This window comes from Emydura macquarii, unplaced genomic scaffold (genome assembly GCF_026122565.2).
Source record: "Emydura macquarii macquarii isolate MOO-44397 ecotype Brisbane River unplaced genomic scaffold, CSIRO-AGI_Emac_v2 contig_2205, whole genome shotgun sequence".
In the NCBI taxonomy this organism is placed as follows: Eukaryota; Metazoa; Chordata; order Testudines; family Chelidae; genus Emydura; species Emydura macquarii.
In genome coordinates, this window is record NW_027132342.1 from 15230272 (window position 1) to 15302154 (window position 71883).

At 46.5% G+C, this 71883-nt stretch overlaps 1 protein-coding gene across 1 annotated transcript; it reads right to left on the bottom strand.

Annotated features, from left to right (window-relative positions):
- Positions 1-8622: 8622 nt before the first annotated feature.
- On the bottom strand, positions 8623-60524 carry CACNG2 (calcium voltage-gated channel auxiliary subunit gamma 2). Its single transcript, XM_067559002.1, has 4 exons — positions 60026-60524; positions 14964-15047; positions 10466-10606; positions 8623-9558 (listed from the first exon to the last, which is right to left on the bottom strand). The coding sequence occupies exons 1-4, from the start codon at positions 60234-60236 to the stop codon at positions 9023-9025; spliced, it is 972 nt and encodes a 323-aa protein (XP_067415103.1). The 5' UTR covers positions 60237-60524; the 3' UTR covers positions 8623-9022.
- Positions 60525-71883: the final 11359 nt, after the last annotated feature.

Genomic DNA, 71883 nt, shown 5'->3' on the forward strand with positions numbered 1-71883 from the left:
GCAGGGTAGGTTGGCCTGCCCAAGGCCACACAAGGAGTCTGTGGCTGGGCTGAGCCAGGAGCTGAATATGCAGGTCTCCTGAGTCCCTGTCCAGAGCCCTAGTTGCTGATCCCTCCTTTCTTGCAATGACTGGCCCCTCTGGGAGCTGCTCCAGGGGCTATTTCACTCCTGACTCTACTTTTGTAGGACACTGTTAGTAACACTTAGCTCCGAAATAGAGCTTTGCATGATTACTGCCTTCTGTTTTCTTGTTCCAGGGGTGTTGCAAAGCGCTCCTCTGCTCCGGTGAAGGGGACCTTATAAATCGCTAGCTCAGATGATTGCTTTTCCAGCCAGGGAGAATTCACCCCATTCTTCTCCCCCTCTGTCTCAGACCAGGCCATGCACAGCCCTGAAGGAGAGGCTGGCAACTTCTGAGAGCTGCCAATGGATGGGGCAACAATGCAGTGGGGATGGGGAGGCCATTGGCTCCTTTGGCACATCCCAGTCCCATTCACCAGTACTGGGCAGCTCAGGCCACTCTGTCCTGGTGAGGGACATGCCAGGGCTGGCAGCAACCAGGAGAGGGAGGGGGACAATGTCTCCCCCTAGAGGAGAAGCAGGTGGAGGGGAGAGTAGACTGGGAGGAGGAGGAGTACGCCCGTGCTCAGACCTGACTTGTTCCTGGTATGTGTGTGTGTGATGCCCATTGTCGGTGACAGGATCCTCAACTCTTTGCTGTTCTCTGCTCAGCGGGCTCCAGCCCGGCTCTGGAGTTCCATCCCTTCCTTGTGCCCTCGTTCTCCATGCAGGCCCAATGCTGCTGCTTGTGGAAGGGGTCCCTGGCGGATGAGTGGAAATGGAACACCAAGCGTCTGCAATTATCTCTGTAACGAGGCGTCCCACTGGCTTGTTCTGGCAGCTTGAAACACGCCGATCAAAGGGCTGGTGCAGGCTTTCTCTGAGCTTTGATCCCAGCCTGCAGGAGGCAGCAGTGCCCGCTGTGCACCAAGCCAGCGTGGAGGAAAAAAGGGAGAAGAGCAGTGGCCGAGAGGGAGTGGAAGAAAAAGGGAAAGAGGAAGGATGAAGTCCTGGTGCCCTGCAATAAGCTCACTACACGGTCAGGCCATTTCAGATACTGGGCCCCATCCCGCTGCCTGGGTCCAACAAGAACTGAATGAGCTGTGAGATGAATGCTCCAGCCCTGCCGTGTGAGACTTGGCAGACCTAGGTTTGGATCTCCAGACCCAGCCTCTTGTCCTCTGGGCTGGTGGGGGCTGGGAGCACTATGGAGGCAGCAGGGGGTGCGGAAGGAATGAGCATCTATCTCCCATTGCTGACTAAGGAGTAGATAGCCTTGATTCCCCCAGACAACTGCATCTGCTGGCTCTGTCCCCAGCATTGGGAACCAAGGGGTAAACTCTGCTATTCCAGCAGTGTCCCCTGCTTAGGGCATGGAGTGAGGAGCAGCACTCTGCCATTCATTCAAAAAATTTAGCCCTGTCAGCAGGACAGGATTTATACTCCCCAGCCTCCAGGAGCCGGCTCCTCCACTGACCTGCTCCACGGGCTGCCATTTCCACTTGTAGCTCAGTGAATACCATTGGGACTCAGTAGCCCCTTACACAGAAATGCCTGCTGAAGATACAGGGCACTGGAAACCTGGAGGCTAGTTATTTAGCGGAAGGACCCTTGCTGGGATGAAAGGACAGGTCAAGTGGGAGGAGAGGATAGCGAGGTGGACAACTTTGATCAGCTGTTGGGTGTCTGTCGAGGAGCAGATGGGAGGAGGTGGAAAGATGGGAGGCAGAATGGGGGCACCCCCTGGATGGAGTAATGTCCAGAGAGAGAGGGAAAACAAAAAGCGTTAAAGGGAAAAGAGTAAGGGAGCGGGGACAGATCTCACCGCCCTTGTGATGAATCCAGAAGAATGGCAACAGAAGCTCAGCAGCCCCAGGGCTATCAACCCTGAGCAACATCTGTGTCTCAGTGTTGAATGAAAGGCCGTATTCGATAGCCTGGCCATGTTCAGTCTCTCACTCCTTCAATGTGGCAAGAGGGGGAAGACAGGGGTTGCGGTGCTGAGTCCTTTCTAACACAGTCGTGCTCCATCACACCATGGCTTTGAGTCCGAGTGCGTCGTGCTCCCCGGTGAGATGCAAGCCAGGCCTTTTTTACTTAATGGGAGAAGTTACTTCTATGCAGCAGGCTGGGGGAGTGCTTGGCCCCAGGAATGGGAAGTGGCTGCTAATTAGGAAAGACTGTGGAGGAGGGAAGAAAAAGAGTGTAAGAGAACTGTGGGAGGCAGGCAGCTTGCTAGGGAAAGGGAGGAGAGGAGCGAGCGCTGGGGCAGAGAGGGTGTTTACAAGTGACCAGGGGAGAGAGCTGTGGAATTTTAATGCAAGGCCCCAGTATTGATCTGTGCAAGATGGAGCAGGCGGGTGCGGGAGTCAGAGGAGAGAACCGCAGTGCTATTAATATAGAGGACATACTGTAATCCATCAGTGTCAGCCCAGGGACAGCCAACCTGCTGCTTCAACCCTTTCATTCCCAGAGAACCGTTCAGCCTTTGGCCCAGTCACACAGCAGAGTTAATCTTTCTGGTCCCATACATTCATTCACCCCCTCCCCTTGCCCCCCATCTCTGTCTGCAGAGCAGGAGTGGGATTCTAGCCTATCTGAAGTGGAAGGTTCCCAGCTGGCCTGCTGGCTAACCTGCCACACAAACCAGCCAGGTTTTCCTGCCCAGACTGAGGGACCAGGAGGGTGAGGCGTGCCAGTGGTTCGTGCCAACGCAGGAGACCTGGGAGCCATCCCAATCTGTCTCCTCTGTGCTGGGTTAGCTGCTGAGGCTGTTCGCTCAGGCTGAGGAGGAGCAATGGCTTTTGCTGCTCTGCTGCAACCTTTCCAACAGATTTGAAGACTGTTGGTTACCAGCTCCCCGTCCAGTCCAGAACGTGGTAGCTACAGACTAGAAGTAGTAGGGCAGCAAGTGTCTGTGTTTGGGGGGTGGAAAGGGTACACATTACTGGGGCCCAGAGGCCCTGGGGGGCCCAAGCCAGGCTGCAACCCCCATTATGTGCGTGGGAGGGGGCCTGAAAAAATTAAGCTTGGGCCCTGTTTTGGGGGGGGGGGGGAGGAGGGAGAGGAGGGAAGGCAGGAAGTGTAATGTTCCCTGCAGAAACCAAGAATTAGTCACTCTGGTGGCACCCGCACTGTCCGTCATGGTGCCGTGGCGAGACAGAAGACGCACACACACTAACCTCTCTGCCACCAGGTTGCGGGCGCAGAAGTTCTGTAGTGTCACGGCCACCCAGCCCCTAATCCATGAGCCTCCAGGTATGAGCCATGACAAGTCCCCTCCACCCCCTGCATCAAGGCTAGGAGCAAATCTTCTCATACCCACCCCCCCATGAGATCATCTCTGGGATTTTCTTAGTGCCACTTTCTCTGCTATTTCCCCAGCTTACCTTGGCACTCTCCCACCCCACAACTCACCCATGCTGCTGTCAGGATCTGTACCTCTGACAGGACAGCTCCTCACCCTTCCCACCACAAGGGTCTGCAGCCCCACCGTGCTTGCTTTGGCTCCTCCTGTCAAACACCTTCCTCCTCCCTGTGGGATTCTGAACCCCTGCAAAGGCTTCCTCTTCGTTCATGGACTGGTCATCCAGTGTCTGTGAGACAGAGGTTCAGTTCCTCTCCTGCTGGTTGGGTTCTTCTACACAGTTTGGCCTAGTGATTACAACAGGGGACTGAGACGCAGGAGAGCTGGGCTCAGCTTCAGGGTCTGCCACTGCCTTATTGCGTGAGCTTGAGCAGGTCACTTGCCTCATGTGTTTCTGTTTCCTTATCTAATAAGGAGACCTACAGAGATTATGATGGGACGGGGGGTGAGGGGGGAGAGGAGGGGCTAGAAGCCCACAGGTGTTAGGGTTAACAAAGTGTTTTGATGACCTCAGGTGGAAGGGGCCAAAGAAATAGGAAGTGTTCTTAACAATCATCACCAGTTTAATATTAGCCGGGTTCTGGAAACCCACTTCCTCCCCTCCCCATTGATGCTTTTCATGTACCTGAGGGGTTTGCACTGTCACTCCTGAGCCACCAGCACCATCCTTCCCCCTTGAGCAGCAAACAGCAGGGATGTCAGCTTGCCCCAGCCTGCATGACCTCCACAGCCAGCATCGCCTTCACGCAACAGTCCCTTTTTCTTGCGGATGGATGTGCTGGATCAGCCCTCTGCTGACTGCTTTATCCAGGCTGCCCTTTGTGTCTGAAGTGTGTATCTCCTCCTCACGCTTCTCATCACTGTCTGTTTCGTTTCTGTTGCTGGGCTCTACAGCCTCTGCCCTTTATGGGGTTTTCTTCCCAGTGCTGATATTGTCAGGAGCTGTCTCCCCACTACCTTTTGCTTCCATCCAGCTGCTCTCTATTTGCTTATTGCAGGGATTCTTCCTTTCTGTTTCAGCTGTGTGCCACCTACTTTCCCGCCCACCCCTACTCAGTGTCATGCAGAGCTCCAGCAGGCTTGACGGTTCAGTTTCCCAGAATGCCTTGAACTCTCCTGCCTGCATCAAGTCTGGAGACCTCTTGTCAGGACTTCTCCCCTCTCCAGTATTTCCTGGTTCCAGCCAGGCCCGAGCTGCGGTGACAATACCTTTTCTTTGCAGGGTTTTTGCCCTAATGCTTTCAGCTGGAACCAGGAAGCAAACAGCCTGCAAAAGTGAAATTGAAAACAAAATGACCACTATCTAACTCCCTCAAAGTTGTGTGGGTGTTTGTGGGAGATGGGAGAGGGAGAGATGCTGGTGATTTTGGAGATTCCTTGGAGTTTAGGACAAAAGTTTGAGGAGCTGATTTGAGTTCTGGCTGCACCTCAGGGTGTGCGGGTGTGGTGAGTGAGAGTTTTGGGCAAAGACTTAGTAACTCAGTTTAAATTTCTTGAGAGCCAGTTCACGCCCATCCCTGTTCCTCTTCCTCACTCCTCTCCAGCTCAGAATTTCTTCTAATAGACATTGACTGCCAAAGGTAGCTGATTTCACTCTCAGAAACAACCCACCTTCCCAAATTGCCCACAAATAGATATCCCCATCTTTGCCTCAAATTTTCCAGTCATGCTTTGGATTTCCAAAGGTGCCAGGATGTGACAGACCCAGACAATTCATACAAAGGGTATATATCTGAGGGGGAATCTTCTTGGGTTCTGGTCTCAGCCCCACTTCCTAATTCCCTGAGCCTGCTTGCCAAAGCTTTAACCTTACTGCATCTCTGCCAGATAAGTATGGCCAGCTTCAAGCACTCGAAGATCATGAGTCAAGCACCCCAAAATAATGAGTGGCTTAAAATATATGAAATTTTAAAGAGTTGGATTTTTTCAGTTGCCTTCTGGTTTTTGAGTTTTTAGGCTGCATTAGCTTCATATTTTCAGGCTTTTCTCCATAGCTAAAAGGGCTAGAAACTTTTTATTGTTAAATGAAGGCTGAGATTCTCAGGTAATCACTGGACTTCGGGAGCTAGGGCTTTGAAAAAACTAACAAACATCAGGAGAGTTGGCAACTCTGCAAAATAGGATGCTTCAGAAGAAGGAAGGAAAAGCCTCATAACTGCTATTTCAGAAAACAAACAAACCGACAAGTCCAGTTTAATTGCATTTACTTCAAGTATAAGATGGCAAAACCCATTCCCCTCGTTGTCCGTCTGTCCTTCCTTCCTTCCAGGGTTGCAAATGTGTGGAAAGAACACACAAAGCAGCAACAGCAGCCAGAACTCCTAACGGGACCAGCACTTCCATCCACACTCCTCTGTTACTGTTCCCCCAAGGGATTTGTCTGGCAGGCCAAGAATTCTTTTCTTCAAGTGTTCCCAATAAAGTCACATAAACGAGGACCAAGTTATAAAAAAAAAAAACTTTATTTCATGTACCAGGATTTATTTTTGTTGTTGTCGTAATTTTCTGTTTTTAAATTTTTTTTCTTTTTAACAGTCTGAAAAAAACCCACAAAATAAAGAAAATGGAGGTTGGTTTCTTGAACTGGTTTGAGCTGGACATGAGCAATATCCTTGGAAAAAGCTTCCCTGCCAGTCCTAGTTCTCCCCCTTCTCTCTCCCTCTCTGACAGTCACTCTCACACCCAGGCGCTCACTCATCTTCTTGTTTCATTCTGCGAATGCTCAAGAACTCTGTGGGCATCAAGTTCTCGAAAGCAGCTTTGGATTTAAACCAAAATATCATACTCTGTCCATGGCAGAGTTTGGGAAACCAATTTTAACTCAGTTCTTGGGGCAGGAGGGGGATTATATTTAGTCTCGGTTTTTACATTTTAAAAGGCCTGGAGACCAGGTGGAGATGGTAGGCTGGGAGGGGACTGGAATTCAGGAGGAATCCCAGACTCCCGATACAGACTGAGGCATGCCACCTAGATGATTAGTTTCATCTAAGTTTTCTCTATGCTTCTCCATCAGTGCCAGACCTTCCCCTTGAGACCTAGAGAGAATTCTTTTAACCATAGACTTAAATTTCCCACGTGCTGCTCCCCAACCTGGCCCTGAAATGGACTCCCACTTTCCTGTGCTGAGAGGGAAAGTGGGATAAAGCAGCAATATCTGGGGCCAGGAATTGTTTTAGGAACAGTGTCTAAGCTCTGGTGGGAGCTGAACTGTGGGACTTAAGGACTCGTAACGCTGAGACAGCAGGAATTGGAACAGAGTCAAGGGTGGGGGTCTGAGCAGCCGAAAGGGTCAACTGACCCACTCAATAAGCCCTCAGCCCTGGAGCTGCCCCTGTATGCAACAGAAGGGATTCTGTTGTCTGGACGTCCATGGAGAATTCTCTCACTCTGTGCAGGCCCTGAGCTGGTCTGCAGCTGACTGAGTGACACACAGAGGCATATTGATAATGCCTTGCCCACTCTCTTCACCATCCCTCTCTGTGTCCTGATAGCAGCATTAAAAAGGGAGCTGAATTACAAGTGGTTTCTGGGACCTCTGGCACATTGATTCTGCTCAGCACAAAGCCTTGTCACTAAATGTCAGGCCAAGTCCCCGGCGTGTGTGATAGTCCCTGGGACAGGTGCTGCGGGCAGGGTGAGGCAGTTTGCAGGATTTACAATCTCAAAGGCAGTGGGGAAGGGTGGGCAGATGTCTGCAATGGTGTGGTGGGACGTGTGTGAACGAGTGGGAGACTGTAGGCCTGATTCTCCTCTCATGCTCACTGGGGTAAACCAGGAGTAACTGCTCTGCCATCGGCGGAGTTATCTGGGGTCAAACCAGCAATAGAGGAGAATCAGGCCCCGTGTGTGTATGAGCTGGAGGAGGAGAGCATGTGTGTAGGAGTCCAAGGACCTCATTGCCTTGCACCTCTTTTAGTCATTGCCCCAGGGCAGAATGAGTGTAAAGCATTACCACTGGGGCAAGCAACTGGAGCCCTCTGATCTGGTAGCACTTTGCACCCATCCTGCGGGGTGTCAACAACACCGCAGGGGCAAGGCACTGGGGAATCAGGGCTTGTATGTGAGGAGGTCAGTTCAAGACTTGGGGCCCAGTCTGATGCCCGTTGATGTTAATGGACAGACGCTCCTTGGTTTCAGCGGGGGTGGGGTCAGGCCCTCGGTGTGTGTCTGGCTCTGGTGGAGGTTGGCAAAACCTGAAAGTGATGAGGCAAAACGGACATTTGAAGGTATATACAGCAGTAGGCATCCCATATCTGCCTACCGCGGGGCACATCCACAGCATGCATGATGGGAGTGACTGTGTGAGTGCTAGTCTCCTTATTAGCAAATAGTCTTTATGCTGCCTCCCATCCCCACAACAGCAGCATCTTCCTCTCCCTAGGAAGAGATGTGTGTTGAGCACAAAGCTCCTGTGGCCAATGGGGAGCCTCTCCCCTCCTGCCAGCCAGGTGAGCTCTGGCTTCTCAGGGATTTTCGTTTTGTTAGAAGAATTCAATTTCTGTTTTCTCTTTACAAGCACCTCCTGCTAATTTATGCTTCCCTCCCTTCCTCCCTCCCGCCCCACCCTCCCCAATTCCCACGTGTTCACAGTTTAAAGCTGGAGAAAACAAAAACGAAAAGAAAAATACTATCTGGTTTTCTTGCAAGTAAATCCACTTATTGTATGTACATTTATTTATAGTTGGTTTTGTTTTATTAAAAAATTGCCACTTGTTTTTTAGAAACTTTTTTTTTTTTTTTTTTTTGCAGTGTCGCTTTTAACCAAAGGGTGCCCAGGGACTAGTGAGTCCAGGTAGGCCACCATTAACTCCCTGGGAGCCCTGGGGACCAGGGAATCAGCATTAATCCCTGGATTCACAAGAACAAGAAAAGTCAGTGTTAACCCTCAAGGTCACACAATAGACACATGAATCCCTTTGATCCCAGGGTCTTGACAAGTCTGAGCAGGTTACAAGTAACCCCAAAATCCCTATGTCATCATTAACCCCTAGAACTCCCACAGATACACACATCACTGCTAATTCACCTCCCACGCTTCCTGGAGATTCTCCCTCCCCCGAGCCTGTGTGAGTCCATGCCGGGTTAAAACTGAACAGAAAACAAACAAAAAAGTTAAAGAATAAAACCTGAAAAAATCCAAAGAGCTGCTTCCTCCTCCTCCCACTTAATTTTTGTTGGGTTTTTTTGTTTGTTTGTTATTTCTTGGTACCCTTTTTTAAATTTGTTTTTATTAAATGTTAAAATAATGGTACATGGGAAATCATGCATTTTCTTTTAAATTTATTTTCTATTTTTTTAAATCTCTCTCGGTTTTTAAAGTTTTTTCTTTTTTTTTTTCCTTTTTCTTTTTTTTTATACTTTTTTGTCAGTGTCATTTCTTTTCTTTTGTTTCTTTTCTTGTTGTTGGTTTTTTTTTTTGTTTTGTTTTTTTGTTTTTGTTTTTTTTGCTTTTTGCTTTTGGAAGGTTTCCCCCATGGTTGCTTTCTCTTCTCCCTCCCCTGCCCTCCCTGTTGCCCCCCCACCCAGCTCCTTCTCTTCTGTTTCCTCCCCACCTCCCGCCTGTTCCTTCCCCATTTTCAGCTCCTGGCAGCGGCTTCATACTGGGGTGGTCCGGCGGTTGGCTGTGTTAGTGTGGATAGAGTCCTTGTTCTCTTTCTGGATACAGTTGTGAACCTGGAGGAAACTGTTATCCCTGTCGGAATTGTAGGTGGCGGTGGGGGTGGTGGCAGCCTTCAGGGGGTCCCTGGTCAGGGTGTACATCGAGATCTCCGTCGATGGGAGGGTATTGAACCCTTTGATCCCGACGGGCGAGGCATCCCTGGAGTGTGAAGGCTCAGTGGAACGGGAGCTGGAGCGACTGCGTCTCTGATAGCGGTAGCGGTAGCTGGGGATACGGGTGATGGCGGAGGACTGGAGGTAGTCCGTGGCACGGGCGTTGGCACGCAGCTGTTTGTGCCGGTCAATAAACATGTGAACGGCCAGAACTCCCACCATCTCAGCTATAATGAAGGACAGGGCCCCAAAGTAGAAGGACCAACCATAGGAATAACTGTTCTTCTTGGAGTCACTCTTTGAGGGGTCCCCAGCGTTGGCTGATATGTACACAATGATGCCAATTATATTACTCAGACCTGCGGGCAAGCGTAAGAGAGAGAGGAAAACATTAGACTATCCTAGAGGGAAAGGACAGCAGCAGGTGCAGAGTTAAAGCCTAGGATCCCATCGGTCTTCCCAAGAGTGGTCCAGTGCTGGTGAGTGCCAGGCTGTCTGTCTACTCACGGCTCCCCAAATGGGTCTCCAGCCCTGCCCTACTTGGAGTCCTCTCTAGGGATTCCCAAGTGAGAGAGCAATTCATTCCACATGTTCGCGGAACCCTAAACTTCACCCTGCTACTGGTACCCCAGTCCTGGCTGTCTCAGTGAGACCCTCTCCACCAGCAGATGTAGAGAGGAGCTCAGTCTCCAGATACATCCACTTCTGAGATCCTGCCTTCCCAGCACTGCACCCCAACACCTTGCTCTGGAGAAATTGATTTCTCATATTTCTTCCACCCAGGGTGGTTGCACCCTGTTGACAAGTGGTCAGGGGCTTCAGGGCTCCATCTGCCTGATGTCAGAGTCTGTCCAGTGGTGGAGGTAGCCATGTAGCTGAAAGGAGATGGGGCCATTCTGTTTTCTGCGTGCTGCATTTGTACATGTAGAGGACTCTCGCTGCAGGGAGCAGCTGCCATTTTGTGTTTCAGTTCAGATGCAGAATGTCAGAGTGAATCACTGTGCGTTCTCTCTCTCTCTCTCTCTCATGGGACTTTACATTTATTCTTTCTTGTTGAATGTTTTCTTTCATCTGAAGTAAAGCTCATCTAGTCTAAAAAATACGTGTTGCCCATTTTTGCCTGTGCAAATATACCACTTCCTTTCCCTTCTGCTCTTGCTGTTCCATCATGTGGACAGCCTGTCACTCTCTTTCCCTGATGGCATCTTCCTCGCTATTGCTCTTAGTCTTCCATCCCCCCAGCCCCTTTGTCCCTCATCCCTTTACCTGCAGACACGAAGAAGATGCCAGCACTAAGGATGATGTTGTGTCGGGTTTTGTAGAACTCGCTGGCTGCAATGCAGAGTCCACCCATGAAAAGCAGAATCACACTCAGGATCGGGAAAATACTAGAGGCCCTTACAGCCCCTGTGAAAAAGAGAGGGAGAGGGGGAGAAATAACAGCACAGGTAGGAGATAGAGGAAGGGGGGAAGAAAAAACAATACAGGAGACAAAGAGATGGGGAGAGGAGGGAACAGATACAGAGGGAAAACAATAGCATGTATTGCGCGAGGGAGAAGGAGAGGAAACAGAGAAGGAAGAGAAACATAGAGAAGGCAGAGTGATTCAGGGAGGTATAAAGAGACAGAAGGGGATGGAGAGAGAGAGAAACAAAGAGTGTCAGCAGAAGGAGAGAGTGATCACAAATGGATCGCTCATTTGTTGGATTGTCACTGAGACTATCAGAAGCCAGTGGCATAGTCAGGGGGCCTGGTGGCAGAAGTTTACAGGGGACTCTTTCATAACCTGAACCCCCCACAGGCCTCTCACTCCTGCTTTTGTTCACACCAGGAGGGCCCTTCATCTATTTTTCCCCCTATAGTGAAATGCAGTTTGGTTTTTAAAGAGCAGTGCCAGGGTCACAAACGCTTTACCCAAAGACTCAGTCAATTGCACATCATTTGGAAAGTGAACTAGCCCCCTAAGGAGAGATTGGGAGAGAGTTGGAAAGCCACTACCACTGCAGTGTGACAACCTGTGGCTATAGGCAGAAGCTGCAGCCATCACTGGCACTGGGAAATAAAACTCACAACCTAATCCTCCAGAAGCACAGGACTCCCAATGGTGAGCTAAAAGAGCAGCTCCACAACCTCATGCATATTCCATCCAGCAGAGGACAGCAGTGCGCACGCATGTGCAAACACACACACACACACACACACTCCTGGAGTAGGTCTCACTTATTTCAGCTAGCAGAGGGTGGTGGTGTGCACACGTGCGTCCTTCCACATCTCCCCCCCCCAAATATTCTGTCCAGCCAAGAGCAGTGGTGTGGGCTGGCACATGCTGCACAGTACATCACAGCAGGTACAGTCAGCATTTTTATGAGAGAGGCCTCTCCTCTCTTCCCAGCAGAAAGACAACAACAACGTTACAGGGTGAAATAAACATAGGACTGTGAAAGAACATGAATCCGACAGCCCAATGCAAATCTTCTTTCAGGAGAACCAACCTGAATAAACCAAACAAAGGGGGTTTCCCTAGACTGCAGGGGCATTTTGTTCAAAAGCCCTGCTGGAGAATCTATCCATCCTAACAAGCACAGGCATTGAATCCTCGCTGGTGCTGACTGTCGCACAATCCCTGCATCCTATAAACACAAAGGGCTATGAGGAACCTCTTGCTTGTTCTCCAGTACTACCTGGCGCAATTTCAGGAAATGGGATGGGAATAACAGTGCTAATAACTTTTGGAAAGCAGGGGAAGATTTAACAGTGGGGAGCCACGTGACAGTAAGCAAACGCCAAGTGGCTGCCCTCTCTTTGGAGGGGCCTTGTGGAGATTCTTAGCATCACGTGCTGGGGAGAACACAAGGTCCCGGTGTGAAATTGGAAGCAGAGGACACTGTGCAAGAGGTGAAAGCAGGATTCTCTGCCCTTATTCTCAGCTCTATTGCCTTATTCATTCCAGAAGCTCCACAGAGTCAAATTGCCATGGAAGAGAGGGGTTGTCACTGAACCAATGTACCTTTCCGGAGTCCAATGCAGACGTTAATGTGTTCAGAGGGTCTGTGTCAGTATGGCTTCTACCCAGCCTCAGAGTCTTCTGGCAAAGAAACACACTGACACTCTCCCCCTTCCTCCTGACACAGGTCATTCGATTGCAAGGAACCCGAGCCATCTTATCTGAATGGTCAGCAAAAACAAACCGAGTCCTTATCAGGCCCCCTGCCGTCCCAATCTCCTGGCCACATTGACCCAGGCCACGAGCTAATCTAAAGATCAGAAGCAGCCGACTAGACAGTTCTGCCAGCACTACCAAGCACAGCCCAGGTGAAGCCTCAACCACCTCCAATTTGACAGAAGTCCTGGGAAGAACCTTTGTTCGAGTCAGGCCATCTCGAGTCAGACCTAGCTCAGTTTGAGGCCCTTTCTACCAGACACGATCCACCAAATACCTCAAGAAGTCTGGCCAAACTGCAGTGTCCCGCTTCATGGAATGCTGCTCTTCCCAAAGGATTCTACCTTGGGGCTTTGCTTTAAAGGGGACATCGTCCAGTTAACAGGCCTACTACCATTTGACCTACACTTGTCTTTTCTTTGCGGAGACAGAGATCTGTGGTTCTCTGGGCGCTCTTCTCCCCAAACAAATGCTCCAAGGCTCCATTCACTAAAACGTGATCAATGCCAGCCGCCCCCATGCTCATAAGCGATTCTTCAATAGCAAAGCTGTGCTCAGGGGCAACCCTACAGCAGTAAACCAGTGTGCCCACCCTCTGCTGATGAGTGTCACCCGCGTGTGCAGTGCTGGCACTCAAGCAGTCTGGTAAGCAATGCAAGAGGAATACACTTTAAGGAGACATTCTCCATGGGGTTATTTAGAACAACGGTGGGTGGGCAAATATTTTAGAACTGATGAGAAAATCTGGGCATCGTCTCCCTGTTTCGTCCATATACATGATCTTTAAAGAATCCCAAGTCTTTCTAACGCCATGGTGCTGCTGGGCCCCCAGCATGCTCCAGACACAGATGGCCACTCCTAGAGATGGCCACTCCTAGAGATCCCAGCCCTAGCAGGTCCCTGATGCGTAGCCCACACAATTAAAAGCCACTTCTTTTGGACTCCTTTAGGGCAAAGATCTTGATGTCAACAGGAATTGTGCTCACGGAAGGACAGCGGGACATAGAGGTTGAGATTAGCTGTGGGGGCCAGAGAGAAGATGATCCTGTGTATCGGTTGTAAGGGAAGACTGAGTCTCGGCTTTTGCACTGAAGAAGAGCGATCTCTTTTCATCAGTGAAGGTTTTACAGCCCATACAGAACTGCACAGCTTTCCAGGCTGGCTCCATCTACCTGTACATGAGAGGTATGAGCTCTGCCCAGGTTGACCTCTGATCTCGGCTGTCTCTGCTTTCCTCCTGTGCGACCTTCCAGAGATACACCAAGCTCTAAGTGCAGCATTTCTCTCAGTGGCCCTGGTACACGCTCGCTCTTCAGTCTCTTCTGTGCTCCAGAGAGAAGCGTTAGCTCAAACAGTCTCTGTTCTCACTCTGCTGTTCCCTGACCCACCTGCTCTGTGGCTCTTATCCACAGCCCACTTAAGTGGATGTTCTGTCAGGGAAAGGTGACTGACGGATCGACAGCTCTGCTGACAGAAGCTGGTGCTCCTCAGAGCTTTCCCATCTAAGTACTGACCAGCACAAGCCTACTTCCTTTTTCAAATCTGATATGATCACAGTATAAGAATTCAGCATATGAATCTCTACCAACAGGGCTAGCATAAGCAGCAGCGGTGTAAATTTTTGCCTCTCCCCAGAGTACACATGCTCTGTCACACTCACACACGCACTGTCCCAGCCTCCCTACTAGAGTGCCTGCCTCACCTCATGGAGAGGCTACTACATCTAAGGGAGTTCAGTCTTTATGGCCCATTCAATCCTTGGTTGCTCTGCTGAGACTGCTAACAAGGATGCTATTTAGTGTTATTTGTGGTGATGGCTTCTGTGAGCTGACTACCTGGCTCCAGAAATAAACTAAGTCCGCTGGCTCATTTTATGTGGATCAACAATTATCAGAGGACAGTGACTCCTGGTCACAAATGACCCTGGCATGCATTAGATGCAGTGACTCAGAAGTGAAAGGCTTGGGCCCCATGCCCACACCCTCTAATCTCCTTGCTTGGGACCCAGACAGAACAAGTGACCTACAGTTTATGTGCAAGTCTTTGTAACCTATCCTTAATCTCCTGGGGTATTCAGTCCTTCCCACCTAGAGAGAGGATTGCAACTGGTGACACAGTCAGTGTTTCTGTCGTTTCCCCTTCTCCTCAGAGTCATTTTCACTGGAAGCCCATTATCTGTTTTGCTTTTCCAAGCTAATGGGATACTCTCTTTGGATCTTGGAGATGCTTCCTTCTCAGTGTCAATATTTTCCCCATGTATTTAGAGTTTGAGTGAGGTTGAGGGGCTACAGAGTTTTATCATAATTCAATACCTTTAATTAAAAAACCCTTTAATTGCCGGTGCAAGTTTGAATCTAGCACCATCCGGTAGATTTGGTCTTGTGGAGGTGGGAGTGGGTTCGTTAGTGGGAGGCAGGGAACCCTCTGAGACAGATAGTCAGAAGGTCTTAGGGATGCCCCCGGTCTATTCTTCCAGATTTTGCCTCATCTGGCATGTTAATCCTCAAGGGAACCAGGCTTTGAACAGTGTCATCTACAGGAAGCAAAGGGCACCCAGCACTAGTACCCACAATCAGTTCCAAGGAAAAGAGCCTGCAGACTTACGGAGGAAATATTCTGCTGTGTCGGCTTCATAATCTGTATCCTCAGGGAAGTGATCGATTTGCTTACACAGACCTTTAAAATTCCCTGCAAAACAAGAGAAGAAAGAAAAAAATGAGACCATCAGAAACCAGACGCGGTAAACAACTCCTCTCTGGGTCATTGTTTATGCCCTCTCTGCCTCCTTCCCGGGTGACACACACTCATCCCCCGCCCCCACACACATTCAGCTCTTGGGCATTCTCTCCAATACACACCCCCCCCTTCACATCCCTGTATGCACATGGGAACGTAGGAATTGCCGTGCTAAATCAGACCCAAGATCCTGTCTCAGGCAGTGGCCAGCACCAGATGCTTCAGAGGGTCAGAACTCTGAAGTGGGCAGGTGTGGGATCTGTCATTAAACCCCCACATTAGGTCTCATCCTGGTCCCTTACAGAGACTGACTGAAACTTTGAAGCATGATTGTTTTAGATCCCTTCAAAAAATTGTATTAGTATTAACTATGATAACTCTGGATATTCTTGGGACCCTATAAATGTCCACTCCCTTTTTTAATCTTGCTACGTTTTTTGCCTCAATGACTTCCCGTGACAGTGAGACCCACAGTCTATTTACACATTATGTGAAAAAGTATTTCCTGTTATCGGTTTTTGAGTTTGCCATTTTAAAATTTCATTTCATGTCCCCTTATTCGTGTGTTATGAGACATGAGAGACGCTCCTGATCCACCTTCCCTAGGTCATACATTATTTTATGTATTTCTATCATGTCCGCTTTCATTTGTCCCCTTTTTAAGCGGAACAATCCCAGTCTTTTCAATCTCTCTCCAGAGGAGAGTTTTTCCAGGCCTTTAATCATCCTTGTCAATCTTCTCTGAAGCCCCTCCATTTCTTCAGTCACACCCCAATTACACATAAATGGTAAGAAATCCAGATCTCACGGGCATTGGTTAAACTGCACAAATGCAGCTTTGGAGTGTACATGTGACCTTCAGCTTCAGAAACCTCAGGGTTTTAGCACTTGAACTAAAGGAGACAGCTAACTGTTAGTAATAGTAGGGCTCTTATCCTCACTAGGTCAGCCACGAAGCAGCAGCAGTACAAGTAAGCACTAGCCAATACATTACAACATGCACATGCTCATGCAGCTATCAACATGTCCTCATACTTCCAATCCCACACTGTAGATGTTGGGGGGCGTGGCATGGCAGTACAGCTCTCAGACCCCTGCTGACACATTGGAACTGAGTGAAAGCGGGGACAGGCTAGCAGAACTGGGTTACACAGCACAGTGATCACTCAGCCCCAACCTCGTGGTATCAGGACATTCCCCTGCCCTAAGACAATCTCGTTAGTCTCCAGGGGCTCCCCCCACACAGTGTCCCTCTCTTTTCCCGGGATTTCTCTCTGGGCCCTTATAATGGTATCATTCATATAAAACTAACTGCCCTTGACTAGCCAAGAAGGGGAAGTTGCTGTGTTTGCCTGAGATGTTGGGCTCGAGGACACTTGTCCTTTGGCTCCAGAGCAGGAGTTAAACCAGTGCAGAGGTATTAGTGTAGGAGGCCTGGGCCCAGATGCTTTGACTTTATGGAGTAGATGCACTTGGGGTTACATGTCTGACATTGCCCCTCCCCTGCCCCCTCAAAACCGGGCTGGGATGAAGGGAGGCGCTTTCACACTGATTGCAGAGAGTGAGGAATCCTGGGAGAAGTGAGGGAACCACACTGCCTTACAAGGCACAATCCGAACTGGAAGAGTCAGGGATGGAGGGTGTGGGGTCCCTACAGCCACCGCAGTCCCAGCTGTTGCACAGAGGGAGGGTGTCGGTTGGGAGGAGCTCGCCTTTCCCAGCAGGAGGCCATGCAAAGGACAATGCAAGTGTCCTAGTTAGAGGAATGGCCTGGGAAGATTCTCTCCACATTCCTGGACAGGACTTTGGGACATTTGAAGAAGAGACCAGGCACAAATAATCCACCCCAGTTTTTACTCTGAGCCCAGACTCTGCAGGAGCAGGACTTTGGGAGTTCAATGCAGGTAATTACTGAGTCGCTGTCCACGCAGTACGGATAGTTATGCTCCTCAGTACCAGCTCTCCATGCTTTGACCCTAGCTGTCTGGTCTTTTTATCCTTGGTGTTTTTAAGGCACCATGGTATTAAACAACCAATTCAGGGAGCTCCCATCCAGGAGCTGGGGGGAGGGGGACACAGCCGAGGTGAGTCTAAGATCAGAGTATATTAGATAGTAGGAACAAAATGTCTTTGTGTGCCTCTGAAGTTTTCGATTTTCTCTAATCCATATTCAAAGCAGCTGATTCCCTTCTGCCCCACCTCTTCCTGTGGGATGCAGGAGCGAGTCGCTAAGCCCTTCTCACCACACCGAGCCCCTCGTTCAGGAAGTACCTGCTCTGCCGCCATGGTTCTCCTAGAAAGAACGCTTCACAGCCAAGGAAATCTGCTGGACCTCCCTCCCACGCCACTACCTGCACACACATCACCTCTGTGGGAGGCAGGGAAAGCATGAGGCATTTGAGATGCCTTTGATCAGGTGTGTGGCACAAACCCTTTCCGCTTACTTTTATGGATGCCTGGACACAGTCCGTGAATGGCCAGGCTCTGATGACTCACCCTGTACATCTCACTGGGTGATGTGCTCCCATTTGCCATGGGAGGGGTGTCCTCTCCTCTCCTTGCTCCTGACTGCTTGTGATGGCTAGGCTGGCGAGGACTGACTACTCTACAGTCCCAATCTCCCTTGTTTTTCCAAACTCTAGAAAAGCAACTCTCATCCATCACAAGTGAGATAATTTTGCTCACAGAGTTGCAGGGGACAAAGAAACTATGTTGCCCCCACTCTAGTTATATCCCTACCTCCTTACCTTTCCCTTGGTCTCAAACTGCCCACTTTCCACCTCTCGTTAGCTTGCCGCTCTAAACCTTTTAATGCTGCCATGCTCAGTGGCATCTCAGCTTGCAGTCCCCTTTCACTTTGTGGCATCAGAAAAGCCCCCAGCCGTAGATTCACTTTTCCGATCAGCATATACTAACCACCCCACTCGACACGGAATGGCCCCTTCCAACACACGCTGTGGGGAAAGCAGAGAGTCAACACCCTAGCAAATATGGAATAAGAGACAAACAGAGCTTTTTGGTAATGACCAGGAATGATCCTGAGACACTCTGTATGTATGTGTGTGTGTGGGAAGGGCAATTAGGATTCCCTGCCCCTCCTCCCCACCCTGTAACTCCTGCCTGTATTTTAGCTTGGTTAACCCTTGTGTGAAAATCAGGCTGCTAAAATGATGCTGCATCTTGTGCATGATAGTTTTCACAGAGCCTCCTTTGGGTACTCTACAAGGGCTCTGGGCACTCAGGGTATGGCTACACTATAATTAGACACCTGTGGCTGGCCTGTGCTAGCTGACTCTTGCTCGCATGGCTCAGGCTAAGGGGCTGTTCAAATGTGGTGTAGACGTTCAGGTTTGGCCTGCCTCACCTTGCAGGGTCCTAGATCGCGGGCTCCAGCCCGAGCCCACACGTCTCCTCCACAATTAAACAGCCCCTTAGCCCGAGTCCTACGAGCCAGAGTCAGTTGGCATGGGCCCGCCACGGGTTTTTAATTGCAGTGTAGACAGACCCTCCGACAACAAGGGGAAACTTCAGTGCACAGCATGGGGCAAGGGCAGGGGCAGTGCTTATTCTTTGCAAATCCACTTCCAGTAATGGGTGCCCAAGGTGTCTGGGTGCTCAGGGTGAGCAGGTGCTCAAATCCTGGAATTTTCAAACCCTCACGGCTGGATGACACTATGCTTCCTCCAGGCACTGCTGTTCACTCTGGTCTAGGCCAAGCTTTAGTGTGAAAAAGGCCTCTGTCTGCTACCATAGGTCTAGCTCCACCAGTGGCAGCAAAGCTGGGAGTCCTAGTGCAGGCAGAGCTCCAGCTGTCTGCTGTCCGTTTAACCACCGTGTTGTCTGACCCTGCTCAGAGCAGATCTACATTCCACCATGGTAAGAACACTGCCGGCCACCACAGCTTTGTCTCTGCTAGCACCCCAGCTGCTAACACATCTGGAGCCCAGCTAGAAGAGAGGAAGGATGTTGCAATTGTTGGGGCACAAACATGAGACTCAGAAGACCCAGCTTCAATTTCCTGTTCTGCTACAGACTTCCTGTGTGGACAGGTCACTTAGGATTTGCCTCCACTGCAATAAAACACCTATGGCTGGCTCGTGCCAGCTGGCTCAGGCTACGGGGCTATATATATTCGGGCTTGGGCTGAAGCCTGGGCTCTAATATCCCCACCCTTACAGAGGGGACATACCCCTAGGGTATGTCTACAATACAGTGTAAATCCAGGGTTCGAACTCAGGCTCCAGCCTAACCCCACTTCCATCTACACACAAACTGTGCTAACCCAGAGCTTGAACCCAGGGTCTCAAGACTCCATAGGGGTGGAGGGTTCAAACCTGAGTCAAGTTGGAATCCAGGGTTCAAGCCCTATTGCTTTGCAGTGTAGATGAGTCCCACTGGACTCATGCTCCAGGAGTCCACCGAAAGTATCCCAACAATCCCATGACCCAGCTTTCTTTGTTCTCTGGGCAGTCAGGCTTTTCCACAATGCACCACAAACAAAGAACTAAAGCAGCCATATATTGGGAAGGTGCTAGGAAATCTGGGCCCCTGCTAGGGGATTGATCGGAGCCCAGTCCTGCTGTGACTCAGGTCCCAGCCCTGTCATTTTGCAGCGTGGACACACACAGCTCAAGCCACAGACCTGAATCAGAAGATCTGTGTGGTGCAGCATGGGCGTTTTAGCATGGCTGTGAGACCTGGGTCCAGCAATTCTAAGCTCAGGTTTACAACACAGTTTGGATGCTCAAGCGTGGGCTTGGAAACACACAGTCCACAAGCCTGTGTCCCGCAGACCCGGGTTTACACACAAATGTACAGATACCCTAAGGGTGGGATTTCCAAAGATACCTAAGGGCCTAACTCCCATTAGTTTCAATAGGCATGAGGTGCTGAAATATCTGTGTGAATCCCACGCTTCGCTCCTCTGTGCCTCAGTTCCCATCAGTAAAATGGGGATAATATCTCACAAGGGTATTGTAAGGATCAGTACATTACAGACTGTGAGGTGCTCAGGGCTGTCGGAATGGGAACCAGATATGTACCTTGGATGGATTGGCAATGGTGGGAAATCTTTCAGAAAAAAGCCTGGTGTTGAGAAGGCCTATCTGTCACCTCCATTGCTCCAAGGTCACGCAGCAATTCTCTAATGGGGCACCTGTGGCCTGCTGAGACAGGAGAATGATCTCCCCTGCACCTGCATTGATAGCAAAGCCTCCAGTACACGTGGGGTGGGGGAGGGAATTGCTTACCAGGCTTCCCAAGTGCTGTTAAAAGAGCCTTTCCCAACCTGCACTCAGACACTGCAGGAGCAGAATGCAAAGCAGTGAAGGGGCCATTTCTACACATTGTGGCCAACACTGTCAGAAGCTTGAGCAGGTGCAAACAGTCATTTGGGTGCCCATCTAGGGGCCCAAGTCCCCATTGGAAGGTCAAGGGCAGCTTCTCCTCTGAGTCTTGCCTGCCATCTCCTTTCCCTGAGTGGTTTCACGAGAAGCAACCCTAACGTGGGCAGGTTCTGTACTGCCTCCTCTCCACTCTGCTGTCTCCATTCCTCAACACCCCAGTGACCTGCCGCTTTTGAAATCTGACTGTATGAGCCCCGACACTTTCCGTGCCTCCCTCACACCACTCCTATCGGCCCTGTCCCAAACCTGCCTCTCCCTTTCCTTTCTAATGCGAATCTTGTAATATGTGCTGTCTGTCTCTCTTCTTCCAGCCACAGCCTTGTCTCTGAGATGTAAGTGTGGGGATCTTTACTCTGCCCCGTCTGCCTTCAGGTGCACAGGTGAGAGCACAGCCAGTAAGGGGCTGCTTCAGCACCTAAACCTGCCCGGCCTGGAGTTGTCATGCTTCTGACTTGACTTACTCCGGAGCCCCTGCAGCAGGCCTCGGTTGCTCCTGGGCCCTTCTGGAAATGCTACTAGGCCCAGACCATGCCCCCGTCCCTGTCCCCTCTCTGCCCCATTAGAGGGTTCAAGAGACTGGGCTCTCAGACCACTTGGGCACAACCAAACACCTTGGGTTCCCACAGCAGCACAAATGGCTACTTGGCACCTGCTCAATCTTTTAAAAATGTTGATCTGAATAACTAAGACTAGCACCACAGGGCACCCTTAAAATGCATAGACCAAAGGGATAGTATTTTCTGGTTGGGGCAGGAAGGGTGGAAATAGCACATTAGGCTGAAATTGTCAATGTGGCCTAAAGATTTTGGATGTCCAGTGACATCAAAATTAATGGGAACTGGGTAGCCAACACCCCCACCCCCAGGTGGTTTTAAATATCCCACCCTCACTATGTGGTTAGCATATCGTTTGGATGCATATAGGGCTCAGCTGGTGTAAATCAGTATAGTGCCATTGAACTCAATGGAGCTACACTGGTTTAAACAACTGAGAAGCTGGCCCTACGTTGTTAGTAATACAGTTTACTTCTGAACCACTTTGTATGACCATGTCTCTTTAAAAGTCCTGTGTCTGCAGGGTGAAATCCATTGACTAGCAGTGAGTTTCTCTACCAAAGACACCCCCTTCCTGCAGAGGAGGAGGAATTTTGAGTGGCCAGGACGGTACCTCTGGAGACAGAGAGTCTGAGGTAGAGGGAAAGACATCTGAGAGCAACAAGCAGACAGAGGTGGAGTCAGGGACAAAAAAGCCTCCTTTCTCAGAATGCTTTTTGATATTTCCTTTTCAGGAAGAGGCTTGTACATTGAGAGCTCTCCTTTAGTCTCACTTTCTACTTTAGCAGAAGTTTTGGGAAAGAGGGCTTCTGGGGAGATGTACAAAGCCAACTGGATAAGACTGCTCTCTTCAGTGGCAAGGAAGGATGATCCAGTGGTTAGGGTGCCAGCCTGGGACAGGGAAGACCATAATTCAATTCCCTGCTCTGCAACAGACTCTGTGTGATGTTGGGCAAGTCATGTACTCTCTATGCCTCAGTTCCTCATCTGTAAAATGGGGATAATAGCAGTGCCCTACCTCACAGGGGTGTTGTGAGGATAAATACACTATGGATTGTGAGATGCTCAGATACTATGGTAGCAGAGGACATAGAAGCAAAATAAGTAAAACCAACCAGGTATAGACTTCCTGTTTTATTAGTAATCCTGATCTCTGATGTAACTGGTATTTAATATTTACCCATGAGAAAGCTGCCAGAAACAAAGTGTGAAAGGGGGAGGTAAATCATGTTGTGAAAGAGAGAGAGACGTACACATTTCTGTCTGTTCCAAGTCCCCATCTCAGAGCTGAGTCTGTTTGGTACCAGCTGGCAAAGTGAGGCTCAGAGCCAAAGTCTGTGCACAGATCAAAAATAACAGACAGCACCATGGGAAACTACGTTTGGATTTCACATTTATACATATCGGTAGAGACCTTCAAAAACCAGAGACTTCCGTTAGCCATCACTGCCACTAGTAAGTTTGGGTGTCTCCTTTTAGACTGCCCAGCTCGAGACCCCTGAGGGCCAGAAGTGCTGAGCACCTTGCTTTCTGAAAACCAGGCCCCTTTAAGGATTATCAGACTGAGCAGCCAAGAATGAGCCCAAAGCCACTAGCCATTTTTGAAAATCTTGGCTTCAGTTCCAAAATTAATATTTAGTCACCTGAATGAGTGGCTAGATTTTCAAGTGCCGATTGTCCATTAGCTCACCTCTCATGGACCTCTAAGGGAGCTGTTGGGTGCTCTGCACTTTTGAAAATCAGGCCACTTATGTAGATGTTTCTATATGGCTTTAAAAGCCTAACTTTAGGCTCCTATTTTTGAAGGTCTTGGCCATAGTGCTAGAGGGGGCTGTGCTGCAAGAAGGAGTGTTGTGGATTCAGCAGATACTGCTGGAACATGAATGAGAACCAATGCCCCAGCACCGTGTAAAGGGATGCTGTGCTAGTGGAGGTACCACCTTCTAGGGAAATGGTAGGTGAGGTGCTGCCCATGTACTCCACAACTCTGCTCCTCGGGCACAATGGAACTTTCTATCATAAGGCTCATCTTGATAGAACACAGAGCATTTTTGTGGGTCTGATCCAAGACTGAGAAACAGGCTCTGACAGGAACCAAAGCCTTCCACAAATCTCCCCGCCTTCCACTTCACGTGCAAGGTGCACTTCTTCAACCTTGCTTTCTCTAATATAAACACACAGCGGTGTTTACATTAAAAACAAAACCAAATCCTACCAAACCAGGCAATACACAGCACACATAATTCTCTTTCCAGGGATAGGACGAAAAAATGAATGAACCCAACATGACAGATGTTAGTCATATCGCTAAAGGCCCTATTGGAAGAGGCTCAGATACTACAGTGGTGAGGGCGGTATAAAAACCTATATGGAATAGAAATAGAATTTGTGATTATTAAATGTTCCCCCACTAGTAGGACCGTTAGCCTGATTCTCTTTGCCACATTACAGCTGGACTAATAACATTCTGCCAGCCTAAAATTCATTCATTCATTCATTGGAAATGATATTCTTCTTTACTTTTTACCCCAAACTGCAGAGCAATGTTTCTGGGAGTTGCTAATGGGAGATGCATTCTACCTCAGAATTGGCTACCGTTAATCCTGTATGGACAAGTATAGCATAACATATAAATGGCAGTTTTCGTATAAAGCACCCTCTTTCAGAGGATCATAACTTTCTAAAACAAAAACATCTTTGCTTGAATATCTCATAATTTGTCTCAGCCAACAGATGAATTTGTCTGGAAAAGTTGAGTAAAATTTGTATACCTGTTTTTGAGGTTTTAACTGTAAAAATCATTTAACTCAAAAAATGTTTGAACTTTACAAGTGCTAGTCTTCAGTCTGATTTGAAATGTTAAAAAAGTAGCAAGACAATAGAAGTAACAGAAAAATCTATGTTACCCATGCATAGAACTAAGTTCCCACTCCTTTTAGGGTTGTGTGACGCCATTTTCTGGGTTGTAGCATAATGTATCAAGCATGGAGATGAATCTCATTTGAGAAAGCAGTGTAGAACAAAGAGTATAGTAGGTTTCACCAAAAGACAAAGGACTGTTGCTCTTCATTCTATAGATGGTGTATTGACACAATTGTGACGGGCACGCTGGAATTAGAGATAGATCTCAAAGAAGGAGAGAAGAGATATTAGTTATGTAGGTGTGGTCTTCTGCTGCTATTTCACTATGCAATTCCAAAGTTGAGACTATGCAATCGTGGAGGTACATGGAGAAAACAAGCAGAGAACTTAGTTGTTATTTCTACAGCATTATAATGTTCTTGGCTCTTTACTGGCACAAAAGGGCAAGTCCTAGAATGGCTTGTGAGAAGACAAGACAAACAGAACATGAAGATGTGTTTCTAAAGGATAGGACACCTGGGATAAAATGTGGGCAGCTAGAGAGGAGATGTAAGCAGAGGCAGAGTTATGCAGGACCTTGAAGGTGAGACTAGAACCAGGCCAAGTATTCAAGAAGTGGGGTGGCGTAGCTAGATGGAGTGTAAGGAGGATGATTTTAGCATCAGTGTGTTGAATGGACTCCAGGGACACAACAGAAGAGCTGAGAAGGCCAGGGAACAGATTGCAGTAGTTAAGGCAAAAGATGACCAGGCCATGGAGAAAAGTTTCAGCAGTATCAATAGAGTAAATAAAGAATTTCAGAGGAAGTACATGCAAGATTTAACAACAGCCGTTTTATGTGTGGGAGGGGAATCAAATGTGACACCAAAACTGTGAGGCTAGTAACTGGAAGGGTGGTGTAATTATCTATAGTGAGATAAATGAAGTGGGTAGGGTGTGGGGAGGAGATAAGCAGTGCTATTTCCACCATGTGGCGTTTGAGTTGGTGGCTGGACTTCCAGGAGCGGAAGTCAGAGGGAGAGAGATACAGATGGCAGACTGGAGGGAAAGAGTTAGTATTTAAACTCTTCTTTTTCTTCTTTTTTTTATTAAAAATAATAATAAAATCAAGGAAACTGCATTCAAAACCGGACATGAATATATTGTTAAGGTTACGCTATTTAACCCACAAAAGTTAGTAAATGTAAAAATTCTCATATAGTTATTATTCATCCATACTGTGATAGTGCCCCAAAGCCCCCATGACAGGGCTGTGCTAGGCTCTGGACAAATGCTTGTTACAGACAGTCCTTACCGTGAAGATTTTACACCTTAGTGTAAAATATTGGGCTAAGTTTTCTCCTCAGATCTTTCTGTGCAACTCCTCTGGGATTGTAGATGTATATTTGAGGACAGAATTGGGCCCGCTCTATATAGCAGAGAGTATTTTGGAGGACTTTATGTCGCTATGGGTGACGGAAGGTTACTAATAAATCTTTAGTGTTTGTATATCCCAACTTTTCAGGGATTAACCTTGCTACCCTAACATTATGTACTTGTCACTTTTCATATGAAATCGCCTTGATTGTTTTTTAGATTAGACAGGGAAGAGGAGATTCAAATACTCATCTCCTCCATCCAGTCCCACATCGGCATCACTCTCTCTCATGTATCCTTCTGGATCTAGAGAGAGATTCTGGCCTCAGTTCTACTAGCGTGAATCTGGTGTAACTTGAATGATGTCTGTGGAGTCCCTTTAGATTTACATCGGGGTAACCAGGAGCAGAATTGAGTTAATGTAATTAGCTTGTAAATTATGTAAAGTGCTTTGGGGTCTTTCAGGATGGAAGGTGCTATATAAAAGTTATTATTTGTTGTTAATAATCTAAAAAATACCCCCGAGACCTGGGGAAATAATCCAGAGAATGTAGCAAGCCAATTATACAAGCATCATTCAATCCAGTCCTCCCATCCTCTTCTTAGCCACCTTACCACTCCCTCCCACCTCCCACCTGTAGGAGGAAGAGATCCTGTTCAATGGTGCCTACTGATCTTGAGTGCATGATCTGTGATTCTCCTGTGGTCCAGGGAACACAGGACTGTCAGCACGATGGTGGGGTTGTCAGAATTTGGGAACATCAGGGCATTTGAATTTGCTAATTTCCTCCCCCTCTTTCCCAAGACGACTTTTCCCACAGCAGATGCTGGCCCCTTTCATCTCATTACCCTCATGTCCTGGGAAAAAGGACAAAGCAACTAGGGATCGCTTGGCTTCTCTAATGTTTTCTGGGTGGGTGTCGCGGGAGTGGATGCAGATAAGGAGCAGGCTAGCTCTCCTCACAGAGCCTACGAAGCGGGTCATGCTATCTCAGTACAGCACATCTGAGTCTGGATTTTATTTTGGGAGATGGGCTTTCTCGAGCACTTTTCATACCCCAGGGAACTCAAAGCCCTTCATGCTACACTAAGAAAGGTCCCCTGGTGCAGCAACTGCACAGAAAAACATGGCAACCATTATGTGCTCAGTGATCACTCACACACATATCCTCTGAGAGCAGAGCCAGGTTTACTGAGACAAGGAATATTGGTTATCCCTTACTCTGTTCAAAAAGTGCTCTGGGAGCTTTAACACCCCCCTAGGCAGCCCCCCAGAGATGGCCAGAAGGGAACTTGGTTTAGTATTTTCTTTGACAGCATGTCTCACCAAGAGTGCAGCATTGTGGATGAGCACAACTTGGGGGTTGAACTTTAATCTGCAGCGCACTGGCCCAGAGACAAGAGTGTTGCTTGCTAAATTCCTCTCTCTTAGGGCTCACTGCATTCCGAGTTGGACCACAAGGAAGGCAATATGCACAATAACATTATTTAAAATGAAATGATACGGATTTATTTCTTTAATTTTGCCCTTACATCTAGCAACCACTGACACGTCTCATTCTGTGTCATGACCAGTACTCAGCAAGAACCCTACACCAAACGAGCACTCAAGAGCTGGATTACACTAACACACCGAACAAGCCCAGGACTCCTGAATGTCCCTACAATACAGACAGCATGCAACACCGGGCCCTCAGGAGAGACCCTAGAACAGTCGTTCCCAAACTTTTTAGGTCATTCCCCCCCTTACCCATGTCTGCACCCCCCCAGCTTGGACTGGGAGTGGGGCCACAGTTGGGATTGTGATGGCTGGGGTGGGAACAGTGGCTGGGATCTGGAGGCTGAGGTCAGGAGTGAGCTGCGGCAGCAGAGGCTGGAGGCCAAGCCGGGGAACTGAGGCTGGCAGCCAGGGCCAGGAGCTGAGGCCGGAGCCACGGTTGCGGGATGGGGCTGGGGCAAAGCAGAGTGGGGTGGCACTCCCTCCCCACCCCTCATGGGGGCTGTCCTGGGCCCTGCTGTGCCCCCCTAATGTTCCTCCGCACCCGCACTAGGAGGACGCGACCTACAGTTTGAAGGCCCTCGAATAACAAACTGTGGGTACAGACCCACTGTTCAGCAAATCAGTTCGTGCTGCCACAGCGCTCACAAGCAAGTTGGCTGTCGTAAGCTTTTGTCCACAGCCCAGGACCAAAGTACAGTGTACTCCCTGGATGGAATAGTATTGCTAAGGTAACAGCTGTTCCCAATGGCAGAGTCTGGGTTTGTGGATGGTGCCTACAAGAAAGCTCAGTCGAGGTCAGTGCTGGAAGGCTGGCCAAAAGGAATGAGATTTGGAGGACGGCGTTGAAGATGAGGTCTGAGGTTTCCTGGTGCAGGAGGAGGAAGGATATTTCTTGAAACCATGGGGAAGCCAATTACTGTTGTTTGGTAATAATAACCTCTTAGAAGTTTGATTAAAAATATTTTACCTTTTCAGTATTTTTTCCATCCATTGAGCACATGGGTTTGATATTATAGAGCTGGTCCAGTAGCTTGGTCCATGCATAAAGGATAATCACAACAGGGTTGTTTGCTGCTCTGTGCACTGGTTTGTTACTGTAGGGTCATTCATGTGGATGAACCTGCACATATTGGGATGAAGTTTACATGAGACACTAGCTAGGGCATAGTTTTCCTCACATGATATAGTCCATCCTTTTCTAGGCCTGCCAGCACGGTTGTGGCAGCTAAGCACATAACTGGCCAGCTGCTCCTTAGGGACTTCTTCACTCAGCTCTCTCAGCTGTTGCTGCTACTCTGTCTACCTGTCTGTTTGTTTCTTCACAATGGAGCCTATAGAATCACTCCACCTCATGGGCCTCTTGGCTAACACAGCCTTGGCCACTGCAGGGTTTGGGTTTGGAAAGCCAAAACTAGGCACAGTCTCAAACCAAACCCCCAGATTCAATCTTTGGGGCTGTTTGAATCCGGCACCAAACTTTGCATCTTTGGCCCTTCTCTTGTAAAAACCCAAGTGAGATTTTGCAAAACTCAAACCAAAACCACCCTTGGCTTTGTTCACCTCTCTTCCCACCTGCCATAATGGATACGTGATGCAAATGAATCTTCAGGGCTGGCTCCTATCCCTTCCGAAGTGCTCCTGTTTCAGTGAAATGCCATAACAGTCTTCAGCGGCACAGAGGCAGTTAAGCACCTCCGCAGAACAATGCGAGACTTTGCTTAAACCACAGGGATTCTGTAAAAAATCCAGCCCTGGAATATCTGCTGCAGGGGGCAGAGGAGGGAGCATTTGTTACTCCGCTGGAAGTGGTGTGTGCAGAATACCTGCCGAGACAGGCAGAGAGATACAGAGAGCAGAGACTGGATACATTCCAAAGTGTCAAAGCAAAACTGAGCCGCACTGTGGAGAATGCTAAATTTTGACAATGGGAGAGAAGCAGACACACAAAGAGAGAGCAGGAGAGACTTTCCCTGCTAATGCTGTCTCCTCAGAAAGTTAAGCATTAGTATGCATTTCTACAATGACAGGTGTATGCTTGGCACTTTAAAGGCAGTTACAAAGATGGGAGCTTGCCACAGGGATCTTACAACATGAGGACCGCAGACTGTGAGGTTCTGAGCCCCTGGAACTCAAGAAGAATGGAGGGTGCTTTGCATTTCATGTGAGGCACTCAGCCTCTTGCAGAATCAGGCCTTTAATTAGCCCTAGCTCAGCAAATGATGAGAAACGGCAGATCTTGCTGCTATTAAAGTCAGTGGGAAAACACCAATTAACTTTAAGAGGAGCAGGATTGGGACCAAAAGGTTGGGGGCCAGGGTAAGGAAAGGATGGAGGTTGTGACTGAAAAACATCTTGAAATGAGCTATTTTGTATGTTCACATCTTGTTTGTCCCTGGTTTGAGTTGTGTATCTTTTCTGGTATTTTGCTTCTCATTCTGAAAATACAATATATTAAATTCACTTGTTAGTCTGAAGGAGCAAAGTCTGCCAAGAGCACAAGAGTGGCAGAGGGAAATTAGTATAGGAAGGCTAACTGAAATAAGTGAGTCCTGAAGGGGGGGGTGGGTCTGAAAGAAGTAAATGAGGTTGCATGGTGCATAAGGAGGGCATTCCAGAGATAGAGGGCAGCATGGGACATGGTGCAAAATCATGGCTGGAGGTAGGAGGAGATCAGGGAAGGGCTAAGGCGTGCTGAGTTAGCACAGTGAAGGATAGGAGCGAAGAGAAGAGCTGTAGGGACTCACAGAGCAGTGCAGGGCCTTGAAGATGAAACTGAGGAGTTGGACTTTGATGTGGAAGGAGATTGGAAGCCAGTGCAGGGATTCAAGAGAGACTATGACACAAGTGGAACAGCAGGCAAGGAAGATAATTTAGCTGCAGCGTGTTGGATATATTCATGCAAGCATTAAGCATACTTCAGAGTCCCGCTGGGCTTCTCTGTTCCTGAGCATCGGGTGGGTTTGCTTGTGTGATCTAGTCTATTTTGCAATAAATCAGTAACATAATGAGGAGACTTAGTTTTATACAAAAGGGCCTGCCCCACCCTACCAGTCAGTGACTTGTAGTACGGGTTCCACTGTCATAAGCACAGGAACGCAACACTGAGAGGGTGAGAGCTTCTCATGTTCCTAGACATAGGTGCTCTGTCACAGATCCTCCCTACAGGAGTGGCAAAGGGTGGTGGAGCCGCCGCCATTGCAATGTCTCCTCACAAAGGCAACAAGGAAGGGTTCTCACTGTCACAGAAACAGGCTCTCCCCCACACTCTGCAGATTGTTGAGCAGATTATGCTGCTATCTGTAGTGTTACTGGAGCTATGTCCTTCCAAAGGAACCTTTCTATAGCCTGGGGCTAGTGCTGGCTGCCAAGCTGAGAAAGAAACCCAGCTATCTTGGTGATCTATTTCCCACAAGGAAACCCTTCATCCTTCCTCACCCTCTGCTACTGGGAGAAAGGGCTAGACCTGCTGCCTGGATAAACAGCACTGAACAACTCACAGCTGTTTTTAGATATGGAGACAGCCGAAATTACAGATCTAATGCCTGAACCAACAGAGAGCCTCTCCCTGGTGCAGAGAAAGTGACAGCCAGCTGTAGGAGTGACTCCAGGGACTGAGGAGGAAGGAATGAAGATTGTGGTCACATATAGGGGATAAGTCTGACTCGGACATGTATGTTTGAAGTTTATTTCTATGTACAATTATCTCATTGTTCGAGGGAGGATATTTTCTCACGGGTGGCAACAGAGCCCTTAAGATATGAAACAAGATGGAGCCAGATACTGGAATTGTGACTGGATCTTTCTTTCAAATTCTCCTCTCTCTCCTTGGAGTACATCTAAATCTCTCCTTCTTCACCTCCCCTATTCTACCAGCCTTTTACATTCTGTGGTGTTTTGTCACTTCAAGTGTGACTCTTCCCTGATTAGTCTCTTCTCCTCCAACTTTATTGTGCATCTTGATGTCCTCCTTAACTTCGTCTGCTTTAACTTCCTGGACTCCTATAACCCTGGCTAATGTTCCCCCTTTCTCATCCATACCCATAGCTACCCCACTTGATTTTATAATCCTACTTTCCTGTTACCCATGATCTCACCTACACTGACCGCCCTTCAGTTAGCTGAACAGTCTCTCTACTGCCCCATCCATTACACTTCGAGTGCTGGATTCCATCTTGACTTGCTTTCTCAATCCCATCTCGCTAACCTATACCTCCAACAGTCTCTTGTGATGATACCCACAATGCAATTTTATTCTCTACTGTTAACCAAGTTCCTATATTCTCCCACATGAAAATCTACCCTATTTCCATAATTTCAAGATTTTCTTGGTATACAGACCAGCTACAGATCCTCAATCTCAGAAGTTAGCACTTTTTAATGATGATTTAAATCATCAAGCACAGAAACCCTTGATTTAAATAATCGATTATGATCAAGTTTTGCATTTGTGCTTTTTAGTTATTTTTCTAAAAAAAGGATGATTCTCATTGGTTGGCATCCATTAAAACTTGTTGATTTGAAACTAAATACAGCCTTTACACTAAATTGAATGCTTCTTTGTGCTAACCAAGGATATACACTATGTCTATACCCATTTATTTAAGCAATTATATCACTTAACTTACATTTGTTCAGATTCTTAATTTTTACATTTTTAAATATTTTAGAAAATGGTGCATGATGCATTTATTTACTAGATAATTAATTTTTTACTTATGATTTCTATCAAGTTCCTTTTGGATAGAAATTCAAATTCAATTTAAAATGAACAAAACCAGCATTTTTTAAATTAAGTATAACTACCTTAAATGTGCTGGAAACATAAAGAAAAAAAGTTTATCGAAACATGTTTTGCATTTGAAACTGATTAATTGAACAAAGGAAGTGTTTCTTTAGTTAGTGAAGTGAACTGATTATTTCTGGTAACCATGTCCTTCAAGATTAAACTAGTAGATCTCATGCTCTCATACCTCATTTTTATTCAGAGATTGGAAAGGGAAAACAAGCTTTCCGGATTTTTCAATTTCCAGTTGGTTTCTTAACATTGATTGAACTGAACTAATTGAATAAACTGAAGTGAAAAAAAATAGTTTCTCTGTTCCTGTAGAAGCAACTGCTGTCAAAAACTGGTTTAACACATCAACCAATTTTGATTCCAGGTGCTTAGCCAGCAACATCCACCAGTTCAGTGGTCTGACTTTCTTTAAAATTTGGTAGCAAATAGATAGCACTTAATATTTTTTTTATATTTAAGTGAAATGACTTTAATAGATTATAATATGTTTAGGTCTTAACATAGATTGTCAATTTCAAATTTAATTTTAAATGAGTTTATTTAAAAAAAATAAATCTGCATTTAATATAAAAAACAAACAATTTTTTTAAGGTCATCCATTTTTATCCAGCCTGCTTACAAACGTTATCTTTGCCCTTTTTGAGTCTGGGTTCATCCTGACCATAGCACTGACATCTCAGAATCTCCAAGCGTGCAGGGTTACTGGCCTTGGGGATGGGGGGAGGAGGCAGTAGGTGTGAGATATCTTGATTTTAATAAGGCTTTTGACACTGCCCCACTTGACATTCTTATCAACAAACTGGGGAAATGTGGTCTAGATTAAATTATTATAAAATGGTGCACAACCGGTTGAAAAACCATAGTCAAAGAATAGTGACCAATGATTTGCTGTCAAACTGGAAGGATGTATTTAGTGGGATCCTGCAGGGGTTGTTCCTGAGTCCGATACTATTCAATATTTTCATTAATGACTTGAATAATGAGGTGAAAAGTAGGCTTATAACATTTGCAGATGACACCAAACTGGGAGGGGTTGCAAATACTTTGGAGGGCAGGATTAGAATTCATGATAAATTGGAGAATTGTTCTGAAATCAACAAAATGAAATTAAATAAAGACAAGTGCAAAGTGCTACACTTAGGAAGTAAAAAAAACCCAAATGCACAGATACAAGTGGAGAATAACTAGCAAGGTGGTAGTACTGCTGAAAAGGATCTGGGGCTTATAGTGGGGCACAAATTGAACATGAGTCAACAATATGATCCAGGTGTTAAAAAGACTAATATTCTGGTGTGTATTAACAGAAGTGTCGTATGTAAGACATGGAAGGTAATTGTCCCACTGTGCTTGGCACTGGTGAGGCCCTCAGCTGGGGCACCGTGTCCAGTTTTGTGCACCACACTTTGAGAAAGATGTGAACAAATTGTGGAGAATCCAGAGGAGGGTGGCAAAAATGATAAAAGGTTTAGAAAACCTCACCTCTGAGGTGTAAAGATCTCTGTGTCTAGAACCTGGGCTGAGGTGAGTCCTGAGAGACCAATGCCTCCACATCACCTCTGGGGAACCTGCACCCAACAACCGCTGAAGTGTCAGGTATCACAGGAAGTACCGCCTGAAGAGGCCAGAGTGACAGAACCCTGTGACCGCCTGAGTGGTCTTCACCAACTATTTAAACCAGGAAGTTACTCCAGGGAGCCATCAGGGCAACAGTGCTGACTCTGGCTCGCACCCTGTCTTGCTCCTGGATTCTTGCCTTTGACCCTGGCCCATCTTGACCTTGATATCCGTTTTCTGACACGGCTTGCTCATTGGTCTTGACTACTGCCTTTGACCCCTGCCCAGTGGACACTAGTGGTCTGGCTGTTTATGCTATAGCCAATACAGGAGGAAAGGGTTAAAAGAAAAAAACTGACGTGTTTAGTCTTGAGAAAAGAAATGGGGGGAACGACTTGATAACAGCCTTCAAATCTGTTAAGGGCTGTTATAAAGAGGATGGTGATCAGATGTTCTCCATCTCCACTGAAGGCAGGACAAGAAGTAATCAGCTTAATTTTCATCAGGGGAGATTTAGGTTAGATATCAGGAAAAACTTTCTAACTATAAGAGAGATTGTGGAATCCCCGTCACTAGAGGTTTTTAAGAACAGGGTGGACAAAACACCTGTCAGGGATGGTCTAGGTTTACATGTCCTGCTTCAGCACAGGGGGCTGGACGAGATGACTTCTCGAGATCCCTTCCAGCCCTTCATTTCTAGGATTCTATGATTAAAGAAGTTGTCTTCAGAACTACTCCAAAATTCAACCCTGACAGATTTCACACCAAAAAAGTTGCAAAAATTCTGCCTTAGCTTGATTGTAACCCCAGAATGTTTCCCTGGTGAAGCAACCCTTTCAACCTAGAAAATAAGTGCCTGGAGAATCATTACGTCAGGATAACAAGGGCTGGGGGTATGAATCGCTGCCCTCTACTGGAGGGAATATATCAGCTCTCTCACTTCTCAGTTTGTGTGTATGAGTTTCTTCTCCTGGCTGACCTAGGGATGCTACACTTTTATGTATGGGGTGATCTTGTGTATGTGGTGTATCTGAACGTATGCACCACTATCCTCTACTGGAGAGCATGGACCAAATTCAGATGGGAGTTTAAGTGCATCTGATGTGAGTTGCATGCTGACATGAGTACAGAACGGTGCAAATGACACCTGCTCAGGTTGCCTTTGAGTCGTTTAGATTTACCTCCTAATTCAGCCTGATATGTAAGACCTGCTGATATGAACATCAAGTACCAAGTTCCCTCTCCCCTATCTGAGCCAGTGAAGCCACATCTTTCTCTCATCAGCTAAAGGCCTGGCTTTCTAGAGGAGACGACGCTAAAGTTTGATTCCCGGATGACATGTGGATAATGAACATGATCACTGTGTAGAGACATGGCCTGGGATTATTACAATGGTAATAAAGCCTAACTTGTAAACTTCCGGATAAACCCTTTAACAGAAGGAGAAGACACAGTCATTACAACTAGCTACAGATCAATCAAAGTACCGTATGCAATGAGTACTCAGATCGGAAACCAGCCATGAAATGGGGGAAGCCCTGAGAACCAGTAACGAACCCTGAGGATCCTGCACACGCTTAAAATCATATTAAATCCATAAACGTTACATAATCTACCATATGTAACAAAGCTACTATGTCCTGCCAGAGGGTATAATAGAGAATAGGAAAGTACTTTTTAGTTTGCTCGGTGTGCATTGCACTGGGGCTGGTTCAAGTAACTTTGGGGCCATCTGCAAAACCATTTGACTGGGCTCCATAGCTGCAAAGCTCAAGCTTCAGAGTACAGTATTTCCCTCCTTCAGCAAGCCCCAGATTCCTGTACTATGCCAGCTGGAGCAGGTACTCAGCTCCATGAGAGTGGAAGAAGTTAATAGGGAACTGATGTATATTTGTGGAGGGAGTATGGGGAACAGCGATGTGCCTAGACAGGGCTACAGTAAAGGGGGAGACATCTTGATTCTACAGGAAGCCCTAGCTACCACCAGGGAGCATGGAGCCATTTGCACTCCACAACACATAGCTCAGGAGAATCAGCTGTAAAGCTCACACCAGAAGTTCAGCCTGTGCCCGGAGAAGGGGGGGGGGGGGGGCAATGACCAAGAGGCCTCCTGCAGCTGCAGATTTGGCAGCATTGTCGGAACTGGCCCTGTGGCCTGAGCAGTGTTTCTGTGTTTGCCTAACACAAGCCCCTGTGGGAGATAGTACTTTATGAAATAGTTAGTCTATAATGACACCCGTACATTATCCAACACAATCCAGTTGGTTGATATAGGTTCATGTGACCTCAAATCATTTTGTACTATTGCTATCACCCCCCAGCTAGTCAACAGACTGTTGAACTATTGACTGGCATTGGCTGAGACAGGCACATGTCCCTATGACTTACAACAACAGATCCCTAGCACATGGTAACTCTGATGCCATAGAACATACAGGGCAAAAAGATCCTTTTATCTGAGTGCACTAAGCATGTTGTTGTTGTTAACCCCTTCTAGGTCAGTAACAGTCAACATTTAAATGTATACCTTTTTTATTGCTCTCCCCCGCCCACACAACCTGCACTCTCTTGGTCCGGAAACTGAGTGCAGATATGCATTGCCAATTTCCAATTCCTGTTGTCCAATGGAGGAGCCAATCACATCTGACAGCATAAATCTCTCTCTCAAATCACCAAGGAAGTACATTATAATGCAGGAATTCCAAACCAATATCATCTGAGCTGACTTGAGACCATGACACCGGAATCTAACACCCACCAGGACATTGCCTTTTCCACTCCAAATCTTCTTAGGTTTTACTAGGGCCTGGTGATCCCACCAGCCTAATCAAGAAGAACCCATCCTATAGGAAGATGTGGATTTCCTGCATGCCCCCAAGAAATTCCTCACAAACAACAGGTTCACTCATCCTCTGTGGAAGAAGGAGACTCCATGTACACTTGGCAGCAGGAACTGGAGGCTCTGGTGTGGATGCTGTAAGGACTCATCTTATTTACATCATTTAAAAGGTTAGATTAAATACAATGGATTAACTTGGTCCCCCATTTAAGGTCTCTAAATCAACCACCTCTGAAGCCAGCCTCCCTGATCCATGCGGTCTGTGGCGAGGAGAAGCTGTGCCCTACATAATCATCAGGAACTGTCAAAATGGAACTGATGGGGAGAGCACAAAGGAGGTGTGGAGGACTTTCATCCAAACCAGAGTGGTGAAGAAAGCCAATCACCGTTCAGGACACAGTGACAGCTTCAGAATTAGACAGACAGAAGAAGATGGGATTGACTAAGTGATTGCCCACTTGCCCACTGCAACTGAAAAGGACTGATCATGGGGAATAGATCCTCCTGAACCAAAATTACAATCCCTGCTCAGTGCTTGACAGGAAGGTAAAAGACCACAAGGTCCTTGTCCAAATGCTGCCAGGTGATCAGATTCCTTCCCAAACTTAAATCTGGGGTCTGTTGCACTCTGTGCTTGTGAGCAGGAATCAAAGTGGTGAAGTAAAGCTGCCATCAGAAGGAGTGAGAAAAGGCTCAGGGACTGACCTTCTCATCAGATCTCTCAGATCTCTCTGTATTAATAAAAAAAAACAACGGTAGTCTCATAGCAAAGTAATTCTTCTCCCTTCAACAGGGTTTGGAACGCAGGGAGTTATGAAGATACTCCACCTGTGTAAGCATATCTAGGGACATTGGGCTTTCTCCTATGAGCTGTGACATGCACACACCTTTTGTGAGTTCATACTTCTCTCAGGACCTAGCTTGCATTTGGCTTCTCAGATTGCTGAAGGCCATTATTTGAAAACCAGCAAGCCTATGTTACTGGAATGTGCTGTGTACTGGACAAGAACATAAAAGCACTGACACAGATCTTGTCCTCAGGCAGCAAGGAGGCCAGAAAAGTGGAAGGGAAATTAAGGTCACTAGCTCTAATCACATGCACCTATTCTAACCAAGTCACCGGCGAGCTACAGAGAGTGGGATAGGCACAGAAATTCCCACAATGGGATAAACTGCCTAGTCCAGAGGATGGCATCAAGAAAATCCTGGGAAAAGTTCTTCTCAAATCATTAAAACAGGACACACTAAATAAACAGCACCCTAGAGTATACTAATCTCCATTACACACTGCCTACTCCTCTCCCTTGGGGCATAGCTCTCTTTATTTATTATATCCCACATGCCCCTTGTTCCACTGCAGAGCAGAAAGGTAGTGCAGTGTCAGAGTTGTGTAGGTGTTCTAGAACTGGGATAGCAGGGGACACTGTGCCTCGCCAAAATTTTTCAGCTGAAACTTTTTTCCCCCACCAAAAAATAGATTTGGATTGATTGAAACTTTTTGTGAATTTGTGATGATTTTGACAAAATTGTTTTGGTTTAAATAAAAAAAAAAAGTGGACAAATTTAAACAAATCTTTTTGACATTTCCAAAATGTTTCATTTTGCTTTTTCAGGCTAAATTCAAATCCCAAAACAGGGAGGAGAAGGAGATGGCTATGTCCCCCCCATATAACATTTAGCCTTATGGTTAGGGCACTTACATGGGATATAGGAGACCCAAGTTTGAATCTTTGCCTAGGGACTATTCAAGTATTTCACACGAAGTGGAACAGGTTCAATGGGAGAGATTGAGAGAGGCCCATCCTGGAAAACCTACTAGCTTAGGGGTTAAGGTACTCATCTTGAACAGGGGTAGGGAAGGAGAGACCTGTATTCTAGAGCACCGATATGAACTGCTAGGTCTCCCACATCACAGGGGGGCACCCCAACCACTGGACTAAAGGGTAAAAAGGAAGCTTCTCTTCCTCCTCCATTTTGTGACTCTAGCCCTTTGCTCCATTTGCTTTTATTAAAAAGAGCTGAAACAAAATATTTCAGTTGACCAGAAATGAAAGTTTCCAACTTTTTCAATTGAATGAAAATTCTGAAAAATGTGGGTTTCAGTAGTTAAAAACAAAAAGAGGGCAACGCTCAGCAGTGGGGGAAGGATGCAGGAATCAGAAATTAAAAAATGAGGAAATAGCTGAAGAAAGACTAGCTATAGCATGTGGATCTGTTCCTCATTAGCCAGATGCCTCCCACTCACCCTATGAAGTGCCATTGACTGGGCACTGTGATGACAAGAAAGGGGGAAAAAAATGCCACCATGCAGCTGACATCCATCTAGCAATAAAAGTCCTGCCACACAGCCTTCCCTCCATTTCCCTGCCAAACTTAAACACCTCCCCTTCTCCTAAGCAGATTTGAAACAGTTACATCTTCACAGAGCCTCTTACTTTTTAATCACCATATGCTTGACTCAGCTCTATAAATGACAGGTCATTACAGCCTTATATACCACAGTGCAGTGTTTACTTCCTGTTAGTGTGTCATCACTTCCTGCAACAATGCAATGTTTAACTAGGGGAGCTTTAATTTTTGGTTGAGTTATTTTTCACTTGCTAAACTTCACCATATTAAGAGCCAGAACACTCTTGGATTCACACCAGTACCCCAAGATCAGAGGGGAGGACTTTACAGAGGGGTCAACCCACCCAAGGTTATTCAGAAGGGCAGGAAAAGTCACAAATTCTTTAATCGGCATTGCTAGCCAAGGATTGTTTGTCATAAAACCACACCCACCTTCCAAGAGTGTATTTCATGTGTACGTTTGTGAGGTGGGATTTTGTCTGGTAGCTTTAGCGTGCCCCTGCCTCCCATGTCTCTGATAGACCCCCAACCCTCTATTCTCCGGAACCTAAGTCAAGCTTTCACAGTGCCTCAGAAACTAGAGTAAGCAAATGGAACATTCACTAAGCCACAACATCTGCTGACAGTATATTCCTCATATTTCCTGTCTTTACATTTGTGGGTTACACTGTCCTCCAGGTTCCTATACCACCCTTGTTTCCTTACCTCTTTGCCAGAATAGAATCTAGTCTGTGTCTCCTTCCCATCTCTCTCCACTCCCAACAGCACTTCAAAAAGGTTGGAGCTGGTAGAAGAGTTTCAGGTAGACAAGCACTGGCCTCTAAAAGTAGCACAAGTACCAGTGGGCACTGCTAGCCAGGTAGCCAATAGCACTGATCAGTGGTGCTAGTGTAGTAATGGGGAGTCTTAAGCACAGGCTAAGTAAGTAATTCTCAGGGCATTATAGCTGTTAGACCTAGACTATGACTAGAATAGTGTTGGCACTGGCATAGTGCCATAGGCCAGTCCTATATGGCTCTTTTCCAAGTATGGAGCTTTTGATCACATGGTCCTGACCCTACTCAGTCATATTCTGCTCAATCATATTCAGTAAATGCCTTTTTAGCTCTACAGCTGACAGTGGAAAAGATCTGGGACATGCTTGGGAGCTAAAGGCACCCGCTGTGCACGAATGAGTAGAAAGAGAAGACATGCAGAGAGAGAAATTACATAGACAAGGGACCAGGTGGGTTGTTGGTTCAGTGTATGGCAGAAAGAGAGTAAGTGATGGGAGATGCCAAATCCTGTCTTCACCGAAGATACGCAATGAACCTAGAGCCAGACCTTTGTGGCAGGATAATCCTGATGCACTTTCACGTCTTGCTGGTGCAGCAGAAGAGCACATGTGGCAGCCTCCCCATGAATTTTCACTACTCCTGTTGGGAGGGCGAGGTGGAAAATCGGGCCTAACATTTGACGGAAAGGAACACCTCTGGGAGCTTGTTCTTAGCACACGCTGCATAAACAAGTCAAACTGAGTGGCCAAAGAGTGGCATAATTTTGAGTTGCTAGTCAAACCAAACCCCACAAGTGCACCCTGGCATTATCACCCATCAACCCTGGAAATCCCTGAGAGCCAAATCCTGCTCACATCACAAAGGCCAAATGAGAGCTACCAGATCAGATCCCCAACTAGTGTAAATAGGAGTAGCTCCAATGAAGTCCACAGCATTACACTCATTTATGCTAGCTGAGGATCTGACCTATTGTATCAATTGCAGGCCTAACTTCTCTGCTAGTGCTAGAAAACCTGACTATGCTAGACTTCAAGGGGCAGGATTCTCTCTCTCTCTCTTTTCTTTTTGTCTTCTTCTAATGTGAAATGTTTGGTGTTTTTATTACAAAACATAAAATGTTTTTCCAGCACCAAATGTGTCTGAATTTGCAGCAAGAACAATACCCCAGTGTCCTCTCCTCCCCCTTTGGTTCTAACAATCTCTGAGTATCAAACAGCTTTTGCTTTGGAGAGCAGAAAGATAATGAATGACTTAAAATAGCTCTGCTGAAGAAAATGTGGGTTTGATTTGAATTGCAGAGGGAATAACTTCTTTCTGGCTCACTCGCTGTTTCCAAGAGAAGGCCAGCAGTATCTGGTGCGGCTCCTACTGAGTCCTTCCATGTTCAGAGAATCTAGGAGCTTGCAAGAAGTACTGTAAGGCCAGATTAGATGTAATACACAAATGACGGTGATCCATGACATTCCAAGCACTTTATAGACTATCTATATACATCTCATATCTTGTATGGATAAGCAGGCAATAACTGCCATCATGTGATAAACTACAGAACCAGGTGACATAATGGTGTGGCACAGGCTGAAAGGAAGGATGGTGCATGAATCAGGGTGTGAGCCTAGGACTTGGGCAACGTGGGTTCAAGTCCCTGCTTTACCCCAAGTTTCCTGTGTGCAAGTCACTTTAATCTCTCTGTAATACCTCTTCAAGATGAGGATAATAGAACCTCTGTGCCCCAGAGAAGTGATTTGAGGGTAAATAACTAAAGAGGGTAAGGTGCTCAGATACCCTGGTAAGGAGGGCCATATAGAAAGATAGTTTTATGGGCATGAGTTGAAGGCAGCTGCAATATTCACAGAGATAATTAGCTTAAACATTGTCAGTGACATTTCTGCTGTACAATGGGCCATTTATTTCAGAAAATCATATTTCAATCTTTGTTTTTCCTTTTCCTGACCACATGTTAGGTGGATCATCCTGATTTGCATCAGTGATACCTTTATATCACCCCATGCTATTCTCTATTCTGTAGATGCCACATGCATTTTGCAGAAAAAACTGTTTTATCAGAGATTTTAAAATGTTATTGGAACTTTTTTTGTGTCTCTCCAGCAGAAAAACTAGTTCCTTTGAATCCAACCATACAGGCCTCAGAGGAAGCCATAAAAATAGCTAAAAAGTGACTTAACCTAGCTTTTCTATACATAGAAATGTCACAATTTTAAATTCCAACATCTTAAGTGGGTGCTGGGTCTCACGAGGAAGCTGGGAACATCCAGCCTCTCGATGGTATAAAGCACCTGGCCCTATTTCTCAGGTCTGGCTGAGCTGTTCTTGGAACAGGACTGCTGGTGTGGTATAGAGCTCTGCAGTGGGACCCGCTTCCTTAATAGCGAGAGCGGGACAGGAGCGGGATTAAAAATAGTCCCTCGCAGGGCTCTAGTGTGGTGGTTTAAAGGTGGCTTTATGGTGCCTTTGTGTTTTTCTGATGATTGGGAAAGCAGGAGCTGGTTTGGTCCCTGGTGCAACACAGATTAACCACAGGGCTGCTCTAAATTATGCCCAGCTACTCATGGTCCAAACAAGCTGTTGCAGCAGCTGGAGATTGCTGTAGAATTATGGCACTCTGGCAACACTCTTCCCTTGCTCATGTCTGCTATACGAGGGGAAGCCACGTGGCAGTGGTTATGCAAATCTACGCCACCCCGTAACTCCCCTACACAAGGGCAATCTCCAGGTTGCCAGTTAAACCAGCAATGTGAAGCAGCCTTAGCAGGGGACAGATTCTGGGTCTCTGTTTCTAACTCTCTGGAATCATGTGGCAATGCAATGAACTTTAAACTCATGACATTTGTAGTTATCTGAAGAAGGTCACTGACCCAGGACTGTATCTTAACCATCCTGGGCCTTGAGCAAGTTTAATATGGGAGGACAAATTTACTCTTTGAAGGGGAAGGAGAAAATATTTCTTTGGCTGGATGGTGGTTTTTTTAATCGTGGCTATCTGAAGTTGCCCAAGGGTTTAAAGTGTTAGAACGAGAGAGGTAGTGAGTGGGGGACAGGCAGAGGCCAGAAGAGACATTCAAGGTGCATGATAACTTCATTTATCACAAAGCTTTTCAATCAGCACACTGCTACATAATGTCTCTCACACGGATACCATCTTCATGTGTGTGGTGCAACATGCTGTTTCTGATATGCCATTAGTATAGTATCGATAGGACTCGCTATGTGTAGAATGGAGAAGTATCACAAAAACTGCAGAAGCCGTTTAAACGATTAAATGAGGTAAACGCACATTTTTAAGGGTACGCAATATACATGGATCCACGCAGCCCTGAAAAAGCTACCTCATCCAGGGTAAGAAGCAGCATCCAGCTTGTGCTAAAGATGCTACACAACATATCATCATCATTATCCCCTTGAGATAGTCCAACAAAATTCCTGACAATTTCCATTCAGGAGAACCCTGAAGAAATGGTATCTTGGGGAAAATGAATAGACAATCTAGGTAACCTAGCATCATCATATGACCCAGCATAAACCATGAGACACAACAGATCCTGCATCTCAGCAGGGGGTTAGACTAGATGACCCTTGCAGTCCCTTTTAACCCTATGATTCTATGCCAGGACACATCAGTACCTGATATAATCAGTGCAAAATTGCTAGTGTAACCCAGTGTGACCCATTAAACTGTGACAATGATTATTGCATATGATATAGAGTTAATCTCTCTCACTGGAGGATGCTGAATGATGCAGCAGAGTGTTGCTCACTATCACTTTACTGAACTGCACCACTGTGATTGGCTTCTAGAAGACATCCATTAAGTGATTCAGCCAATTAAAGAGCAGCTAATCCACCAAAGTGTGATTAAATAATCTCTTTTTTATTGTCGCATTTTCTATCTATCAATCCATTTACATTTTTCTGCTGCACTCATCACCCTGGTGTATGAGCACATTATTCCTGGTAGATTGGCTGCTCTTTGATTGGCTGCAGTGTTATTAGAAAATAGCTTTTTCCTATTTCCTTGATGTTTTTTAATCAGGATAAATGTTCAGTCATCCAGTAACTGGACTGGCTGAGAACAGGTTGGGTGTCCCCAGTTCTAATTTAAGTTGACACTTTTAGGAGAGCTGTCTGTTAAGACAACCATTGCAACAGAATAGGGTGAGGTTAGATGGATCTTCTTTTTAATGTTCTGCAGAACAAGAGACAGACACGCCCCACCCAAAAAATTGTTGTGAGACAATCTGGCAACCCCCCATTAGAATTCCACAGATATTAATGTACGCCATCTTATACTCAAATTTAGGGCCAAATCCTCTGCTTCACTCCAGACCACTTGGTGGCACAAAGCAGCCATAAAGCTGGTTTAACTGGCTGCCTGAGGATTCCTCTGGTATGGGGGGAAGGGGGGAACAAAAAAACCCCAACAACGAGAGTTCTGTAGCACTTTAAAGACTAACAAATTTAATTTCAGCAGGCATAAACTTTCATGGGCTTCAGCCCATTTCCTCAGATGCCCTAACTGGCATAAGCCATCCTAGCAGTTCCTATGCCACCCCCAGTGCAGAGGAAGTGGTCAAGGAAAAGGGAAAAACAATGATCCCCTGGTGACCAGAATGGTCCCTCGGTGTCCATAGATAGCTAGGTGGGCCCCCAGCCAACTTCAGGATCAAAGGAACGTAAAAGTAGCTTAAAAGCCATTTTTGCTCCCCCTCTTTGGTCCTGGATCAAGTGCAACTGTGCTAGACCAGAGTCCACACTGTGAAGGGAATCAGCAAACTAATGGGATCTGCTGTGAACAAACTGGATTCAATCCCACAATCCCAACCCATACAACTGATCTAGTTATTCCTCCTCCAGTCACTCCTGACACACCCTTTCCATATTTCTCTACCTTCCCCTCCATGCCCCATGACCAAATACCCAATTCCCTGCTCATACTTCCTCTCACATATAGCCTAAATCTCCCTTTATTCCCATGGCCCTGCCCATTTTCTCCCCTGGTACTTTCTTCAACCCAATCCTAATCCCACATCATTCTTGCTCCTACGTAATCTAATCCTAGTTTCCCCATCATTCCTGTCACACACCTAAACCAATTCCCTCCTTCATTCTCATATTCCCACACACATATCTGAACCAATTCCTCTTCGATCTCACCCTCTTCTCCTATAGACCCAACCCAGTTCTTAAGACCTAGTGTAGTGTGGCCTTAGCTACTAACTTGTGAAAAGTTGATGCGTGGCTGAGGAACTGTCAATCAGTAGTCTGGGAAAAGAAGATACTATAATATTATTAAACTAGGTCCTGAAAAGCACAGGACATCCCATCCTGTTAACAAGTGGAATAACAAGGGTAGCTCCAGGGAGCACAGGCAGATAGAAAAAATCACAACAGTGAAAACAAAGTTCACTTCTGATCACCTATCAAGTATTTATCAATATCCCAATGATTACAAACCAAGACATTGTCACTTCATATTTCAGTTCATAAAACACAGTCAGTGCCTTTTGCTGTCTATTCCATATTGGCTGACCTGGTGTTCCATTGCAGCCTATTTTTTTAGTATTTCTGATCATTTTTTGGGAAAAACTATTGCTGTGGAGGCCCAGTTCCTTACGCAGAGCCCAGAGGAAGAGCAATGCTTAGGGCTGAAACCCACACCCCATTCTCTGGGTGAGGGCAGCATCCTCCCTGATAGAATGATGTGGTGGAATCTCTGTGAGGGGACCACCATGGAGATTTCCTCTCCTTGAGCCCCTTCCCAGGGGTTTACCGCTGGAGCGGGTCCATCTGGCTCATGAGTCTAATTCCACCCTTTTCTCAAGGAAACGCCGATGTCAGTGCGGTGAGAACCAGCATTCTGAATTAGAATGAGCAAGGAGACTTAGACTAACTAACATCATGAACAGCTGAATAGAAGGCTATGTCCAGATCAGATTTTGGTTTATTTTCACACAAAAGCATTTCTTTGCCAGTAAATTCCGCAGTGTTTGGTTTTCATAAATTGGATGAGTTTACACTGGTAAATCATGCTGTACTGACAACCCGAGGGACTGAAGTTCTCTGTTAATCCCCAGAGTGGCAACAGCCTGGGCAGCGGCACTGCAGAGTTGCCTGAGCCCCGACCTGAAGGGACAACTTCTGGAAGTGATATGGGATTCTGGTCTGTATAGCTCATTCAGTGCTGGGCCTCTCTGCTGAGGCTGCAAATGAGAGATCCAGTTGTGATGGTGGATTAACCTCACATGGAGCCCAATTTTCCAAGTGCCCAGCACTTACAAGTAGGGAGAGATTTTCAAAAGCGCTCAGCTCCCTTTTAGGCTCCTAACTAAGAGACCTGTCCATTAGGAACAAAAATGAAATCAGTCAATTCATTTCATACAGGGCACCCAACAGCTGTTACATGGGAACAACTTGAAACACAATCAATCTGGGGGCAGGGATCAGAGTGACCTATTATAACTAGTGACCTATTATTATTTTCTCAGATTTGAAGTAGGAAAAGACTCTGCATCCCTTTCTTTACTACCCCATAGAAGGAGGGGTAGTCAGTTGTAGTTGGAATACTTTTTATTTATGTAGAAAACAACTGTGTACATAAATATGTATATAGTGTCTATAGGAGTTGTACATATGTTGGTTGTATCCTGCTTTGACATCCTTGGTATGGTGCTTGTCATCTTAGATTGTAACCTCTTTGGGATAGGGTCCATGTCTCCCTGTATGTTTGTACAACACCTAGTACAAAGGTGTTCCGACCGCGACTAGGGCATGATGGCACTACTGCAAGAGAAATAAAAGTAATAATAATAAAAATGATACTATAATAATAATAATGACCCTCTGGTCCTTAAGAAGCAGCATGTGAAGGGGAGCATCAAGCTTTATTTCCCTTGTTTAAGTGACACTGAATGATCAAAGTCTTAAGTAGCTGCCACTGAAGTTGCATCCCAGTCTCCCAGCATAAAAAAATACAGAATTATATTTCAGCGTCAACTGTGAGGCCAGAGAGAATCAGGGGAGAGCCAAGGCAAGAAGTAGCTATGTTTTTATGAAGTTTGCTTACATGGACATGTCTGCTCTAGGAATGATTTTGGGGAAGGTCTATGGCCTGTGTTATACAGGAAGTCAGACTAAATGATCAAAAAGGTCCCTTCTGTCCTCGGAATCTATGAATCCTGCAAATGCCCCTGTCTCCCCTTTCACTCTCTCTTCCAATCCTATCTTCTCTGTTTCCTCGTCCTTCATGCTCTCCCTCCCCACTTAGAGATTTCTTCTTTACAAAATGGAAGGGGTGAGAAATAAAGAGTTTACCCCTTTATACTCCAGGTTCTGAGGCTGCGGATATGTCTGGTAAATGTCATTTAGGAATAAGCTAGGACATAAATATTTTAACTTCAACTCCTTTGACTTACTTTTCCTCTCTCCAACTCTCTCCTCCTTTCTGTTCTTGCAACAGGTGCCTTGGGGCAATGACAACCCCACCCACTGGAGCACACTCTCCAAAATCCTCTTGCCTATGGGGGTCTCTGACAGACTCCAGCAAGGGGTATATCCTTCTGCCTTTGGCATATTTTATGTGTCTAAATGAGGTGCCTCCCCTCTCCTCCACTATGAGTTGGACAACCCCTTCCCACTGTTTCTCTCTGGTCCTGGAATCTTCCAGTTCCATCATGTCATGGCCTCCTAAAGAGGCAGGCACCCTGTCAAGGTTTCCCTCCAGCTGTTTCAGTCAATCTAGCTCTAGAAAAGTCTGGTCTATTCAGTTTGTGCAGAAGGGGATAAATCTCTCCATCTCTGGGCTTCTCCAGACGCACAGTGTTCCCTCAAGTTTTGGTTCTCTTGTAACTTTTTCCCCTTGCTGTCCTTGTAACGTGCACCTATTTATAATCATGCTGCATGAAGAAAAACACCTGTCCTGTGATCACACTTCAGCCCCTGAGATTAACTCCTGGAAAACCACATCTGTCCTGCCACAATTACATATTCCTGTTGTACAGTAACAAAGTGGCAGTTTATAAAGCAGAACGGAGAGGGTGCCATGGTGAGGGCATGAGGCCATGACTTAGAAGTCCTGAGTTTAAGTCCCTGCTCCACCACAGACTTCCTGGGTGACCTTGGGCAAGTCATTCAGTCTCTCTGTGCCTCAGTTCCCCATCTGTAAAATGGGAACAGTAGCACCACCCTATCTCACAGGGGTGTTGGGAGGATAAATACATTAAATATTGTGCAGTGCTCAGATACAGCAGTATTGGAGACCTTAGCAATACCTCAGGTACATAAAACAAGTGGCCCTGCTTTCAGATTCTCTTATCTCCAGATCCAAACTGGTCCATTACATGACCCCAAGCACTTGCTCTCCCAGACACAAACCATTGTCTTTGCTTTCCCTCAGTTTAATCGCAGTCTTTACTCTGAACTCTCACTGATCCTGCCTGTGAAATTCCTCTTCATTTAAAGGGATAAGAGTCTCCCTCTCCAGAAGACACTGGAGGCGTGAGAGAAGGTGTTGGGGGACAAGGTTGCTGTTAAACCCCTTTGTGTCTGGCAGACATGCAGGTGGCTGGCTCTAGTAGGTTCCTGGGGGGACGAGATACATCTCTCCATCTTGGACAGTCTAGGGCTCAGTTTCACAATTGCCCTATGACCGGCTCTCTTGTGCTAATTATGCAGATACAGCCGGGCCACTGGACAGGCATAGCACTGGTGCAGAGGACTTCTATGCCAAACTGCATGATCCGCTCCAGAAGCACTAGGCATTGAGGTCTTCTGAGGCCAGTTGGAAGAGGCTGTGGTGCATCAAAGACATGGCAGGGATGGTTCTGTGATCAAAGCCCCTTGGTCTCCCCTGAATTTCCCCCTCTTTCAGGCTGTGCTTCTAGAACAGGTGGGGGAGGGCGGGTGTCTTTCCTTCACTTAGCTGCCTCGCCTCCCCACTCCTGCGGGCTGAGCTTCGGTCACAATCCTTGCCCCACTCCTTCCATTTAGCTGCTTCTGCTGAGACCAACAGTCACTTCCCAAATGCAAGGGAACTTTCCAGTCCCACCATTGCATCTGCCTCTTAAGGGAGACGGCACCTAATGAGGCTTTGCCGGGCTGTTTTAGCCGGTTCCCTCTTACAATATATCCTCTCTCTAAAACCACTCGCCCTGTCCACAGCTTCTTCCATTTCTGCCTTCCTTTCTTCTTTCCCCCTTTTCTCTCTCTCTTTGCTCAAGAGGACCATTATTCATACATTCTTTTTTGCCTAGGTCCCCTTGCCTCCAGTATCCCCATTCCAACACCTTTCTTTGTGCAGTGTAGGTGACACCTTAAGGGAGAGAGGCAGCTGCCCATAGAGGACCTTTGCCTCTGTTTTCTCTGCCACCTTTCCACGCAGCTCTAGCTAGGTGTAGAACATTTATCACGCTCCATTCACTCTCCCACTCAGAAATAAGCATGGGGGGAAAATGTCTTCCACCCTGACTCTACTATTGACCTTCAAAAAGCCATGACAATATAAACGCCCAAGCTATTTCCTCTTGGACTAAGGGAGAAGGTAACACGTGGGATCTAAATGAAGCAGCAGTAACTATTTCTGCCTGGCTTCTTAGGACCCACACATTTTGGGTGCAGTTCTGGGGGGCACTGTGCACTAGGAAAGGAGTGCCACACTCAGACCCCAAGCCCTCCACCTTAATAGCAGGGCAGTCAATTCATTTGCAATTTGGAAGAGGATACCCCCAAATTTACACTGTCACCCATTCATTCTCATCAGTGCCATTTGTAGGGTGAACAGGGCCCTAGCTGACCCCCACTCCATGAGGATCAAAGGATTAGAAATGTTGGGTCAAGAGTGTGTATGTATTATGTGTGGGGAGGGTATGTGTCAGAGATGGGGGGGAGAGAGAGTGGGACAGAAAGAACAAACAGCTAAATTAAAATTAGATGTGGATTGGTGGTGGTGGGAGTAGAGAACAGCTGATTCAGAAAAGAAAAAGTCTTAGGGCACTGTCTTCAGTAGGAAATACACCTGTTTCAGCAGTTGGTTCTCAACAGTTGGTTTAGCTGCACTGGGACAAGCCAAAATTTAGCTGTGAGTATAGACAATAACAATCCGTGATCAACAACGGCTCAGCTAACTGTGTTTTATCGGTGGTTTAACCACAATCAGCTGAACTGGTGCTGCCCATTATGTGTCCTTGTCTACACTTCCAGCAAAACTCTGATCAATCCCATTGTGGCTACACTGATAGTGTAAACAGGGCCTTAGAAGGAGAAAAGGTCTCAGAGAAAAAGCAAGTTTAAGAAGAATGAAAATGTGGAGATGAATTAGTCGGAAGGAAACACAGACACTGAAAAAAGTCATGTTGGTACAGAGAAGAGAAAGTGGGGAATGGGAAAAGAAAAATGAAAGGATAGAAACCACCAGGGGAGGTAGATGGATAGTGTTATTCTTTATCTGACAGAAAGTTTGCTTTCTACAACATTTTGAATCTTTGATTTATTAGTGGTTTGGCTGCTTCTAGAGAAAACAGACATCTGAAAAAATCCCTAGCTTTGGACATGGAAAAGGTGACACGGTGGGCCCAAATCTGATCTCTTTTGGATGCTACAGATCACCCTCATTTTCTGTTTTGAAAAGCTGACAGGGATCTGTATAAAGCCTCTGGGACAGGAGGTTCAGGATAAAGCCCACAGTGCTTCTGAGGGGTGTTTGCTTACAGATGTAGTGGGAGACTGGGGTTCAAACTTCAGACATATATTCTACTGAAATGGATTCGGACTCCTGCCTATCCTTCCTACGCAGTGCCTTTTTGTGAAAACCTGACGTGTGAGGGCTCTGTCTGCCTGGGTGGAAAATGAGGGGAGACTCTGCTTTTAAGAGAAAAAGCGTAACAGGAGATGGGAAGAGATATCAGTGAAGAAGGGAGAATGAAAGACAGAAGGCTCAGAAGGAGACAGACAGAATGGTGGAGTGTTTGTGGTCATAAACTCAAAGCCAGTCACATCTGCCATTTTGCATATTCTCAAAACCAAGCTGCTGATCTAGTAAATGAATCTGTGCATAGGAGGAGCCAGTTTGTTCTAGTCTCCTTCAGAATTCTCTAGACAGGGTTCTGGGAATGAAAATAGAAGTACCTCTCAAAAAGCGATAGTGAGGATCCAATTTGCTGCTGGCATAAGTGGGTGTGCAACTCCAGTGAAGTCAATGACTTTACTGGAGTTGCAGCCACTTACACCAGCACTGAATTTAGACCTGAGAGGGAAGGGCACAGAAAGACAGTGGGAGAGATCCTTGTTCTACTCACTAAACACAGGTACTGCACTGTATGGGCCTGATTCTCTTCTCACTAGCATCTGGTGTAAAGAGCAATACAACTCCACTAGTTTTGGTAGTGTTACTCCAGAGTTACATCCATGCAAGTGAGAGGAGAAGCAGGCCCTTCGATGTTGTGTATGAAAACAGTACAGTATTGTACATCATCGAATGCCAGTTCAGTAATCATTCCCACAGATGCAAGAGAAAGGAGACAACCTCATTTCTAATTCAGTCATGATGGCATCAAAGAGGCCCAAAGTCTATTGCTTTCTCTGCAGCCAGGAGTCTGATAGTAATAATTCTTTGCACATATCTAGCACCTTTGTTGCCGACTGCTCATTTTATACAATAGGGCACAAAAGAAAAGACTCTCTTTAATTCCATATACTCCCAATTGCCCTATATCCTTGGATCCTTCTCAGGGAAGTATGATAAAAATGACCTAGTCTCACTGTCAGTTTGTCAAATTAGGGCAGTCATTGACACCAGCAGAAACACAGGCTACTTCAAAGCCTGTGGGTGCAGTTGAGCAGGGCTAGCATTTAGAAACATAGGAATTTCCAGACTGGAACAGACCTGTGACCCACCTAATCTAATATCCTATCTCTGACAGCAAGCAGCACCGGTGCGTCAGAGAAAGGTGTAAGAACACCGCGGCAGGAAAATGTGGGATAATCTATCCTCATAACCATCTCATTCTGGTTTCTAACAGTGAGAGACTGGCTTAAGCCCTGAAGCCAGAGGTTTTAGACCCCTTGCAAAATGTTTATCATCATTAATTATGACAACTCTGGTTACTCCTGTTATCCACATAAATGTCCACTCATTCATTGAGTCTATTAGGTTCATGGCCACAACAGCTTCCTGTGGTAGCGAGTTCCACAGTCTAATTATTCGTTAAGTGAAAAAGTATTTCCTTTTATTGGTATTCATTTTGCTACCTTTCAATTTCATTGCATGGCCCCTCGGTGTGTCATGAGAAAGAGAGAACAGATGCTTCTGATCTATCTTATCTAGACAAATAATTTTTTCATGTACTTTAATCATGTCCCCTCTCATTCAGCTCCTTTCTAAGGTGAACAATCTCCGTCTTTTCAATCTCTCTTCATATGAGAGTTTTTTCATGCCCCTAATCATTTTTCTCACCATTCTCTAAATCCCTTCAAGTTCTGCAATGACCTTAGTGAGATGAGATGACCAGCACTACATAGTATTCCGGAGAAGGCTGCAAAATTGATTTATATAAAAGCATTAAAATTTCCATATTATTCTCCATCCTGTACTTTATGCATCCTAACATCTTGTTTGGTTTTTTGCCTGCAACTGTGCATTGACTCCCTTTCCTGAGCTGATACAGTTAATTTAGAATCCTGCAAATGTGTACAAGTGGTTCAGTTTTCCTCCCCAAAATGTGCACTACTTTGCATTTATCAACACTGAACTTCTTCTGTCATCATGTTGTCCTTTCATCTAGCTATTCATCTGGGGCTCAAGCAGCCTGCAGACAGTGCCCCAGCCCCCAAATACTTTAAATATCAGTGCTAGTCTCAGCTTCCGTTTCCTTTCTTGCAAAGAAAACCTTTCCCAATATAAACAGATTGCTGGGAATGAATGTTTGCCATGGCACTTCTCCCTGACAATCATCAATAATTCACAGCACAACAGTTGCCCAAAGAGCCCCTTAGTTTTTGGTAGGACCCTGGACTGACTCATGTCCGAGGGCTGCCAGTGAGGGTGCTTAGTGCCGCTGTGAGATGCTTCCGGCCCAGTGGCTGGCTGCCTGCAGCTGAGCCCGATCCTCTGCTGAGCTGCCAACGAGGCCTCCGGTCACAAAAGGTGGGATGGGAGGCAGCAAAGTGGAGGGATTGGCTCCACCACAGTCAACTAGCACAAGGGAGCAGAAGAACAGGGGACCCAGCTCTCACACTTTCTCAGTGGAGGCCGCATTCCCCCTGAGGGAAGAAGAGGAGGCAATGGGGGAAGGAGGGCAGTGAAGTGTGGAATCTGATTTCCCCTTCACAACAGCAACAGCTGTCATATTTCCTTGGTTGAGGAAGAAAGGACAGCGGCTGATGATGGTGAAAGGAAGAGGGAGGGGAGAGGGATAAAAAGAGGCATTGTTATATAAAGGTGGGGGAAACTGGGAGAACTAAGAAGTGGAAGGGGAGGAACAGATTTCAAGGAGGTTGGGATCCTTCAATGAGGGGAGATTGAGGAGAGACAGAAATGGGGGAGGAGCAGAAATAGAAATGGAACAGAGGAGAGGAAAGAAGACTGAAAAAGGAGAATGCAGGAGCAAAGGGGATGAAGAACAGAGCAAGGAAAGCAGAAGACAAGATAATGTAACAAGAGAGGGCAAGGGAGATAGACAACAGAGAATCTGGAGCGAATATGAGAGAAACAATGCAGGGAAAGGTGAGCTGCTTTTGAAAGAAAGAACAGACGGGAGATGAAGATGAAAAAGACAATTAAAAGGGAAAACAACGGAGAGAAAAGAGGAAAAAAATAAAATGGAGATGGCTAGAATGAAGCAAAGATGGACGGAAAGGAAAAAGCTGGGAATAGAAATGCAGAAGTAAGATCACACAAGCAAGGAAAAACCCTAACTTTTAGGTGAATTTTATTTAATGTCTGTTCTACGTTTCCCCTGACATACACCCTAAATCGCTGAACATTTGGGGGAAAGGCAAGAAAGGCAGCAGCTTAATGCTCTAGTGAAACACACTTTCTTCTGTGAACCCTTTGGATGGGCAGGACTTCATGTGTGATGTGTGGGAACACAGTCCTTGTCAACTAGTGCAATCTGGAGGGCAGAAACAGCACAGAATGGAGGAGCGAGGGCTTCCCCCTGGCATAAAAAGGGCATGTTCAATTGGGAATCTGTTCTTCAAACAGGGGCAGTGATTGGAGATTGGTGTTCCCTGCTCCTAGGCTTAGCATTGCTTTTTGTTTTTAAATATGGTGGTGCTGACCAACCTCCAGCCCCCACCCCATTGAAGACCTCTGGATTAGACTGGAATGGGTAAAAGGGGTGCACGGAGAAATGGATGGGTTAAAATGGAACAGCTCTCCATATCCCTGGAAAAGAGAACGTTTATCTTATCCCCATGGAATTTCTTTATGTGTTACTGCTGCCATGCTACATCTTTGTATCCCTCCCACTACATTTCCCACCCACTCCCTTCAACCAGGCAATTCCTGGTGCATTTCAGGACAATATTAACTCCTTGCTCCCTCTCCCTCTGGAGGAAGATTCATTTTTGCTCTTTTAGAGCTATTTAAAAGTCAGTTCCTAGCTGTTCACCATTCCAGATGAGCACCAACCTGACATAGCTCACAAATGAAATGAGCTTGCTGGTCTCAGCCTGTTGGATATTTGCCCACATCATAAAAGCTCTGCACAACTTGCCATAATTTACAGTCAGCTGTGAATTAAGTCTAGAGGAGGAGCAAAGCCAACAAAGCTTCAGGGACTCATAGGCAAATGTCCTGTCCGTTGTCCCTCACCCTAATGAAACATGATATTTCCCCCACTTTTGAGTCCTCGATCTTTTTCACAAATGAAGCAGCAGCCAGCCAAACCAGACCCTCCCTCCCCCAGCAGGTGGAAAGCTAGCAGCAATCAGCTCTGTGCTTGGCCATTGCCTGCTGCTCTGACTCAGACTCAGCACTGCATCTAGGCCCCCTGTGATCCTGGACCTCAAAGATACAAGGACCCTGACTTAATTTGTTGCTGTTTACAGCATGTACTCAGAGGAGGTCCAGGACTAGAGCAGCAAGGGGCATTATTAATAGGATTGAGGGGCACTGGCGAGGCTGTGTGAGCCAAGTACTAGAATAACAGGCAGTTCTGCCCAGCTGAACTGAGCTGCATTGGCGGAGCTGTGGAGAGGGGTACCGGGACCAGGACTAGAACAGGAGACTGAGGAGCAGATCATGATTAAGGTGCAATGACAAAGCTGTGAGGTGGCCCAGGACTGAAACAACAAGGGGCCAAAGCAGATTAAGGATGAGGTACGTTGCCAGAACTGCATGGAGAAGGCTTACCCAATGTCTGCCTGCACCCTGCTTTACTTTGCTGTCAACCCTTCCTTTTCATGAACGCTGAAATTGCACTAAACTCCTATGCACTGTTCAGATATAACAAGCTGGAAAGAGAAACAGATCAGCTCATTAATTTTCCTCAGGAAGGGTCTCTAGGCAGGAATTATTTTTTGCACCAATATCCATTCAATTACTTGTCTTCACACCTGTGAGATCTACAGGGATGTCTAACCCTGTGCACATCACTCATGCCTTCTCTCCCTGGACTATTTTCTCCTTCCTCCCCAGTATAAAAGCCTCCAAGAATTGTCCCTTTTCTAATAACAGTGACATGACAAAGCCAATAACAGTACAGAAATACAAAATACAGTACATTTCTATTTAAGAATATAAGAGCTGTCATACTAGGTCAGACTATGATCCATCTTTCCCAGTATCCTGTCTCTGACAGTGGCCTGTACCAGAGCTTCAGGGGGACTGTACAGAACAGGGCAATTATGGAGTCATCCAGCTCTGTCTTCCACTTCTGGTGGTCAGAGGCTTAGGGTCGACCCAAGGATGGGATTACATTCCTCACCATCTTAGCAAATAGCCATTGATGGACCAATTCGCCATGTATTTATGCAGTTCTTTTTTAAACCCAGTTATACTTTTAGCTATCACAACATCCTGTGGCAATGAGTTCCACAGATGAGTTGTGTGAAAAAGTACTTCCTCTTGTTTGTATTAAAACTGCTACCTGTAATTTCACCAGGTGACCTCTTGTTTTTGTATTGTATGAAAGGGTAAATAACACTTCTCTATTCATTTTTTCCACACCACTCATGATTGTATAGGCCTCTATTATATCCCACCCCGCAATTGTCTCTTTTCTAAGTTGAACAACCCTAATTTTTTAAAGTCTCTCCTCATATGGAAGCCATTCCATACCCTGGATCATCTTTATAGCCCTTATCTGAACCTTTTCCAGTTCCACTATATCCTTTTTGAGATGGGGCAACCAGATCTGCACGCAGTATTCAAGGTTGCAGCCTGGATTTATACAGTGGCATTGTGATATTTCTGTCTTATTGTCTATCCCTTTCCTAATAATTCCTAACATACTGTTAGCCTTCATAAGGCACCAAGAAGCTACTGTTTTTCAGTTTTTAAGATTCTATAAGAGGAGGGTCAAATTAGTCCCTAGTTATGGAAATCTAAAATTATACTAGAAGTATAATTCATCATAATAAATATACAAAAGGTTCCACGCAAAGAGAAAATGGTTGGGAGGATCAGCAACTTTCTTAAAGGCAGAAAGGTGTAGAGTAGCAGATCCATGGGTGCAGTGAGTTAGCAGATTTCAGCTGTTTGGTGGGTGGGTGAGCAATTAAAAACCTGAAAGAGTGTGGATTTTATCTTAGAAGAGCCAGTCACTGTGCTGTTTTTCTTAAAAGGGCAAAGATTCTTGAGTGACATGGGAAATCACTTAGACAGTGCAGATCTGTGAGAGAGAGGTGTCTGAAGGAAGATCAAAAAGCATCGGTAGTGTGGTACTTAACATGAGCAGAGACTACATTTCTCCTCTTACCCTAGTGAAGGACGGGAGCTCATTGGTGGGATAGACTCCCTGCCATGTAAGAACACTGAAATTGGAATCCTTATTCATTCCAGCACAGAAGGTCCCCCAGCAGAAGACTGGAAGTCCATTGTGGGGAGCCAAGCTACAGTGTGAAGGAAGTGGAACCTCACATAGACATAACATGGGCTAAGATTTCCAAAAGGGACTCGTGATTTTGTGTGCCTGGGTGTTTGTGTGCCTAACTGGAGACACCTCAAAGGGACCTGATTTTCAGAAAGTGCCCCTGAAAATTATGCTCCCCCCACCCCCAAATAACTAATCACTTTTGAAAATCTTGGCCAGAGATACTAAATTTCCCTCTTACCGCAGGATGAGGATTGGGGAGGTGGATCACTGCAGGGAGCAGAATGGGTGGAAAGAGCCAAAAGCAGAATGAACATAGAGGCTGATAAGATGCTAAGTGGGGCCATATAAGAACCTGAGAGATAGCTAGAGGCCAGGGAAAGGAAGGAGCTCTAGGTGATGACTGAGAGTGACTGGTGAAATGGAAACCAAAATAGAGGCATCTATCAGGGTTCCCAGCCACACCTGGCCTGTATAAAAGTAAATAACCACAAGAATATTTCTAAAAGAAAAACCCAACCTCAAATCATTAACTGCATTACTTCTCCACCACTCTCCAGCCCCAGCCCAGACTTCATTGAATCTTTGGAGGCCCAGGCAACCCCTCCTCCCCATGCTAGCAGCCTGGACAGGGTCTTCCTGCCAGTAGGCAGAGAACAAATATTGACAACTTCCTCAGTTCTTTTCCACCAGCATAGCTTCTCACACACACCAGTGGCCCCTTTTCACCCTACAGGCCTGACCCAAAGCCCACTGAAGTGGATGGAAAAACTCCTACCCTATGGTGAGTGTTTCTCACTACAGCACACAGACACCCAGTAGACAGGGGGGATTCCAGGTATTGGGCCATGTTTGCAGTTTCCACTCATTGTGCACTTTATCAAAGGGACCGCAAGGGTCATCTAATCCAGCCCCAAGGTGCGATCTCAGCCTTCCTTCCTCCCCCATGCCATGTCACGGGTGAACTCTGCAGGGAAGGGAGGACCAGGTCCTGTCACCAAGCAGCCAGCTTTTAAATATCGTGAAGCAGGGAAGGGGGTCCAGATTCTCGCTTCAGAAAGGGAAGAGTGAGGGGGGTGGGGGGAGAAGACTCTCTGAAGAAGCCAAGGCATTAATAAAAACCCCAGAGATGAGAAGCAAACACAAAGTTGTTTTTCATGTGTGGCCATTAGACAGCAGCTTGACAAGGAGTTTTGAAATGCCTGTCAGCCAGGGAGGGGAATGAAAAGACAGCTACCTCTCCCTCCCCCCCAATCCCTGCTGGGAGGAAGGCCAGTCCTATGGAAAACAAGAGGCACTTCTGACTTGTCCTAGCAAAGACCAATTTCACTTAGCCTTGATACAGCCCCCTGCACAAAACCTTGGTCAGCAAACTGCGCTGGTGCCATGCTACAAATCCTTCATCAGGCCCTTGTCAAAGTTTTAGCGCCAACTCTACCTGGCCTTGCAGCTTCGGGAAGGCCAATCTCAGCAGCTGGGCGAGTTAATTAGCAGCAGACTGGAGCCGTAGCGGTGCACTCCGCCCTCCCTCCTCGCCTCCGCATTCCCCCGTAGTGGGGTGGGAGGCCTCCGCTCCCGCTGAGCGTTCACATGGCTTCGCGGCAGAGCAATTAAACAAATGGAAGTGGGGGGAGCTGATTTCTGCCGCGGGGAGCGGGACGCTGAGCCCTACCCGGCCGAGGCAGGGACAAAGTGGCTGTCTGTTTCCCACCCCCCGTTACAGGGCTGCAGTTTCAAACCCTTGCAGCTCATTCACTGAGCGAGGCTGAGATCCAGAGAGGGCTGTGGAGGGGGCTGATGGATGGCAGCTTTGGGGACAGGGGTAGGGTGGGCAGATAGCAAGTGTGAAAAACCGGGACCCTTTTTTCGGGATGGGGATAGTTGCTTTCTAAGACAAAGCTCCTGATCTGGGGAAGGTCCCGATAATAGTCTGGTCCCCCTAGATGGGGGCAAGTATGATCTTTGAATTCAAATATCCCTGCACTTGTAATCTAGGGGCCGTCACAGGCCAGGACAGTGCCTGTGTGACTTGGGGGTCCGGTCAAATGGGGGCAAGAAGAAATGTAACCTCTCCGATTTGCCCCCCACCCCCATTATAGCCACGGATACGTGTCTGCAGGTATACACACACACTGGGAAAGCACAATATTTCCTACACCAGTGGCGTTTCTTCCCTTTTCTCTCTCGCCTCCATCTCCCCCGGCGCCCATCCAGCTTTCCAATCCTAGGCACAGGAGACAGCAAGAGGCTGTCTGCCCCAAAGCCACCCTACTCCTTCAGCTTTTCTTTTTCTTTGAAGGGCTCTCATCAATGTTTAATGAAGTAGATGTCTCTTGCTCCGCTTTGGATGAAGGCTGCGTGAGAGGCTCTTAATTTGTGTGTGTCTGTTTAAAACCTCCCCGATTAATTGACTGCTATTGATTTTCTGGCTTGGAGCTAGCATATAGTATTCAGCACAGAGCTCCTCTGCAGACTGTGTGGAAAGGCAGCGGTTTGGATTGAGAAAGGGCACCAAATGCAGTATGCGTCAAACAGACCATCGCTCAATGAAGTCACTTAGCTATTCAAAACATGTTCAGCCATCACTCAACCGTTTGCACCAAGAACTGGGGGGGCCGATTCGCGCTTCTTCCCGGACACAACCGTTTAAGCCTGGTTCGGTGAGAGGCGTTAGGACATACACAGGTTATTCCTGCCCCCCAGCCCTTCCCCCCCCCCCCCAACCTCCAGGACTGGAATTTAGGAATCCAGTTCTGCGGTATCCGCTTCCCTTCCCCCTCGTCAGGGCGATCCACGCTAATTCGGGTAAGGGGGATAGACGGACATACATACATGCACATTATCTATGCATGTCCCCACCCCACCCCCCATCGACCCTCCTGCACAGAGTCGAGCCTTAAACACAGATTTGAGAAGCCGCTGAAATGCTGTGTGTGTCTCTCCATAAACCACCCATTTGCACCGGAGCCCTTTCTCCTCCCAGGACCACCCCGCCCCCAATGCACACCTACACCAGTAGCAATACTAAATAACACAGCTTTAAAAGCAAATTGCTGGCCTCCTCGCCCCCATCCCCTCCCCCTCCCCGACCATCTGAGTCCAGGGGCTGGCTGCATTGCTGGCTCTCGGTTGCCATTAGACATGTCACCCTGTGCGGGAGCTGATTTGCTGTTCAGTTTCACCAAATTATACTTAGGCTGCTTTTCTGTTCAAAGACTTATTTATTTTTAGACGTTGCAGTAACCCTTTAAACAGAACAAACAAACAGAGGGGGAGGGGGAATCCCGCAAAAACAAAACCCACCCCAGCAGCGTGTGGCTGCTCGGAGACATTACGAAATGCTCCTGAACTCTGCTTGAGCTGACTGGAAGCATTAGGATTTTCCAAATAAGGCTGCTTAGACATAACAAGATTAGGGGTTAGGTGTGTTGTTCCCCCTCCCCCCCCCCCCATAAAGAGAGCTGATATTTACATACGAGGTGTTTTGCATGAGTCTCAGTTCCCAGATTTATGTTCATCAAAGCAATTTGCAAAGGAGAGCAATTATTTTACTCTGTTATTATAGCCAACAGTGCGCCAGTAATGTAGCATTTCGCTTGCTTTCTTAGGCAATAATGATCCGGAAAGAGGCGGATCACACAGTTGCTTTTAACAGGGTCTCTTGATGTTTGCACAATGCATAGATTACTCCAATTAGTAGGGGGTTTTGGAAGGTGAGGGAGAGGAAAGGATACAAGAACAGAGTAGAGAGCATGTTTTACCCCTCTTATTGCCTTTTCTTTCCTCAGCAACTAATCCAACCACCCTTGTTCCATGGTGGAAGGAATGAAGTGAGAAAATGGTGGAATGTGGAGAGATTTTTTTGGGGGGGAGGGAAGATCCGGAATCAAATACCTTCCAGGCAGCAGGTTCTCCATAATCCAGAATGGGTCATGACTTCCTCGTTCTTTTTGCTGGTTTCGTTCTCACTGACACTTTTAGTCTTGCAAACCCCTCTGGAGTAAAGCCAGTAGTCGGTCCCCACAGCTATGGTCATCAGGCTGAAGGCAGCGAAAGCACCAACGGTGGTTAAAAGCATCTGAACACCTCTGTCAAAGAGCCCCATAATTCTTCATTATACAAATACCCAACCGCCTTCTGATTCTTGGGGTGTGTGTGTTAATAAAATAAAAGAATAATAATTCCACTACTAATATAATGGGTATATATATAGAGAGAGAGATATAAAAAAGGGAGGTAAGAAAGCCCACGGAAACAGTGTAAATTATAAAGACCACACGGGAAGAGGCTTGCCTTTTAAATCAGAAACGTTCCGGTTGTAATATAAAAAAAGAAAGAAAAAGAAAAGAAAAAGAAAAGAACAACAAAAAAATAAAAGAAAGAGAGAAACCCCCCCAAAATGAGATGCCTTAATCCCTTTTTCTAAAATTCTGGTCTCCAGTTTCCATATGTAATGGCTAATTTGGAGATGGCTTCCACAGTGAACAGGGGAGCAGCAGCAGCAGCATCCTCAACACAATCTCTCATTATCTGGACCTAGACAGTTAGAGATTGTAAGAGCAGAGATGCAACCTTCAGGCTTCTTGCTTAGCTCTGCAGCCTGCGCCATGAAAATCCTTTTTCTTCTCAGTTAGCTTCCTTGGATTTTTGTGGTTGTTGGGTTTTGTTTTGTTTTTTGGTTCAATTTCCTCCTTACTTTTCGTCCTTTCTTTTTTTCCTACCACCAGACCAGACTTCCCAGCATACTGTGAGCCCTTGATTTCAGCTGTACAGGTGCTGAGGTCTTGCCTTCCATGGCTTTCCCCACAGCAGCAGCAGCAGCAGCAGTTGTTGTTGTTGGTAAAGTGGGCAAGGGAGGGGGGGTTTCTCCCAGAGAATCGAGACACGGATTTCCCTCCTCCTCTTGGCAAAGCTTCTGAAAACAAGGGGACCAGTGCTTTGCTGCAGGATTTGCTGTCTCTGTCTCTCTTCCCTGGTTAGCTCCTTTCCCACCTACTGCATTTACGCGGTGGTGCTGAACTAGACAGCTCCCCTGCACCGATTTCTCCGCGGTGCTGAAGAACAGCTCCTGTGCCTCTGGCCCGGGATGCTGATGGGAAACTGGGGGGGAGGAGGAGGGCAAGCGTTTCCACTTCCTATATCCTTTCCCCCAGCATCTGCAAATGCGAGTGACCCTGCTCTGCTCTGAGGAGCAGGAAGGGCGGGGCAGAGGGGTAATTAGCCTTCTCACTTGTCCTTTCCTGGTTTTACCCCCTCTTCTTCCAAATCCTGAAATGATCACTCCCCGAGGCTCCAGGAGCTCAGAGAAAGGCGTAGCTGGATCTCGCTGGCTCGCTCTCAAGTCCCAACCTCCTTCGCATTCCAGCTATACGTGCCCAGAGCTCCAAATACAACCCTCACATCACAATTAGACCAGCGCAAAACTTCAATCAGCCGTTTCTCTTCCCAGGAGCCGGGGGAAATGTAACGTGGAAGGGTCATTAAAAATTAAATAAAAAGGTTTTAAAAAACATTTGTTAAATCACTTGATCTCCATTATTTTCGGGCTGGCTACAAGTTATACAGTGGGCTTTCCCCCTCTCTCCTCTCATTTCTTTGTCTCTTCCTAACCAATAGTGTATGAATCTCTGGTGTCTCTCTCTCTCTTTGTAGCTTTCAGTGAAATCCTAAATGCTGCTTCAACAAGCAGACATTTTGAAAAGATTAGTAACAAAAAGATTTTTTAAAAAGTTGCTGCAAATTGAATTCCCTCCTCTCAAAAAATAATGCTCCTTTCGTCTTCATCTGAAACAGAAAGGTGCGTTGACTGAATCCATTCGAATCAAAGTCTAGAATAGTTCATTGTATTTAAGTTTCCTGTGTCAGACATAACCCGTTAGTGCCGCATCTGAGGACACACACACACATATATATATAATCGTACAATACTGGCATCAAAGCATGTCACAATCCTCTCCCCCTTCTGAGCAGCATCATTATGCTAGGTTAATTACATTATTCACCTCGTCATTTTATATGGGTAGCTGTTCTTTAATCTCACAACAGTGAAGAAAAATGACTTCATCTCATTCCTGATGCTACAGATTTAATTTTTCTCTGATCAGCTTCATAGTTCAGAGAACAAGAGACCAGAAGGGCTGCTTTAGGTTCTGTTTTTCTGCCAGAGGGGGGTGCAGGGAAGTTGAATCAGTTGGAGGGTTTGAGACACGTTGCAATTTCATAACACACACACACACACTCTCTCTCTCTCTCCCGGCTGAGATCATGCCTATAAGACAATCTCTCAGAGGTCTGCTGAACGCTAAAGAGATTGTGAAAAAAGGATGAATTACAAAGCAGCCTGCGCTAGGTATAAATTCATCTCTAAAGGCTGTCTTCACTTTCTGCTATCGAATTGATTGACCTACGATAAAACACCCGCTCCTCAGCTTTGCACGTAAATTACCAAACTACCTCGTTTTTAGCCTAATTTTCTAGAATAACCATTCACGCTTACACAGGCAATGACAGGTTTGCTGTGGTGTGAAGATTACACATTCTCTTATCCTTTGTCTCCCTCCCCCCTCTTTTTTTCTTTCTTTCCCTCTTAATAGTGTGGCTCCATTGACAACGAAAACCGGATTGTCTTCTTTGTCCCAAGAAACACATTTAAGACCAGGGAAGTCTACAAAGGACTTCAGTGCATTCATCGGCCTGGCCAAGCAAGGGAAGAAAGTTTATTGATGGGGGAACCACGTGGCTGCATTGGGGTCTGGGTGGGACAAGGAGCCAATCCCTCAGCCTCTCAAGCCTAGTGTCTCTCAGCGCCACAGACCTGTGCGGGGCCAGGGCCAGGGCCAGGGCCAGCTCCTTCGGGACCAGCAGCAATGTGAAAGCCCTGCTCTGCCCAGCCCTCCCCCCAGCGTGCCGATGGCCACACCCCGCCCGCCCCGAATCCCGTGCGTCCCTTTACATGGCGAATCCAGCCACATCGGAGCAGCCCCCGCTGTCTCTCGCCCCCCGCGTGCCCACCCGGCCCTGCCCCTCCCCAAGGGAACCGAAGCAGAGCGATGTTAAACCCCACGGAATAAAACGGCCAACACCCTCCGGGGGCTGCGCCGGTCAGCAAATGAACGCTGGGGGATGGCTGGTGACAGGAGCCAGATCCGCAGCTGCGGGTCTCTTCCACAGCCGCCGCCGTTGCTCCTGGGGGCGAGAGGAAGGATCGGCATTGAGGACCCAGCGTGGTTTCATTCGGACCCCTTCTCCAGTGTGCCGCGGGACCTCCCCCCCCCCCCGCCTCCGGAGCCTGCTCGGATCAGCCCCCCCCCCCCCCCGCCTGCCACGCGGCAAGCGCTGCAGCTGAGCAGCGGTGGCACGCGCAGCGGGCATCCACACAGCAGCAGCCCCTGTCTGGCACACACATGCTTGATGTGGGATGTGTTAACCAGGGTGTGGTTTGTTTGCGTGTTGCGGGGAAGGGTGGGATGAAAATAAACGAGGGTAGGGACACCTTAAAGCGAAGTAGGCGAGCGAGAGAATACTATCTCCTCCCTATTAGCCTGCGATTTCTATAAATGGGCTGCTGAAAGTCGAATGAAGATAATCCGAATGATCGCTGCAGTGTAGACATAGCCTTTAATCCTTAGTCTCATGGAACTGGTGACACTGGACTCTCTCCCTACTGCGGCGTAGGGGGGAGAATTGAGGTTCTGTTCCTGCATGAAAGGGGGTTCCACTGAGCAAAGGATGTGTTTTGCTGACTACAAGTGGTATCACCATAGCTCCCTGGCTGCTTTTTCTGCACTGTCTTCAGCAGGGGGATGGGGCTGTTTTCCCCAGCTTCCTGCTCTCCTTGTTCTCTTACAAAGACATTGAAAGGCCACTAGCAGCAGAGCCCCCTTCCTTCAACCTCTAGTCCAGGGGAGTGACTAGAACCATATAGGAGAGGGACCCCTTGAGAGAAGCTACTAGGTCTGCCAGAAAGGGATCGTTGGAGAAGTGTTATAATTGTGAGGGAAGTGGGGGGAGGGGGAAAGGACTTGAAACTCAGAGACTGGAGCTACCAGGGAGCCAGTGGGATTATCGAAGTGGTTCCCCCCCCCCCGCCTCCCAATGGTTCCATAACTGTGACATGGAGAAGTTCTAGAAAGGGGAGGATGGTGATGGCTCTGACCCATTTCCTCTCTTTCTATGCATTTGTTTTTCATTCCTTTCTCCTCTGCAGATCTCAGCCCATCATGGAATGGTCAGTTGCACCCAGAATGCAAAAGCTCTCTTGACAAAGAGGCAGGAGGGAACAGAGCAGCCAGCAGGATAAAGGGCTCTGAGGCAGGAGCTCTGATGAAGCAAGATTACTAGAATTAAACGTGTAGCATAACATGTAATCCATGGTACAGTCATACACTTAACACTGCCTTCACCAAACCAGGACACTCCATCAGAGTATATTGCATCATGGACCAGGCCATGCAGATACCCTGAGACAACCTGCTTCAATACAGGGGGGAACCCCTCCTCCACTGATCACACACCATGAGCTGTCACCTACCATCCCACACTGGAGCCCACTACAGGGTATCATCAAGCAGTTACAAGCCATACTTGAAGGGGACCACATCCTTTCCTGAACCCCCTCTTCCGGCCTTCAAACAACCCCCCAAACTCACCATCAGAAGCAAACTCCACAGAGCAGGACACACCAACTCAAGGCAGCATCAGTCTCTGCCAGAACAACAGATGCAACACTTGCAGACATATCTCCACTGCTACAATGATCAACACCCCCCACAACACACCTTTCAAGATCCATGGCTCCTAGTCATGCCTATCATAACAGGTGTGCACCTCATTCAGTGCGTCAAATGCCCCAAGAATAGCTATGTGGGTGAAACCGGCCAATCACTATGCTCTTGAATGAACTCATACAGAAAAATGATAAAAGACAAAAAATACCGTCACCTGTGGGTGAACATTTTTCACAAAGCGATCACTCCATATTTGTCCTATCAGTCCTCATTCTCAAAGGAAACCCACACACCTTCAAAAGATAAGCTTAGGAATTTAAATTCATAACTCTGTTAGACACTGCAAATCATGGTTGCAACACAGACACTGGTTTTTATGGCTTATTACAACATTTTGTAACCCACTAAACTTACTTTGTCCTATAACTGCAGAGGTGTTAATTGCCCACTTCATTTTAAGTGGTTTCTTGCAACCTCTTATGTTTAACAATCCGTCCCACATTGTATTCAGCTGTGACAATCTGGCTACCTTTTCCAACCTGAAAAAGGGTTCTGTGAAGCTTGAAAGCTCCTCTCTTCCACCAAGAGAAGCTGGTCCAATAAGAGACATTACCTCACCCACCTTGTCTGATATCTGGAGACCAACTTGGCTACAAAACCACTGAAAATCCTTGGGGATATGATTCTGGAATATTAAGGGCCTAGGGTAAAATTTCGAAAGGACGGAAAGTCACTTTACATCCTAAATCATATTTTTGAAAATGACAGTCGCTTAGGAGCCTTAAACCCCACTGATGTTCAATGAGACCTAAGTGCCCATGTCACTTGGTGCTTTTGAAAATGTTACCCCTGCTCTTTAGAAAAGCTGAGCACTTGTAGCTCCAGCGGAAGTCAATGGGAGCTGCAGATGTCAGCACCTCTGCAAATTAGGCACTTATTACAGAGGTGGTTTAATGAGGAGAGGGGGAGAGAGTCAGGTGCTATGACTGTTCACCCAGGGCCCAGTTGTACAACCTTATTATTTGTATGACTGTAGCACCTAACAGCCCTACTTCATGGACTAGGACCTCAGCAGGCTAGCTCAGAACAAAAAGATGGGCCCCACCCCAACGAGCTTAGGCCCAGATCCTCAAAAGTATTTAGGCACCTAACTTCTACTGATTTCAATGGGCTTTGGGCCCTGTTCATACAAGTGAGCATTTGACTCCAATGGGACTATTTGGGTAAGTGCTAACCATTGAAGTGTTGCACAGCTGGGGCCACAGTACATAAATAGAGGATCAGAAAAACCAAACCAGCAAAAACCCAAAAAACCAAACAAACCCAAAACACAGATTTAAAGTGGAACAAGAAAAATGCAGTTGAAACAACAGAATTATATTTTTAATTATATTGCTTTTAGCAGAATCATAGATGGCAGAGACAGAAGAGACCTACAGGGTCATCTAAGCAATCCCCTACATCAGCAAAGGATTGTTCCCTTCATTGCATTTTGTAATGCTCTGACCAGTATAGTTTCTAATGATACAAGCAATAGCAGATCCAAAATTTTCCATGGGAGACTATTCCACCATCTACTAGAGCCCAATCATGCAAGATGACAAGCACCCTAATTTCCTGTGGACTGTAATGAGAGTTAAGGGTGCTCAGGACCTGATATAGCTTCTTACCAAGTTTTGCCTGATATTCAAACACAATTTTTCCTTTTCTACTACCCTAGTTATATGCCTTTGGACCATTCTGAATAATTCCTCTTCCATTCTCAATGATATGATAGAGGAATGGAACCAACTATAGCAAGGAGGTAAAGGAAACAAAATCACTATAGTCACTCAAAATCTTCAATGTGCATGCAGCTGCTGCGGCTCAGACTTTGGCGAGATACAGTGTAGAGTTCATCTTTTTTACAAAGAATCATTTTTATGCAAAAAATGCATTACAGAATAAAAACATAGCTGCAGATTTGTATAACAGAGTTACAATAAGATATTGCTATATGCTATAAACAGAACTATGTGATACAAGAAAGTAATAAGCAACGGGAGAAAAAGGAGATTTTAATGATATTTGAAATGAAACGGAGAGTGATAAAACAGAGAGATATAGGAAATCTGTCTCAGATGGCAGAAGCTGAAGAGAAGGTTCTTGCACCAAAAGTGATGTGAGTTTGGGGAGGAGAGAGAGAGAGGGACCGTACTTTGACAGTGAAGGATGTGGGGAGGGCGTAAAGAAAGAGACAAAGTGCATGAAGTGGGGTGAAGCAAGTCCACAGGAGAGCTTTAAAAGCAGAGAGGGCAGATGAGGAGCCCATAGAGGTGTTTGAGGACGGGGTGATGCAATGGAGCTTTTTTGGTAGGTGGAGCAGGCAGACAGTGATATTCTGCATATGCTGGAATCCAAGGCTCTGGGGAGGCCATAAAGGGAGGAGTTACAACAGTCAAGTTGAGAGGAGATGTAAACATGGAATAGTGATAGAGCTAAGGTAGTTGTATTCATAGGCAGTCTGGAAATGGTAGTTGGCAGAAGCACAGATATAGGAGAAATGGGAAAAGGAGAATTCAGAGTCATGGATGATGCCAAGGTTATGGCCAGTGGAGATAAGAGGGAGATCTGAGTTCAGGAAGGGGATGAGTTCTTAAGAGGGCTCCTTTTATCTAAGAGATGCATTTCAGTCTGAGATATTTAGCTGGCGTAGGTTAGGGGAAAAAAAGCCAGAAAAGGATATGGGTGAGACAAGCAGAGAGGGTGAACAGAGCAGAGACATTAATGGTATCAAAAGTTACCTACACTCCATAAGTAAGAATGCTTCATTAATATCTTTCATCTGAAGATCTCAAACAAACATCAGTCTCACAACATCTAAATGAGGTTGGGATTGTTATCCACATTTTACAATTGAGTGAACTGAGAAAAGAGAAGTTAAGCATGCTTTTGCCAAGATCACAATGATAGAGCTGGGAGAACCCAAGAGTCCTGACTCCCAGCCTCCTTGTCTAACCATAAAGGTGATTGAAATGATTTAAGATTAAACATACATATAATAGGTCAAATTTGTCTGCAGTGTAACTCCATGGGCCAATATGACTTGGAGGAAGAAGGTGGATAGGAAAGAGGTCAAGAATTACAACTTGTAGGACTCCATAGAGGAGTGATATTGGTGCAGAGGAAGAGCCATCTCCAGAGGGAGAGGAAAAGGTAATTCGTTAGGAAGGAGTGGAACCATGACAGGAGGCAATTAGGTATCTGAGCAAAAGGAGATGGAGTCGATAATCCACTCTTTAACTAGGTGGTCTCCATCACCTTAGTACCTAAGCACCCCACAAACATTAATGCATTTATCCTCATGCCATTCTGCAAAGTATCATCCACGTTTTGCAGATAGGGGACTTAGGTACAGAAAGATTAGGGGACTGACGCAAAGCCCATTCAAGTCAATAGAAGTCTTTCCACTGATTTCAGTGGGATTTGGATGAGGTCCTAGGTGCCTAGCTCAAGGTCACACAGGAAGTCTGTGTCAGAGCTGGAATTGAAACTAGGAGTATGTCCACACTAGAAATGCTACAGTGGCACAGCTGCAGTGCAGTAGCTGCTTTGTAGTGTAGACACTGCAGCGACAGAAAGGGTTCTTCCGTTGCTGTAGTAAATCCATCTGAATTCTTCTGTCAACCTCCCAGTGTTTACACTGGGGCTTAGGCTGAATTAATTACATTGCACAAGGCATGACATTTTTCACAGCCCTGAGCAATGTACGTAATCTTGTAGTGTAGACCCACCCTCAGTCTCTTGAATCCCAATCTCCATGCTTTGACTGCAAGACCATCATTGCGCTCCAAAGTTTAAGTGGTTTCTTTTGAAACCCTCACTGTTCTGTGATTTTAGGGTTCTGTTGTCTGTTTGTTCTACCAGATTACAGAAAAAAATAAATCTCCAAGGAAAAGATGAGTACTATGGAATCTGAGAAAACAGCATAAACAGCACCTAGGATTTATGGATGGGATAAGGGCTCTATTGTCTTCCTTCCCTTTATCTAATCATCTCCTCCATCTCATCCTTGCCCTCATTTCACTTCCCTTGTCCTCTCCTAGTCATTGTCCCTCTTCTCCATGACCTTAAATCTTCAATTTTTTGCCACCACCTCACTCTTTCCAGTCAACCCCAGCTTTGTCCAGTCCTTTCTTTTCCCAGAGTAAGAGGGGAATTCAGTCTCCAAGCTAAGTTAATTCTGATAACCCCCCGTACACACACACACAAATACATGCAAAGCACACATTCCTTTCTTTGGTGGAATCTCCACTTCTCCTGGGATAAGATTAAAAAAAAATTGGTCTAAATGGTCCCCTGGTCCCCGCACACACACTGCTCCCCCTATAGATCTTTCTGTATTGCATTGATTCTAACCCCTTTTAAATCACATGCTGCTAAATATCATCTCTTGGGCCTTGTAGGTTGGTTTCTTCCATCAGGGAAATACTGTCCCTCCTTTGGGTGAGACAGGCAGCAGAGATGGACAAGGCTCCCACAGCAAATTCCTCACGATGCTGGGTTTTTGGGATGCGAACTGTTTTACCTCTCTCCCTCTTTCCATGCTGTGGTGGGTTTTGTATGTTCAGCAACTGCTGAATCAATAGGAATAGGAAAGAAATCAATGCCTGTAACCCATTAGCTCTAACAGAGGGCAGGCTGCTAATAAGTCACTCCAGCCAGAATTACAGTATTTGGTAAAGTATCTTTAGTGAGGTACACACAGAGATTTACTGGGTGGGATTCACAAAGAAAATTTGGGAGAATAGTTTCCCCACTCCCACCAGCACATTTAATCCCTCCCCACACCGTTGCTCAAACAGAGCACACTCCATCACCCCTACACATAGCTAAGCCTCCACCCCTGAGTACCCCGCTTTGCACACTTCCCTGCACAGCCCCCATCTATCCAACTGCTTACTCTCTCACACCTATACATGTACCTAGTCCTCCCACTCACACACAGACCAATACCTCATAGAAATCCACCTATCCCAGCCACTCCTAGCCCATTCCTGTTTGACCAAATCCTCCAGAAACACCTGCCCTTCTCTCCCTCCCACCCAGAGAGAATCAAGCACAGACACCCACCCACAAGCACACAGACACATGAAGCTCCGGAAGCATATTCCAGAAGGAGGAGTTGTGCAGAACGGCTCGGGGAGGCTGCAGACAAGGATGAGCTAATGTCTGAACTGCAAAGTTAGCAACAGCAAAGAAGGAAAAGCCATTTGTCCATTGTTGGCATTGGGCTTATGAATGGGATGTGGAATTATCTTATGATCAGGAACTGCTTTGAGTAGAAGGCACAAGGATGGGGCTTCACTGCGGGAGCCGCATATGTGCATGTTAAGGCTAGAACTGAAATTCGGAGACTGGCCTTGACTACAATGCTCTAGCCCTGGATCCTCTTCAAACAACGGGGGGGGGGGGGAGAGAGGGGATTCCTTCAGTTCAGGTTTAGGATCCACTAGTGATCTAATCATTTCATAGCAAAAACGTTGTGAAATTCCAGTAGGGATGCCCTAGGTTTATTTGGTCCTGCCACAGGGCAGAATGCTGGACTTGATGACTTCTCAAGGTCCCTTTCCAGCCTTACATATCTGTGATTCTATAATAGTAGTGGAGAAAAAGCCCCATGCAGCCTCACCCTTTTCACTTTCGTCTGTCAAAGCCACACTTCGCTGTTAACCCAAACACCCTCTACTTGGTCCTCCGTAGAAGTGTCATAGAAACGTCATTAGTTGAACCCCATATGGCAGAGCCCAGTGCAGCCATTGCAAGTGACACAGGCCACCCACATGTTCTCTCTTCCCTTTAGGCCATCCTCAACCCTCTTCCCACAAGAGATTGGCTAGTTTAGGGGATTCGCAATGAGATGCAGCTCCTCTCCTTTCTCTAATGTCCAGCTGTTCAAATCAGAGCTAATGATGGAGATGGAATTTTCTAAGAAATGTTATGTGCAAATCAAAAGTGCTGTCGCAGTGCAAGATCTGAAGGGGAAAGCTGACCCTTTGGGATTCATTTGTAAGTGTATGCCTGGCTTTGCAGAGGAACACGTCTAGAGAAATACACAACCTAAAGATTATTTAGGAGCTCTGTGAATACAGGAGCTCAAAGGGGTCAAAGATAAAGAAATTCAAATCATAATGGGTGAAGCCCTGGCTCCACTGAAGTCAATGTGAGTTTTACCGTCTCTTGATACACAACGGTTGTAGGCAACCCTGGAAATATTTCATATGACAAACCTAGATTACAAATTTTAGGAACCGTAAAGTGAACCCATATAGAAGAGCTATGCTAAACATGTCAGACTAAGCATGTCACACCCCACAGAGGTGCTGAGACACTACAGTGATGGGCATAGTATAAGAACCTGTCACAGATAGGCTATGCCAATTATTCTGTTCTTTAGGAATGAAGACCAAGAATTTTTCTTAAAAGTGCTTAAAGTTAATCTCTTAACTTCATGTTTAGGCACCTAATAAGTGCCCCAATTTTCAAATGTGCTGAGGAGACAGCGGCTCCCACTGTATTTACAGAAAACTACAGAAACTCAGCACCTCTGAAAATCTGGCGACTTATTGAGTTGCCTAAATATTGATTTGGAACTTAACTTTAAGAGCCTGTTTTAAAAAAAATCTTACTAGAAATTAAGCTAGGATTTCAGAGGCTGTGCTTTGGGTGTATAATCAATGGTTATTATCATCCATCATCCACTGTAGACATGATGATGTGTGTTAATGTGGCCCTATGTATTACCTGGGAGCTGTCTAGAGGCAGAGAGGCATCTGTTCACACATATTGTGGCAAATCTGTGGCCAGCTAGGTCACTTATCACAGTTGTCACTATACTACACACCAGGGCAGCTCAGGATTTCATGGCATCACCAGGGACAGAATTTGGTCCTTCTGCACCAAAATCCCAGGCCCTGGCCACTCAACCTAAAGGATAATCTCCACTAGCTGTTATGGTCTTTGACACACAGTTGGACAGTTCTGATT

What these genes read in the sequence shown, in the direction of transcription:
- CACNG2 (XM_067559002.1), bottom strand. Translation starts at nt 60,236, where the DNA reads ATGGGGCTCTTTGACAGAGGTGTTCAGATGCTTTTAACCACCGTTGGT. An exon ending in GAGAACCTGCTGCCTGGAAG is followed by an intron (nt 15,048 to 60,025) that starts GTATTTGATTCC and finishes CTTGTTTTGCAG; the next exon opens with GGAATTTTAAAGGTCTGTGT. An exon ending in CACAGCAGAATATTTCCTCC is followed by an intron (nt 10,607 to 14,963) that starts GTAAGTCTGCAG and finishes TCTTTTTCACAG; the next exon opens with GGGCTGTAAGGGCCTCTAGT.